This window comes from Carassius carassius, chromosome 38 (assembly GCF_963082965.1).
Source record: "Carassius carassius chromosome 38, fCarCar2.1, whole genome shotgun sequence".
In the NCBI taxonomy this organism is placed as follows: Eukaryota; Metazoa; Chordata; class Actinopteri; order Cypriniformes; family Cyprinidae; genus Carassius; species Carassius carassius.
The window spans coordinates 1,438,622-1,510,710 of record NC_081792.1 but is presented as its reverse complement, the minus strand read 5'-3'; the positions used below and the strand labels follow the sequence as shown (position 1 = coordinate 1,510,710).

Genomic DNA, 72,089 nt, shown 5'->3' with positions numbered 1-72,089 from the left:
GCTAACAATGTTAGCGCTAAATATTCCTTACAAATTACGAAATGAAAACATGCTCCTCGGTTCACTAATCGGACGCGTCTGACAGAAACGGTTCTTGACTCGTGAATGAGTCAATGTTTTGTTCGTTATCTGGCTCGGCTCGGTGTTCATCTTCAGTTCTCTTTTAACAGCAGTTCAGTCAGTGTACTGTTTGAGTACATGAATTACTCCGGGATATTGTTTTGTTTGAAATCAGAGGGAGTGACAGCCACATTAAAAAAGTTAACAGCTTAAGTCATTTGTGGATTAATGCGTATTAGAGATGCGAACCGTTTAAAACGATTCAGTTCGATTTGGTGAACTGAATGATTCGTTCGCGAACCGGATATCCAGACTGCTTTGTTTTGAACTCTCTCTCACAACAGTCACGTAAGAGAAGACACTGCTGAATAAAGTCGTCGTTTTTGCTATTTTTGGACCAAAATGTATTTTCGATGCTTCAAAAAATTCTAACTGGCCCTCTGATGTCACATGGACTACTTTGATGATGTTTTTCTTACCTTTCTGGACATGGACAGTATACCATACACACAGCTTCAATGGAGGGACTGAGAGCTCTCGGACTAAATCTAAAAAATCTTAAACTGTGTTCCAAAGATAAACGGTGGTCTTACGGGTTTGAAACAACATGAGGGTAAGTTATTAATTACATAAATTTGCTATCTGGGTGAACTAACCCTTTAACACATGTGGAATTATATATGGAATTATATACATAACAAAAAGTGTGAAACAACTGAAAATATGTCATATTCTAGGTTCTTCAAAGTAGCCACCTTTTGCTTTGATTACTGCTTTGCACACTCTTGGCATTCTCTTGATGAGCTTCAAGAGGTAGTCACCTGAAATGGTCTTCCAACAGTCTTGAAGGAGTTCCCCGAGAGATGCTTAGCACTTGTTGGCCCTTTTGCCTTCTGTCTGCGGTCCAGCTCACCCCTAAACCATGTATATGTATGCAAAGGTTAAAAATTTATTCATATTAAAAAACAAACAAAAAAACAAAACAAAACAAACAAGAAAAAAAGTCCTGACTGATCTCATTCCACAGCATCTAAATGTTGTTATGATCATTTGGAAATGCCAGAGCAAAGTCTGTCATCAAAGTATTTCTAATAATTGCCTCCCAGAAGTGTTAAACGACTACGTTACCAAACAGTAGAATCCACCTCTGAAAGCAATGATCACATTCATTGTGTTTTGTCTGCTCGTTCTCAGTTGCATGTAATTTATTATATGGGAAAATTATTATATTCAGTAGCTTCTCCTACTTTTCTTAGTGATGTATAGTGCCAGTTTATCAGGAAGTGACAATCTTGTTCTGGTTGACTCGTTGGATGGAAACGATGCTTGTTTGCAAATGTTTGTGCGATATTCCAATTTCGCACATAAGTTAAATTCGCTTTGGATGGAAACCCGGAGTGAAAGCTAACATTCCATGTTTCCTGATGATGTCTCCCAAGGGTAACATGTTTTGGTTTAACTCCATAGGCGGAAACTGTATTTTCTATCCCCTTAACCTAACCCAGGGGTAGGCAAGTTCGGTCCTAGAGAGCCGCAGACCTGCAGAGTTCAGCTTCAAACCTAATCAAACACACCTGAACAAGCTCATTAATACATTCTGGATTACTAAACTACAGGCAGGAGAGGGTTTTTTTCAGGGTTGGAGCTGAGCTGTGCAGGACTGCGGCTCTCTAGGACTGAACTTGCCTACCCCTGACCTAACCCTACACCTACCACTCACACAAAGCATTCTGCTATTTTAGATTTATATTAGTTTTATTCTATATGATTTATAAGCTTTTTCCCTCATGGGGACCAACAACAACAACAAAAGTCCCAAAAAGGGTCAGAATTTACTGCTATTACTATACTTGTGGGGATTTGGTCCTCATAATGTAGGGAATACAAGGTACACACACAAACACACCTATATATAGTCATGTTATGTGTCACACAGTATCCCGACTTGGTAATTCTTTACTTGGTAATTACTTGTAAAATTATTACAGTAAAATTCTATATATATAATAAATAATAAATAAAATGATATGCAATGTAACATTAAACCATCTACAGTATAATGGCAATTTACAGGTTCCTCTTCAGGAACTCGAGCTGCGTTGAGAACGAATGGGGAACGCGTCCAGCTTGACGTCTCTGAATAACGTGTATAATCAGTCCAATGGAAGGGCGAGACGTCATAGGCGGTTGACGTCAGAGACCAGGAAGCATAAAGCATGAGCGGTGAAGCTGGTAATCAGCCTTCTGTTTTCAGCAATTGCTCTGTGTGTGTCAGTCGCTATCTGTTTGTGAGTCTTATTTAGTGTCATTTGTCCACTGATAAACTCCATTGTCAAAGCTTCAATCAAGAGAAGTTTTGGGCGAGAGCAGGCAGCCTTCAGGCTGTGTATTTTCCCTGCCAAAAAAAAAAAAAGGTAGGGACACACGCAGCTCGTGTGTTGTCTGCTTGAGAGTGAAGCGCGCAGTGTCAGCTCATGAGGGAGTTGACAGCTGCGATGCAAGCCTTTGCTTCACTCTCAGAAGGCTCTCTTTGAGGAAAGAGCTTTCACTGGCGTTTCTCGCGGTGCCAGCGCCGCTTTCACCGAGGCGGGGCAGTGGTTGTGCTTCCGGGATTCGCTTTCGGATCTACTGGAAGGAATGTAAGATGGGCAAGTCCCTATCCTCTTTCCTAGCCACCAGATCCGGCGCCCGCTCTTGGGGGTTCGGAAGCTCCCAGGCCGAAGGCTTCTAGATGAAAGCAGTTCTGTGGACCATTGTTTTCACTGGATAGCCTTCATCATAATGTCCTGACGCCTAAGGCCTAGGACGTTTTGAGGGCCAGCTCCCTCTGGGGAAGAGTCGTGTACACCGCATTACACAGTGCCCGTCTCTCCTCAGTGCCCTCAGGAGATCGTTCTGCCAACCTTGCCGGTGTTCCAGGGCGCAGCAATCTTCGGTGAGCACTTCTCTCAGTTACCGCCCGGAAACGTAGCGGTGCTGAAAGGCTCGCTACCTCTACAGAGGTTTCTAGAGCAGCTAGTACGGTCGTCCCCTGCCGGTCCGCCGCTTCAGGGCACCGAGCTAGTGGCTCTAGGTGCACCAGAGGCCAGTCTCGCGAGACTGGTTCCCTTAGGAGGTCACATGGCGGTGTGGGAGCCCCTGCCAAGTGTACTTCACGGGGTCCTGCCCTGAGCAGGATCTGGTCAAGTCTTCCTAGCAGACAACGTGGGTCTGAGGACCGTCGTTTTTAGGAGACTTCAGCTACGAGAGTCCTGATGCTGCAGCTCAGGACCTCGGAGGGCAGGCCCCTCTGGGGAAGAGCGGTGTACATCGCATTACACGGTGCCCGTCTCTCCTCAGTGCCCTCAGGAGATCGATCTGCCAACCCTGCCGGTGTTCCAGGGCGCAGCAGTCTCCAGCTCTTGGGAGGTTTCCAGAGCAGCTAGTTCAGCCTTCTCCTGCCGGTTCGCCGCTTCAGGGCACCGAGCTAATTGCTCTGATGCCACCAGAGATCAGTCTTGAGAGGCTGATTCCCTTAGTAGACTATTTGGCAGTGTGAAAACTACTGCCAAATGTGTCTCAATGGGTCCTGCACACTGTAGTGAGAGGCCACACAATCCAGTTCTGGTGGGCCCCAAGCAGGCTCTGGTAATGAAACGGAAGTAGACTCTCTCTGAGGACGGAGGCCATCGAGGTGGTCCCTCCTTGGGTTGCAAAGTCCGGGTCCTACAGCCAGTACTTCACTGTTCCGAGGAAGGATGAGGTGTTGTGTCCTTTTTTAGATCTGTGCTTTTTGAACTGCTCAGTCAGGGGACTGAAGTTCAGCATGCCTGCACAGGCCAATTCTGAGGACTGGTGTGTCATGATCTATCAAAAAGATGCACTTATCTCCATCCTTCTTCATCTGAAGTTCCTGAGGTTTGCTTTTGGGGGCAAAAGCCTACCAATATGGAACTTCCACTGGCCTTGCACTCTCACCCCATACTTTCACAACTCAACCACATTGACGATTGGTTGATATCAGCTCAATCTGAGCAGACGATAGTTCGGCACCGAGGTGTTGTTCTCGCACACATGAAAGAGCTGGGGTTAACCCTTAAGGCGCCAGGGTTTTTTGGAAAAAATTTTTTATTTTGACATCAAGATTTCAAAAGCTTGTGGCTTGAAAGGGCTTAAAGATAGAGATCAACTGTCAATTAGAAAAATGTTTGGCATGATCGAAAGTTTATGTGGGGTGTAAATATACTATCTAATTTGCATATTATGATGTCACCAGGGGCGGCTATCTTAAATTTCATAATATTCAGGAAATATTAAATATTGAATTGATGTTTCAACATATTTGCATGTTTTTTTGTGTGTGTGTCTTTTTTATCCTCATTCCAAATTATCAGAAAAAAAAACGAGAAAAGTAGTACATTATTACTATATTACTGTGCCATAGTAAATTACATGTGCCTATTTTTTGATCAGTTGACCAGCTATCTCCCCAATCAGGGATTTATGTGACACAGTTCGTAGTTCTTGAGAGTATGGTTCCTGTCATTCATTGCATGGCACAGCGCAGAGCGCACCTTCTCCACACAGACTGCACCTGTACTGTCTGCCGGCCGTGCATTAGAGCGTGCGCGATCAGCAACAACTCTCCTATGGACACTATGACCACGTTCACCTCTGCCACCCGCATCCCCATTGAGCAAAGGGTCGAAATGAGCGCTTGTTTGTGTTTCGTGAACACTCTCGCCTTGCACGGCGGCACCATTGCGCTGCAAAGATGTACTGCGAGACCCGCGATCATTAGACAACCGATCGTCATTTCCAAAAGGCAAATATTCCCCTTCAGAGTCAGAATCGGCGAACAACATTTGCAACACATCCTCGCGGTACAACTTTGTATTAGCCATCTGGCGATTTTCTCTCATAAATCTCACCATTTACGCTGTGAAATGAATTGCTTCCGCATCAATAACATGAGAGCTCACTTGCTCTGCTATTTCCTCGAACACTTTGAACAGAAACAATGCATAATGTTGGTCTAGAATCAAAGTACTACATGTCTGCCATCTAGTGGAAGAGAATACAAATGAGATATTACACCATATAAGGAACTACAGTCTATTTTATTAAGGATGACGTCTTGTCGCAATTTTGCGACTTTGGCGCTTAGAGGATTAAGACTTAACGCCAAGAAAAGTGTGCTTTCTCCAGTACAGAGAAACACTTATCTGGGCATGTGGGGATTCGACCACGATGCAGGCACGTATGTCACCTGCTTGGATCGAGTCGATCCTCACTACAGTCGCGAGAGTGAGAGAAGGTCGGTCACTCACTGTCAAGCAGTCACGGAGATTGCTGGGTCTGAAGGCAGCTGCGTCCAACGTGAATACTATTGGCCTGCTGTACATGAGACCCCTATAGTGGTGGCTCAAGACCAAGGGGTTCTCCCTGAGGGGAAACCCACTTTGCATGCTAAAGGTCATGCGGCGTTGCCTACGTGCCTTGGATATGTGGAGGAAGCCTTGGTTCTTGTCTCAGGGCCCAGTGCGGCTGGGGTGCGGTCATGAGTGGCCACCCTGCCCGCGGTCTGTGGAGTGGTCGGCATCTGACATGGCACATCAACTGCCTGGAGATGCTGGACGTACTTTGTGCACTTCGTTATTTTCTCTCAGACCTAAGAGGTCACCATGTGTTGGTGCGCACCGACAACACAGCGGTGGTCTCTTTCATCAACCACCAAGGAGGTCTGCACTCATGCCGTTTATACAACTAGCGTACCAGATCCTTGCAATGGCCCAGGATGAATTCCTCTTGCTCAGAGCAGTTCACATTCCTGGGCATCTTAATATGGGAGCAGACATCCTGTTGAGGCAGGGGGCGAGGCCCGGGGAATGGCGGCTTCACACCGAGGTTATGAAGCAGCGTTGGAGAGGTTGGCTAGACTCGGGTGGATCTATTTGTGACTCGAGATACATCGCACTTTCCCCTCTCGCTTCCTCTGACTCATCCAGCTCCACTGGGGCTGGACGCCATGGTACAGATGTGGCCGAGGCTTCATCTGTAAATTTTTCCCCCGATTGCTCTGCTCCCGGGAGTTCTGGAGAGAGTGCGCTGGGACGGACTCCGGATGCTGTTAGTAGCCCCTTTCTGACCGGGCCGGGTATGGTTCCTAGGCCTGATTTCTCTTTTTGACGGCACTCCATGGGAGGTTCCCGCCAGGAGAGATCTCCTCTCGCAAGCGGAGGGTGTGCCCCCGCATGGAGCTTAGAGGCTATAGGTGTGGTCTCTGAGGAGGCACAACTCTTAGCTTCCGGTCTCTCAACCGAGGTTGTTAAGAACGTTCTCCAATCTAGAGCTCCCTCAATGAGGAAACTATATGCCTCGATGTGGAAGCTTTTCACTTCTTGGTGAGGAGACCGCCAGCTCGACCCAGTTAACTGCCCGGTTGGTACAGTGCTGGAGTTCCTGCAGGCTCTCCGCAGGGTTGACCCACTCCACCCTGAAGGTCTACGTGGTGGCCATGGTGGCCTACCGCGCCCCTCTCAGTGGTCAGTCAGTGGGAAGAATATTTCCTTTTCCTACATGTTTCTTCCATGGTGCGCTGAGGCTGAGGCCTCCGGCCAGAAGAAGCTTCTGCTAAGCGGTGATCAGGATGCTATCCTAAGCCCTGAGTCCTCTGATCTCCCCTCTCCTGGGGGTCAAGACTCACTCTTTCTGAAGTTTGGCCATCGGACGGGTTGTCCCCAATTTCTGGCAGGCTCCTTCTCTTGCTTTAGCTGTGCTCTTCCACACTAGGCAGAGATTTGAAAGTCTGGCGGCGTGGGCATTCTCGTTCCCCATTCGTTCTCGACGCAGCTCGAGTTCCTGAAGAGGAAAGACTAAGGTTACGTATGTAACCCTGGTTCCTCGAAGGAACGAGACGTGGTATCACAGTGCCACGCTTCTGGCATCTCTGGCCGGCGCTTGCTTTATCCTTTGAGGCTGATTACTGGCTTTGCCGGTCATGCTTTTATGCTTCCTAGTCTCTGACCTCACCCGCCTATGACGTCACGCCCTTCCATCGGACTAATTATACACGTTATTCAGAGACGTCACGCTGGATGCGTTCCCCATTTGTTCTCGACGCAGCGTCTCGTTCCTTCGAGGAACCAGGGTTACATACATAACACCTTAGACATTTTTACTGGAGCATTTTTTTTCTGTAAAAATTACAAATATATATATATATATATATATATATATATATATATATATATACAGGTCCTTCTCAAAAAAATTTGCATATTGTGATAAAGTTCATTATTTTCCATAATGTAATGATAAAAATTAAACTTTCATATATTTTAGATTCATTGCACACCAACTGAAATATTTCAGGTCTTTTATTGTTTTAATACTGATGATTTGGGCATACAGCTCATGAAAACCCAAAATTCCTATCTCAAAAAATGAGCATATCATGAAAAGGTTCTCTTAACAAGCTATTAACCTAATCATCTGAATCAACTAATTAACTCTAAACACCTGCAAAAGATTCCTGAGGCTTTTAAAAACTCCCAGCCTGGTTCATTACTCAAAACCGCAATCATGGGTAAGACTGCTGACCAGAAGGCCATCATTGACACCCTCAAGCAAGAGGGTAAGACACAGAAAGAAATTTCTGAACGAACAGGCTGTTCCCAGAGTGCTGTATCAAGGCACCTCAGTGGGAAGTCTGTGGGAAGGAAAAAGTGTGGCAAAAAACGCTGCACAACGAGAAGAGGTGACCGGACCCTGAGGAAGATTGTGGAGAAGGACCGATTCCAGACCTTGGGGGACCTGCGGAAGCAGTGGACTGAGTCTGGAGTAGAAACATCCAGAGCCACCGTGCACAGGCATGTGCAGGAAATGGGCTACAGGTGCCGCATTGCCCAGGTCAAGCCACTTTTGAACCAGAAAAAGCGGCAGAAGCACCTGACCTGGGCTACAGAGAAGCAGCACTGGACTTTTGGACAAATTTTGCATGTCATTCGGAAATCAAGGTGCCAGAGTCTGGAGGAAGACTGGGGAGAAGGAAATGCCAAAATGCCTGAAGTCCAGTGTCAAGTACCCACAGTCAGTGATGGTCTGGGGTGCCATGTCAGCTGCTGGTGTTGGTCCACTGTGTTTTATCAAGGGCAGGGTCAATGCAGCTAGCTATCAGGAGATTTTGGAGCACTTCATGCTTCCATCTGCTGAAAAGCTTTATGGAGATGAAGATTTCGTTTTTCAGCACGACCTGGCACCTGTTTACTGACCATGGTATTACTGTGCTCAATTGGCCTGCCAACTCTCCTGACCTGAACCCCATAGAGAATCTGTGGGATATTGTGAAGAGAAAGTTGAGAGACGCAAGACCCAACACTCTGGATGAGCTTAAGGCCGCTATTGAAGCATCCTGGGCCTCCATAACACATCAGCAGTGCCACAGGCTGATTGCCTCCATGGCACGCCGCATTGAAGCAGTCATTTCTGCAAAAGGATTCCCAACCAAGTATTGAGTGCATAACTGAACATAACTATTTGAAGGTTGACTTTTTTGTATTAAAAACACTTTTCTTTTATTGGTCGAATGAAATGTGCTAATTTTTTGAGACAGGCATTTTGGGTTTTCATGAGCTGTATGCCAAAATCATCATTATTAAAACAATAAAAGACCTGAAATATTTCAGTTGGTGTGCAATGAATCTAAAATATATGAAATTTTAATTTTTATCATTACATTATGGAAAATAATGAACTTTATCACAATATGCTAATTTTTTGAGAAGGACCTGTATATATATATATATGTAGCCGATCTGACTCGAACCAGACAAATTAAAGAGTCGATTAGGACTGTGGTTGAAACACGAGCCAAATTCCTCAGTAAGGCAACAGGAAGTCATAAAACATTCTGTGCCACAAGTCCCAAGCAAGATAACCAACCAACCAACTTTTTCAAAGAACAGCTTTCAACATTAACACCACTAGAACAATTATTGACAATTTCAATTCGGAGAAGAGATTGTCAAATTTGGGGCAAGTGAGATGCAACGTCGGACATCACATGTAAACCCATGAGAGTTATACACAATATCCTTAAACACTTCCCCCACTTAGCAGAACCAGACTGAAATTCCTAAGGGTTGGGGCTTTGAACCTCTGGTCTCCACAGAAATCTTTGTCAAAAGATAATGACACAGAAACTGTCTTTTCTACATATATATGGACCAAGATGAACTCAGAAAAGACTCATAAATGAATATCAGTCCATCGCTTCACTCCATATTCATTTATGTGTAACCCACACATTTGACTATCATGTTTATAATCTCTTATTGTGTATGTCTTTTAATAACTATTGGATAGCTTAAGGATACATATTCATGTTTCATATGTATGTGCTTGAATCTGCTTGATATGAGATGTGGCCAACAGGCCAGTTTAAATACTCAGGACACCATAAAATTCTGCTTTTAGTTTTTAGCTATGCTTCTTAGCTTTTGCTATTAGTCATGTTTGCTTTTAGTTTTAGCCTTGCTTCTGCTATTAGTCATGCCTGCTTTTAGCTTGTAGCTTTGCTTTTCTAGCTTTGCTTTTAGCCATGCTTTAAGCGTTCTTTGAGCGCGGTTCCAGCGTGCTTCGGCCTGCACGCCTGCTGCTACTTAGCCACGATGAGAAGAAACACCACCTAGTCTCGCCAAACTTTACTTCTTTTCCTTTCCGTTTGAGAGTTTCATGTTCTGAGTTAAGTTTTGTAACATCTAGTCTCCGAGGTCTGACCTCGAGTGCCCGTTTCAACTTCAACCAGCCACACAACTCTGCGTCTTCAGCCAACGCCCAACCACGGGCTTCCTAAGACGTCACTTCAGCAACTACTGAACTTCCAGCCAATCAGCGACATCGGAAACCCCTTTCAACGACAACAAAGGGGACTCCCTTTTCACAGGAGACGCAAGTAACTTTACCTCCAGACTGTGACCTTTACTGGTGTATCTAATATAATTTTTACCTCATTGAGGAACTCAATGCGAGGGCTAATTAAGTGATTGATGGCTGTTCATGTCTATGCAATTTAACGTATTGCTGTAAACTTGGGATTCCACATTTCTATGCTCTTAAACTCATCTTTCCCTAACTTTCGATCTTCCTGCAACTTGTGTGAATGTGTGAGTGCGTGCGTTCATGTGTTAGATTAGTTTATATGTCTTAGATTTATCTAATAAAACCTTATTCATATTGAAAAGAGAAGTATCTTGTGTTTTGTGCTTACAAGTTAGTGTCTTAAACTGCCGATCTTGTTACTGTGCTAATTGATAGTGTTTTCACTATACTTTGGATATTAATATCCAGCGCAGATTTGATGTTAAACGGCTCGTTCAGTGAATCGCAGGGTGTCTCTGTGATCAGCCTTGAAACAGTGATTCTGTTCAAATTCCCTGTGTATAGATCCATTCATTTTTACTATAGTACTGCATTCTGTGCTACTGTATTATTTTTGATGGCGCCGCACATGGCTGCTTCAGTGCTTGGCTCTCCAGTGTTTGTACTGTTTTTGTTCGTTTTTCCTGTTTTTTGTTTAACAAACACGATCAGTTTCACCAGGGATGAACTGCTGAACATTCGGCAGAACACACCACATGATATTTTTCCGGATTTCTATTATACAGACGTTTTACTGAACATTGTTATCGGAGGAGCAGCGGCGCTGATCAAGCGCTTCAAGACGCGCAGACGGGGAAAGCGAGCGGGAGCGCTCGTCAGACTCAGGAAGCGTGGATTTCGAACGCCGTTGCCTAGCATCCATCTCGCAAATCTCCGCTCTCTACCCAACAAAACGGACGAACTCCTTCTGCTCTCTCGGACAAATAAGGATTTCTCTCACTCTGCTGCTCTGTGTTTCACGGAAACCTGGCTGAATGACGCCATACCGGACAGCGCACTCCATCTGCCGGGCTTTCAGCTGTTCAGAGCGGACCGCGAAGCAGAATCAACGGGGAAATCGCGCGGCGGCGGGACATGCTTTTACATCAATGAACGGTGGTGTACAGATGTAACTGTATTAAAGAAGATGTGCTGTCCTGATCTAGAAACGCAGTTTATCAACTGCAAGCCGTTCTATTCGCCGCGGGAGTTTCACTCGTTCATTCTGGTTAGTGTTTACATCCCTCCTCAAGCGCAAGTAAGTCTGGCTTTACAGAAACTCGCTGATCAGATCACAGACACAGAACAACAACACCCGGACTCTGTTTTAATCATTCTTGGGGACTTTAATAAAGCCAATCTCTCCCGTGAACTGCCAAAATACAGACAGCATGTTACCTGTCCCACCAGAGACAGTAATATACTGGATCACTGTTACACCACAATAAAGGATGCATATCACTCTGTTCCACGAGCAGCTTTGGGACGTTCTGATCACTGTCTGGTTCATCTTATACCGACCTACAAGCAGAAACTTAAATCTGCTAAACCTGTAGTAAAGACTGTGAAGAGATGGACCAGCGAAACAGAGCAGGATTTACAATCTTGTTTTGACATCACAGACTGGAGCGTTTTTGAAGCTGCTACCACCGATCTGGACGAACTCACAGAGACCGTAACATCCTATATTAGTTTCTGTGAGGATATATGCATTCCTACCAGGACTTATTTAACATTCAACAATGATAAGCCATGGTTTACAGTAAAACTCAGACACCTTCGTCAGGCCAAAGAGGATGCCTACAGAAATGGGGACAGGGTCTTGTACAATCAGGCCAGGAACACACTGAACAAAGAGATTAGAGCGGCTAAAAAGACCTACGCTAAAAAGTTGGAAGACCAGTTTACTTCCAACGACTCTACTTCAGTTTGGAGAGGACTGAGAGCCATCACAAACTACAAGACACCATCCCCTTGCACTGAGGCTAATCAACGACTTGCTAACGACCTGAATGAGTTTTATAGTAGATTTGAAACCCCCAACACCCACTCTGACCATCTCCCTACAAAACCATTAACACCTCCTGCAATCCCCCTCTCCATACCTCCTGCTCTTCAAATCTGTGAAGATGATGTGCGCCAGGTCTTCAAGAAAAACAAAAGAAGAAAAGCACCAGGCCCAGATGGCGTTACACCAGCCTGTCTGAAAACCTGTGCTGACCAGCTGGCCCCCATCTTTTCACAGATCTTCAACAGATCTCTGGAGTTGTGTGAAGTGCCTTCCTGCTTCAAACGCTCAACCATAATCCCCATTCCAAAGAAACCCAAGATAACAGGACTTAACGACTACAGACCTGTGGCTCTAACGTCTGTCGTCATGAAGTCGTTTGAAAAACTGGTTCTGGCTTATCTGAAGGACATCACTGGACCCTTACTAGACCCCCTGCAGTTTGCGTACCGAGCAAACAGGTCCGTGGATGATGCAATCAACATGGCATTGCACTTCATCCTGCAACATCTGGACAAAACAGGGACTTATGTGAGGATCCTGTTTGTGGACTTTAGTTCGGCTTTCAACACCATCATCCCAACAACCCTCCAGACCAAACTGACCCAGCTCTCTGTTCCTAGCTCTATCTGTCAGTGGATCACCAGCTTTCTGACAGATAGGCAACAGTTAGTGAGACTGGGGAAATTCATGTCAAACAGCTGCTCCACCAACAATGGTGCCCCTCAGGGATGTGTTCTCTCCCCTCTGCTCTTCTCCCTGTACACCAACGACTGCACCTCTAAAGACCCCTCTGTCAAGCTCCTGAAGTTTGCAGACGACACTACAGTCATCGGCCTCATCCAGGACGGTGACGAGTCTGCTTACAGACAGGAGGTTGAGCAGCTGGCTGTCTGGTGCAGTCTTAACAACCTGGAGCTGAACACGCTCAAAACAGTGGAGATGACTGTGGACTTTAGGAGAAACCCCCCTGCACTTTCCCCACTCACCATCATGAACAGCACTGTGACTGCAGTGGAGTCATTCAGATTCCTGGGAACCACCATCTCTCAGGACCTGAAGTGGGACAATCACATTGGCTCCATTGTGAAAAAAGCCCAACAAAGGTTGTACTTCCTTCGCCAGCTGAGGAAGTTTAACCTGCCACAGGAGCTGCTGAAACAGTTCTACTCAGCCGTCATTGAGTCAGTCCTGTGTACTTCAATTACTGTCTGGTTTGGTTCAGCTACAAAATCAGATATCAGAAGACTACAGAGAACTGTTCGGACTGCTGAAAGGATTATTGGTGCTCCCCTGCCCACCCTCCAAGAACTGTACACATCCAGAGTGAGGAAAAGGACTCAGAAAATCACTCTGGATCCCTCACATCCAAGTCACCCCATCTTTGAACTTTTGCCATCTGGCCGGCGCCTCAGAGCCGCAAATACAAGAACAGCAAGGCACAAGAATAGTTTCTTCCCCCAGGCAATCTACCTCATGAACAGTTAAATGTTTCCCACTTAAACTTATGCAAAAATGTGCAATATCCTTATATTTATTTGTTACCCCTCCATCCTAGAACATTCCTGCATCTCACTCAATCCTATTCCATTATCATTTATAGCACAATTGTTTATAGACTTATTTTTTTGCCAATTTGTAAATCTCCTGTAAATTTTTTTTTTTTTTTTGTCTGTGTGTTGTTGTCTCTGTTTACTGGAAGCTTATGTCACTAAAACAAATTCCTTGTATGCGCAAGCATACTTGGCAATAAAGCTCTTTCTGATTCTGATTCTGATTTTTAAAGGCAGGACACACACACATATTTGTGTATAATTATAATAATTCTGTGTGTTTATAAGAGAGAGAGAGAGAGACAGACAGAAGGAAAGAGAGCTGCTTCACCAGGCCAGTATTGATTCTTTTCTAGAAATCTATTTACATGTAATGAACCGTGAGACACATTCCCCCAGGGACGCATCGCAAACGAAGAAATAGTTTTGAGAGCCGATGATATGAATGTGAAAAATCAAATAGTCAAAAACCTTTTCTTCACCTTTGATGAAAATAGTCCTGACAATCTATATTTGTTGGCTGAGTGAGAAAATGTATTCCCAATGTCATTCAGACACTAGAAAAATGAGTTTTGAAAAATTAATAGTCAACCCCCTCCAGAATGTGTGATTGGTTTCGCTCCATTGTGATTATATTCTGCCATGTTGAGATGTCAGTTTCAAACCAGAGAACCAACACACTCATATTTCAGTATTATTGAACTTTAAGGCGAGACACTGCAGGTGAATACGGTAAAAACAAGAAAAAAACTACTTCAAATTATCGCCTTACTTATCCAGCTGATTGATAACAATGATAATTGCAAACATTTTTTTGTATTACAATTTTTCTAAAATGTTAGTTTTAAATAAACAACCGAGTCATTATTTAATGACATATGTGCTAATTTGCATACGTTTCTAGTACAAAAATCTAAATACTGGATGATGTCAGTTTCATAATCTTGTTAATTTTATTTATTTATTTTTTGTTACCGTATTTTCTGAACTATAAGTCGCACCTTTTTCATAGTTTGGCTGGTCCTGCGACTTATAGTCAGGTGCGACTTATTTATCAAAATTAATTTGACATGAACCGAGAGAAATGAACCAAGAGAAAACATTGCCGTCTACAGCCGCGAGAGGGCGCTCTATGCTGCTCAGTGCTCCTGTAGACTCTCACTAAAATCATAAGGCACCCTCTCGCGGCTGGAGACGGAAATCTTTTCTCTTGGTTCTAAATGAATGCGACTTATAGTCCAGTGCAACTTATATATGTTTTTTTCCTCGTCATGAGGTATTTTTGGACTGATGCGACTTATATTCAGGTGCGACTTATAGTCCGAAAAATACGGTACTCAATTTTGGGGGAATAAAATGTTGAATGTAATCAAGCAAATTATACATGAACAAATCCCTCTGTAAAAACCTTTAGGATATAGACAGGAATAAAAATGTAAAGTTTGTTGTGCGTAATTGCTACCGAAGTGGAAATTTATGTCACAATGTAGGAGTAAAAACTCAACAGCCTTTAGAAATAAGTATTGTAATTGAAATGCATTGACACAAATAGATAAAGTGTTATAAAAGAAATACATAGTGTCTTTTGGATGTTTTCTTTACACTACTCTTAAAAAACACTCTATGAAAAAACAAAAATGGCCACCTCGGTCACTGTGTCCCCTCACCTCGGGTGCCGTCTCTGTAACGGGTGCCCTGGTTTTAGTCTGTGAGGCTGGGTACTGCCCTGGGAAGGTTTCCCAGGCTGTTTAATACACCAATTAAAAGCAATTTTTTTTTCATTTCTGTTCATTCTTAGCAAAAATTCTATATTTTTTTTCATTAAGGTTACGCAGAGCGAAATAAGAACGGTTCTGCATTTAGAATGAATTCTTATTAACTTTGCTACCATTCTTGATTTTTTAAACTGCTAACACTTTGCACTTGTCAGTTTTGAATTATGCCTTTACTGTATGACCATAAATTATGGAGCATTATATTTTATGTTTCCGCTGTTTGATCGCGCCAGCGCCTCATGCACACACAATGCTAACGCATTCATTGGAAACAGCGCACCCGTTCACCGTGAAGTTCGGCGTGAGCACCGGTCCACTGTGGCATATTTTTGCTTGTTATGATATTTTCCCATTGATATTGGAACACGTGTGAACTACAAATCCTATTTTACCTAATAAATACGCTAATAGTTTAGCTTCAAACAGGCTACATCACGAATACGGACACATTTGGATTTGTGCGTAATGATAGAGGTAAGCCCAACTTTACCTTACATTTTGGTTTAAATAAATTAGGCTTGTTTTTTTGCTAAGTCCATATTATTATATAATGCAATTATATTTATACATTAGAATTATGCATTTTTAATTATTGTTCTGTTCTGATACAGTTAAATTGAAAGGATTTGTTGTAATGTGAGGGGAACTAAAATATAGGTTATTAGGGGTACATTATACCATTATTAGGCCTGTCGTTATTATTTCTGATAATGCGACTTATAGGACATCTTTTTTAATCTTTTGTTTTTGTTGCTCAAAAAAACAAAAAAACAAGCAAAAAACTAAAAATGTATTATTAGGGTTTTTTAAAAGCATGCACAATTGAAAATATAGGATTAATCAGTAAAAATTTGTTACTGTGGGTTAAAAAAAAATTGGGTGCGTTTTTTGTTTTTTCAGTCTTGAATGCAAAGGTTTAATTTTTTTTTCACAAATGGAAGTAATTTGTAATTTTTATATTTTTAGCTATAGGCCTATACAGCAAACCTACAGAGCTTCCAGTAGGTAATTTATGGACCTGTAAACACTGGGATCTCCGACCATGCAATCGTTGACGAACACCCAGTTCATATATCAAACTAGGCTATATGTCATTAAATTGTGCATATATATATATATATATATATATATATATATATATATATACCAGATTATTTTATTTACAAGTTTTGTGTTTGTGTTTATCCCCTTTTTTTCGTTGCATCTGAGAATGTTTTTTCCAAAATAGAAATAAAGTAAAATAAAGCATGTGATCACTTTATAAAGTGATGTCTCGGGAATGAAGCACGATCACCTGTGAGGGAAATTACTTTGACAAAACCTTGGGGACATAACCAGGTCTGGGCCGTAGGAATACCTTAAAAAGGCCCGGAGAAAACTCCATGCATGACTCACTAACAGAGAGAGCCTGCAAATCCTCTACGCATTGGATGGAAGTCAACGCCAACAGGAATATCAACTTAAGAGTCAGAATCTGTTCAGGAGCTGACTCCAAAGGCTAAAAAATTGGCTCCAATAAGAGAGTCAGAGAGGCTTTATTATTATTTCAGCTCTATACAGCTTGTACACATTGAAACGAAACAGCATTTCTCCAGGACCATGGTGCTACACAAGACAACATTAACTACAAAACTCACATTGTACTGTGCAAAAGAGTGTTGGTGTTGAGAGACCAGGTGAGGTTCTCCGTCAAGGAATTTGGTGCTCTTTACGATCTCCAAAGAGGAGCGTAAAAATAATGACAGTATCGCGTTGCGTCTGTCATCATGAAATGACGTATAACGTCATTACCAATCAAAACGCACCTTTATTTAAATGCAATGTGTGGGCTTTTTAGACCGATCTCACTGTATTTCCTACCTATTTTACTAGGTTGCTTATTCGTTCGAATGACCACACCTAACCCCACCCCTAAACCTTACCCTCACAGAAATCATGCTAAATTATGATTTATTGAGCATATACATTTTCGTGCACGTCCGTTCCCTGGGATCGAACCCATGATAGCATGATTACAAATCAAGGTATAACACCATAATCTACCAACTGAGCTACAAGAAACGCAAACCAGAGTGCAAATAAAAGAGTACAAAACATTATTATGAAAACAACCTTTTGCCGATAGGGGCGCAATTGTAGTATACGCTCTGATGGGTCGTATTTCAGGGATTTGGACAAACGACCTATACGAGCGTATTGTTTGGAGGACAGGTTGATCATTTCACTTCATTTGCCATGTCTGTGCAACACACAGAAATTACAATTCAACATGAATTTCAACTGACTGAATGCACAACATACAACCCGAATTCCGGAAAAGTTGGGACATTTTTTAAATTTTAATAAAATGAAAACTAAAAGACTTTCAAATCACATGAGCCAATATTTTATTCACAATAGAACATAGATAACATAGCAAATGTTTAAACTGAGAAAGTTTACAATTTTATGCACAAAATGAGCTCATTTCAATTTTGATTTCTGCTACAGGTCTCAAAATAGTTGGGACGGGGCATGTTTACCATGGTGTAGCATCTCCTTTTCTTTTCAAAACAGTTTGAAGACGTCTGGGCATTGAGGCTATGAGTTGCTGGAGTTTTGCTGTTGCTGTTGGAATTTGGTCCCATTCTTGCCTTATATAGATTTCCAGCTGCTGAAGAGTTCGTGGTCGTCTTTGACGTATTTTTCGTTTAATGATGCGCCAAATGTTCTCTATAGGTGAAAGATCTAGACTGCAGGCAGGCCAGGTTAGCACCCGGACTCTTCTACGACAAAGCCATCCTGTTGTTATAGCTGCAGTATGTGGTTTTGCATTGTCCTGCTGAAATAAACAAGGCCTTCCCTGAAATAGACGTTGTTTGGAGGGAAGCATATGTTGCTCTAAAACCTTTATATACCTTTCAGCATTCACAGAGCCTTCCAAAACATGCAAGCTGCCCATACCGTATGCACTTATGCACCCCCATACCATCAGAGATGCTTGCTTTTGAACTGAACGCTGATAACATGCTGGAAGGTCTCCCTCCTCTTTAGCCCGGAGGACACGGTGTCCTTGATTTCCAACAAGAATGTCAAATTTGGACTCGTCTGACCATAAAACACTATTCCACTTTGAAATAGTCCATTTTAAATGAGCCTTGGCCCACAGGACACGACGGCGCTTCTGGACCATGTTCACATATGGCTTCCTTTTTGCATGATAGAGCTTTAGTTGGCATCTGCTGATGGCACGGCGGATTGTGTTTACCGACAGTGGTTTCTGAAAGTATTCCTGGGCCCATTTAGTAATGTCATTGACACAATCACAATCAAGACCACGGGCATCCAATAAAGGTCTCCGGCCTTGTCCCTTACGCACAGAGATTTCTCCAGTTTCTCTGAATCTTTTGATGATGTTATGCACTGTAGATGATGAGATTTGCAAAGCCTTTGCAATTTGACGTTGAGGAACATTGTTTTTAAAGTTTTCCACAATTTTTTTAAGCAGTCTTTCACAGATTGGAGAGCCTCTGCCCATCTTTACTTCTGAGAGACTCTGCTTCTCTAAGACAAAGCTTTTATAGCTAATCATGTTACAGACCTGATATCAATTAACTTAATTAATCACTAGATGTTCTCCCAGCTGAATCTTTTCAAAACTGCTTGCTTTTTTAGCCATTTGTTGCCCCCGTGCCAACTTTTTTGAGACCTGTAGCAGGCATTAAATTATAAATGAGCTAATTAAGTGGATAAAAGTGTAAAATTTCTCAGTTTAAACATTTGCTACGTTATCTATGTTCTATTGTGAATAAAATATTGGCTCATGTGATTTGAAATTCCTTTAGTTTTCATTTTATTAAAATTTAAAAAACGTCCCAACTTTTCCGTAATTCGGGTTGTACAATTAGCAAATAATTGTCTTGATTGGCTCTGTCTCTCTCTCCACCTTTAGCCGGTGTGTGGTGAGCGCACTGGCGCCGTTGTCCTGTGGCTGTCGGCGCTTCATCCAGGTGCATGCTGGGAATGACTGGTGGTGGTTGAGGACAGACCCCCCCCCCGCATGATTGTAAAGTGCTTTGGATGTACAGCAATACACAATGAAGCACTATATAAATGCATCATTGATTCATTCAAATAATTATATCTTACTAATGTGATACTGTAATAAAAATGAAAATGTCCAAACTACTGAAATGGATTTTCTCAAATGAACCAACCTAACTAGTGGGTTAATGATGCACTATGGCTAATCTGGCTCCATTTTCATTTGGCATAGATTGTATGTCCTGTTCTTGAGACGTTAGTTGACCTTATGTTTGATAAACAGGTTTAATTATGTTTAGAGTGGTCTTTAACGTTCATGGCTATGCAGCAATAATGAGACGGCACAGTGACTCAAATCCGCCTGAGCGAATCAAAATCTACAGCATGCTGGATACGCTCAGTGAGAATCGAGGAAACATGCTGAAGGGAGAATGTGAGCATTTGCACTGCAAGAATGAGCGCTGGAGAATTTGATGTTGTATTTTGGCTTGTGAGATTTGACCGTCTGTGTGGTCATGATGGTGAAACATGAGGCCATTAGCTTTAGCACATTCCTCTTTTAATCATGCCTGTCTGTTTGACTCTGTATTGGGACAGATCAGAGCTTTTCTGAGGCATCTAATATTATCACCAGCATCCCAAAACCCCTCCACTGGCTGTCAAAATAGATATGAGTGCTCACTAAAACAGACACATCTTTTTTATTATTATTAATCTTGTTTTTCTATCAGTAAAATATTTGTACATCAGTGAAGTATTGTTTGTATTTTATTTAAATTACATTGATTAAGATAACAATATATAAAACAAAAAAACAATATATAAACTAATCTATAAAGAATTTATACATCATAGTATTTTGCAAATTGTATGCCGATAATAATAATAAAATGTTGTATTGTCAGTATTGTAATGAAAATCACCTCAGGATAATTGAGAATCAGTTAATTAAGTATAATAATACAGTTATGGAAATTGATTAATTGACTACAATATTTATTTTGATCATTATAATCATTACAATATAATTATAACATGTCTTAATTTAGGCTAATTATTAGTATAATTAGTATTATTATTTTTATTTCGGATTTTTGTTTCTGACTGAGCCAGTCGTGCTGTTTACAAAAGTGCATTTTGAACCTTGGAATTTACACACAAACACACACACACACACACACACACACAGAGAGAGAGAGAGAGAGAGAGAGAGAACCATTAGTGAAACAGAACAAATAAAAATATTATTAGGAGAGGGACACATGTGGATGTGCCACAGCCTGAGAGACAGCAGGTGAACGTGTGTGTGTGCGTGCGTGTGTGTGCGTGTGAGAGAGAGACAGCAGGTGAAACAAAGTTTCCTGTGAGGGTTAGGGTTAGGTGTAGGGCCATAAAATATACAGTTTGTACAGTATAAAAACCATTTCACCTATGGGATGAACACACTTTTCACAAAAACAAACATATGTGTGTGTGTGTGTGTGTGTGTGTGTGAGTACTTGGTGAAAAAACTACTCAAGTACTGAGTGACTGTTGAGTAACGTCTGATTTATTTTTTACATAATAATAATACAAAATAATAATGTTTAAGCAAATTATAGTTCATCAAATCAAGAAAATGAATTTAAATAAATACATTAATTACAAAATATCTTAAATTAAAATAATCCAGGTAAATTCAAGTACTTAAAAAATAAAATAAATAAAATAATAAAAAATAAATAATCACAATTAACACAAATTTCCAAACATTTATACTTTTTTACCAGGCTTTGCAGACAAAACTAGAACAATGCAGCCCATAAACTCTCATAAACTGTGTGTGTGAGAGAGAGAGAGTTTGTATGTGTGTGTGTGTGTGTCTGTGTGTGTGTGTGTATGTGTGTGAGAGAGACAGCAGGTGAATGTGTGTGTTGTGTCTGACCTCAGTGTTTCTATGTAAGTTAAAGACTGTGGTATCAAATGTTCACACATTATAATTTGTTACAGTTTAATATTCTAAGATTAGAATTATAATAAGATTAAAGTTAGAAAATATTCAGTTACATTATTGTGATTTTCATTTAATAATTATTATAGTTATATAATTATTATTATTATATGAGAATCCTGTTTGTGGACTTTAGTTCGGCTTTCAACACCATCATCTCAACAGCCCTCCAGACCAAACTAACCCAGCTCTCTGTTCGTAGCTCTATCTGTCAGTGGATCACCAGCTTTCTGACAGATAGGCCACAGTTAGTGAGACTGGGGAAATTCATGTCAAACAGCTGCTCCACCAACACTGGTGCCCGTCAGGGATGTGTTCTCTCCCCACTACTCTTTTCGCTGTACACCAACGACTGCACCTCTAAAGACCCCTCTGTCAAACTCCTGAAGTTTACAGACAACACTACAGTCATCGGCCTCATCCAGGATGGTGACGAGTCTGCTTACAGACAAGAGCTTGAGCAGCTGGCTGTCTGGTGCAGTCTTAACAACCTGGAGCTGAACACCAGAGGTGGGTAGTAACGAGTTACATTTACTCCGTTACATTTACTTGAGTAAGTTTTTGAATAAATTATACTTCTATGAGTAGTTTTAAATCACTATACTTTTTACTTTTACTTGGGTAGATTTGTGAAGAAAAAACTGTACTCTTACTCCTCTATATTAGGCTACAATGAGCTTGTTACTTTTCTTTTTACCTCTTTGATATTCTATGCATCATTGTTTTATTTTGACAGAGAGTGAGACTTCCGCTAAAGGCTCTACCATATGACTGTGTTTCACCAATCAAACGTATTTGTGCAGTCTCGTCACGTGACCATACTCAATCTCAGTGGTGTCCGGCGGGACGGGTTAGCTTTACAGTCGTAGCAAAACAAAAATGTCACAATCAACCATCGGCAATGCAGACACAGGCGAGGAGGAACACCACTGGCCCATATTGAAAGCATGTTTAATTATTTCATTATTAATTATTTAATTAACTAATGTAATGCAGAACTACTGTTAGATATGTGGGTTCTTTAGGGACACCTAATCTGTAGCCCCGCCTTAGCTCTGAAGCAGGCTGCGATGTAAAGTTTGCAATGCTGTAGTATGTTGTGTGTGTGAGAGAAAGAGAGGTACGGGCACAATCGAAAAGTCACAAAGTGTTTACTTATATTTGTGTGTGTGTGTGAGGAGCGGGGGCGATCGAACAGTGGAAACATAAAAACATACTCCGTCAGATTTTTTTATTATGCACAGAGGGTTCACCCCAACAAACTGTCTAAATACACTGACTTTATAGAGAACCACCGAAAGTGCAAGTCCTCCTCTTCCAGTGATACTTCTGTGTAAAATGCAAAAATCACAGCCTTCTCTGCCCCAGGGCGGGTAACACAAGCAACGCTTGACAAGATGGTGCTAAATTTTGTATGTGAGGCCAACCAACCATTTTCTGTGGTTGATCCTTCAAGACTTTGATAGAAACCTTGCAAACTCTATCAGTAATGACAAGAAAAACATTATGCACAAGAATACAAGAAGCTGCAAAACATAAGAAGAGCATACTCATCAAAAAACTGAGTGCGGTGAACTATGTTGCTACCACAACAGACTGCTGGTCTGCCAGACAACGTAGCTACTTAGGTGTCACCTGTCACTGGATAGACAACACCTCACTGGAGAGGCACTCCGCTGCATTAGCTTGTAAAAGGCTCAAAGGCTCGCACACGTTTGACGTCCTTGCTGCTGCATTAGAGGAAATACATTCTGAGTACCACATCAGGGAAAAAGTGACCAGGACGACAACAGACAGCGGCTCAAATTTCCTGAAGGCCTTTCAAATATATGGTGAGGAGATAGAGGAGGAAGCCACCAATGAACAAGAGGAAAGTGACTCCACCCTTGATGTGTCACGCTGCCTGATCTTTGTTTCCCTGGGTGTCCACTAGTGGGCTCACTTCCCCTTAGGCACCTCACCGTAGGCACTACAATTCCCACTAGCCTTGTCCCTTCATCACAGTAATTGCACTCCTGTTAATTGCACCAGGTGCCTTCATTTAATAGTCATTAGCCTCCCTATATTTACCAGTCTTTTCCTGTTGTCTGTATGGAGTCCTTGCCTTATGTGTCTTTACGTTTCCTGCCATACCCAGTCTTCTCGTCTCCCGAGTTCCTCGCTCTCCGAGTTCCTGTTCCCTTCCTGTCCCTTCCGTGTTTGTTTATTTGGTTTATTTCTGGTTTTTACCTCAGCTTGTTTCGATTACATTTTGGATTACCCTAATAAACATACCTGCTCTTGGATCTCTCTCTCCCTGTGTTTTACTGGGTCACTATTGTAACAGAAGGACTCCATCCCCCTAAGATCCAGTGGTATGTTTTTTGATGTTTCCTCCCCAGCCACCGAGCGGGATAAAAGGAATGGTTTTGAGGTAACCCGCCTGGTCGTAATTCGTGGGACCAGGGGAGGGCGCAGAGGAGTTAGTGGTCGAGAGGAGGTCCGGTATCGCTCTCCACCATGGCCCCCATTCGATACTGGGCTCGTGTGGTACGATCGGAGCCACCGTCTCACCATGGCGGACGGAGAGGGGAGAGGAAGCGCACGTCTGCCAAGCCAGTGCCACTGCACAAGATGGCCACCAGCCCAGCACCGCTGCACAAGATGGCCGCCAACCCAGCGCCGCTGTGCAGAATGGCTGCCGGCCCAGCGCCACTGCCCAGGATGGCCGCAAGTCCAGCGCCTCTGCACAAGATGGCCGCCAATCCAGCGCCACTGCACAAGATGGTTGCCAGCCCAGCGCCACGAGGCAAGATGGAAGCCAGCCCAGCACCACAGCATAATGTGGTCGCAAGCCCAGCCCCATGATGCAAGATGGCCACCAGCCCAGCGTCACGACGCAAGATGGCCACCAGCCCAGCGCCACAGCACAGGATGGCCGCTAGCCCAGCGCCACTTCCCAGGATGGCCGCTGGCCCAGAGTTATGGCACAAGATGGCTGCTTGTCCAGCGCCTCTGCACAGAATGACAGCCACAGTTGACCCTTCAGAGTCGAGTCAAGTTCCCGTTGACCCCCCAATGTCGAGTCAGGTTCCCGTTGACCCTCCAGTGTTGAGTCAGGTTCCCGTTGACCTTCCAGAGTTGAGTCAGGTGCTCGTGGACCCTCCATAGTCGAGTCAGGTTCCCGTTGACCCTCCAGAGTCGAGTCAGATTCCCGTTGACCTTCCAGAGTCAGGGCTAATCACCGTTGACCCTCCAGAGTCAGGACTAGTCACCGTTGACCTTCCAGAGTCAGGGCTAGTCACCGTTGACACTCCGGAGTCAAGCCAAGTCAGTGGTGAAATTCATGGACAAAGGCAAGTCACCAATGATCTTCATGGGCAAGGTCCAGTCACCAGTACTCTTCATGAACAAAGTCAAGTCACCACTGATCTTCATGGGCAAGGTCAAGTCACCAGTGTTCTTCATGGGCAAGGTCAAGTCACCATTGATCTTCATGAACAAATGCAAGTCACCAATGATCTTCATGAACAAATGCAAGTCACCAATGATCTTAATGAGCAGAGTCAGGCCACCAATGATCTTCATGAGCAGAGTCAAGTCAGCATTGATCTTCTGGAATCCAGTCTAAACACCATGGGATTACCGGAGTCTCTCCATATCTTTGTGAAACTACCAGAGCCTCCCCACGTCTCTGCTGAACTACCAGAGCCTCTCCATGTCTCTGCTGAACTACCAGAGCCTCTCCACGTCTCTGCTGAACTACTAGAGCCTCTCCTCATCTCGGCTGAACTACCAGAGTCTCTCCTCGCCTCTGCGGAACTTCCAGAGCCTCGTCACGTCTCAGCTGAACTCTCTGAGCGCTCAACTGATCCTGTCGTGGCCACGGAGGCTACCCTTAACTTGTTCATGTTCTCTGTTTCAGACTTGCCTAACCAGACTTGCTCTCCTGTTAATTCGATCCCACTGTGGTGGTCGTCTGCGCTGCCCTGGTGGGCTTCTGTCTCGACCACACGGATGTGGTGGTCTTCTGCTCCGCCCTGGTGGGCTTCTGTCTTGACCACAAACGGAGGTGGTGGTCATCTGTGCCGCCCTGGTGGGCTTCTGTCTCGACAACACGGATGTAGTGGTTTTCTGCTCCGCCCTGGGGGGCTTCTGTCTCGACCACACGGATGTGGTGGTCTTCTGCTCCGCCCTGGGGGGCTTCTGTCTCTACCGCACGGATGTGATGGTCTTCTGCGCCACCCTGGTGGGCTTCTGTCTCGACCACACAGAGGTGGTGGTCATCTGCGCCGCCCTGGTGGGCTTCTGTCTCGACCACACGGATGTGGTGGTCTTCTGCTCTGCCATGGGGGGCTTCTGTCTCGACCACACGGATGTAGTGGTCTTCTGCTCCACCCTGGGGGGCTTTGGTCTCGACCGCACGGATGTGGTGGTCTTCTGTGCCGCCCTGGTGGGCTTCTGTCTCGACCACACGGATGTGGTGGTCTTCTGCGCTGCCCTGGTGGGCTTCTGTCTTGACCACACAGATGTGGTATTCTTCTGCTCCGCCCTGGTGGGCTTCTGTCTCGACCACAAACGGAGGTGGTGGTCGTCTGCGCCGCCCTGGTGGGCTTCTGTCTCGACCACACGGATGTGGTGGTTTTCTGGTCCGCCCTGGGGGGCTTCTGTCTCGACCACACAGATGTGGTGGTCTTCTGCTCTGCCCTGGGGGGCTTCTGTCTCGACCGCACGGATGTGATGGTCTTCTGCGCCGTCCTGGTGGGCTTCTGTTTCGACCACACGGATGTAGTGGTCTTCTGCTCCACCCTGTGGGGCTTCGGTCTCGACCGCATGGATGTGGTGGTCTTCTGCGCTGCCCTGGTGGGCCTCTGTCTTGACCACACAGATGTGGTGGTCTTCTGCTCCCCCCTGGTGGGCTTCACGTTATGTCCTTGCTGGACTTGTGTTTGTTGTTGTTTTGTTTTCGATTTTTTTTGTCTCTGTTTCCCCATTTTACCTGGCCCTCCGTCCCTCCCCCTGATCCTCCGCCGCTCCACCTTCCTCCTGGGTTCCTTGTCTTTGTCTTTCTCTCTGTTTCCCTCTAAGGACCTGGCCCTCCGTCACTCCCCCTGTTCCTCCACCGGTCCACCTCCCTCCTGGGCTCCTTGTTTTTGTGTTTGCACTTCTTGTCTATGTTTCCCCATTTTACTTGGTCCTCTTGTCTCTGTTCCCCATTTTTCCTGGCCCTCCATCCCTCCCCCTGGTCCTCCGCCGCTCCACCTCCCTGCTGGTCTCTTTGTGTCTTTGGCTTCTTCTTGGGTTCGGGTGAAGCATCTGGTAGCTGCTCCGTAGAGGAGGGGGTAATGTCACACTGCCTGATCTTTTTTTCCCTGGGTGTGCACTAGTGGGCTCACTTTCCCTTTAGGCACCTCACCGTAGGCACTACATTTCCCACTTGCCTTGTCTCTTCATCACAGTAATTGCACTCCTGTTAATTGCACCAGGTGCCTTCATTTAATAGTCATTAGCCTACCTATATTTACCAGTCTTTTCCTGTTGTCTGTATGGAGTCCTTGCCTTACGTGTCTTTACGTTTCCTGCCATACCCAGTCTTCTCTTCTCCCGAGTTCCTCGCTCTCTGATTTCCTGTTCCCTTCCTGTCCCTTCCGTGTTTGTTTATTTGGTTTATTTCTGGTTTTTACCTCAGCTTGTTTGGATTACATTTTGGATTACCCTAATAAACATCTGCTCTTGGATCTCTCTCTCCCTGTGTTTTACTGGGTCACGATCATAACATGATGATGCAACAGAAGATCAGAGTGAGTCAGAGGTGGAGTATCAAGATGTGTCTGCTAATCTGGATGACAACACAGGCCTTGAGTACCAACTTCCAAGGCACCAAAAGTGTGCATGCCATCCCCTCAATCTTATATCCACAGTTGATGCCACTGCTGCAGGAGGAGATGCAAATGGAACCTACAAGCGGCTGTCTCTGTCTGCTTTTGCAAAATGTCATGCTCTCTGGAATAAAACCAGCAGGTCCACCATGGCTCATGAAACAATGGAGCGTGAATGCAAGCTGCAGTTTCTCCGACCCAGTCAGACACGCTGGAGCTCCCTGTTCCTCGCTGTAGAAAGGATTGTGCGCCTTTACCGAGAGCAAAGGTAAAAAGCAAGGAGAACAAGCAATTCGCAATGTCTGCACAGCAATAAAGATAAAGATATAAGTTGACAAGCTTTATATTTTGTTTTTAAAGAATAATAAAAAAAATCATTGCTGATTAATGGGGGAATCCAAGCAACTATGTTTTCTTTGCATAGGGGTTTGACAATTGTGGATGACTTGAATGAAATAATGTAATTTATTTTATTTTTATTTATTTGTGTATTTAACATGTACAATGCATAATAAGGACATTGTACAAGAAATAACTATAAGTAATTTTTATTGTTACATCTTTTATAGGTTCAATCCAGCTGAAATGGGGTTTTTGGTCGAGTATGCTGTTGTGATGAAGCCTGTTGCCATGGCCCTTAATATCCTCCAAGGGAAATCCCCTTTGCATATGGGCCTCCTGCTGCCAACACTTTACCAGTTGCGGGACAAGCTGAAGAGGTTGGAGTCATCTTGTAAAATGTGTACATCTCTTGTTCCCACCCTGCAGCGAGGGATCCAGAAACATTTTGGAGACGTCATGAAAGAGCCTGAGCTGATTGCAACAGCAATACTCCTACCAAGATTCAGAACATCCTGGACCACAGAGGTGAACATCTTAAATGCTGATAAATATACTTGTTTATCAATTCAAATGTGAACCAGTAGACATTGACCTTTATAAATCTGTATAATGTTACTGTCATTTAGGATTATAGTGTGTCAGTGACAAACCACAGGGTGGCAATATAGTTAGAAACTCAGGTAGCTTTTAATATCAAACACCAGCAGCTTGACAGCCTATACAGTAGAAGGGTAAGAATAATGTGCAGACCTAATTATTTTGAAAATTTCTGTTGCCACAGGCCTTGACTACATCAGAAATCACCTCAACACCGACTCAACACCGGATGATATCACCAGCACAAACAGCAGCCTCTCTGATGAAGACGACTTCTTTCCATCCATGGAGTTGGGAAAATCACAAGTAGGAGAGCTGGAGAGGTACCTTTCATGTCTGTCCCCTGCAGGTATGGATCTACTCCACTCCTTTCCTCACATCAAGAAGCTGTCACTCAAACTCAATCAGGTCTTCCTGCATCTGAAGCCTGTGAGAGACTTTTCAGTCATGCAGGACTCCTGTTCACTGCTAAAAGATCACAGCTTCACAGCAAGAACCTTGAGAGCCAACTACTGAGCCACTACTAGCTTAATAGTGACATCACTGAGTAATTCTTTTGTTAAGAAAACACACACACACACACACACACACACACACACTCTCTCTCTCTCTCTCTCTCTCTCTCTCTCTCACACACACACACGCACACAGTTTATGAGAGTTTATGGGCTGCCTTGTTCTAGTTCTGTCTGCAAAGCCTGGTAAAAAAGTATAAATGTTTGGAAATTTGTGTTACTTGTGCTTATTTATTTTTTTATTATTTTATTTATTTTATTTTTTAAGTACTTGAATTTACCTGGATTCTTTTAATTTAAGCTATTTTATAATTAATTAATTAATTTAAATTCATTTTATTGATTTGATGAACTATAATTTGCTTAAACATTATTATTTTGTCTGATTGAATGCTTGTTAAAAAATAAATCAGACGTTACTCAACAGTTACTCAGTACTTGAGTAGTTTTTTCACCAAGTACTTTTTTACTCTTACTCAAGTAATTATTTGGATGACTACTTTTTACTTTTACTTGAGTGATATTATTCCGAAGTAACAGTACTTTTACTTGAGTACAATTTTTGGCTACTCTACCCACCTCTGCTGAACACACTCAAAACAGTGGAGATGACCATGGACTTCAGGAGAAACCCCCCTGCACTCCCCCCACTCACCATCATGAACAGCACTGTGACTGAAGTGGAGTCATTCAGATTCCTGGGAACCACCATCTCTCCATTGTTAAAAAGGCCCAGGAGAGGTTGTACTTCCTTCACCAGCTGAGGAAGTTTAACCTGCCACAGGAGCTGCTGAAACAGTTCTACTCTGCCGTCATTGAGTCTGTCCTGTTTACTTCAATAACTGTCTGGTTTGGTTCAGCTACAAAATCAGACATCAGAAGAGTACAGAGAACTGTTCGGACTGCTGAAAGGATTATTGGTACTCCCCTGCCCACCCTTCAAAGACTGTATACATCCAGAGTGAGGAAAAGGGCTCAGAAAATCACTCTGAATCCCTCACATCCAAGTTACCCCATCTTTGAACTTTTGCCATCTGGCCGGCGCCTCAGAGCCGCAAATACCAGAACAGTCAGGCACAAGGACAGTTTCTTCCCCCAGGCAATCTACCTCATGAACAGTTAAATGTTCCCCACTTACGCAATAAAAATGCGCAATATCATAATATTTATTTGATAAAAAATGTGCAATATCCACCATATTTATTTGTTACCCCTACATCCTAGTACATCACTGCATCTTACACAATTCTATTCCATTATCATCTATAGCACAACTGTTTATACAATTAATTTATTTGGAATTTATTATTTATTTATTTTTTGTTGTTGTTTTGTTTCTGTGTACTGGAAGCTTATGTCACTGAAACAAATTCCTTGTATGCACAAGCATACTTGTCTCTTTCTGATTCTGATTATTATTATTATTTTATTTTTTTTGCCTATATATGCTAAGCTTTGGCACTATTGTATAATTTACATTCATGCCAATAAAGCAATTTTGAATTGAACTGAATTGAGAGAGAGACAGAGAGAAAGAGAGAGCACTTTCTGTGAGAGACTGCACTTACTGATACATGTGTGCAGTCTGACAGACACACGACCCCCCAGTCACAACATCACAATTTCTCCCAGTCAAACACACAACGGCCACATCCACAAACACGCGAGTCCGCGCCCTCCTTCTCCAGACAGTGGGATCTGTGAGGCCGCCTGTGTCTGCGCGCTGACAGCTCAGCGTTATAAGTGCAATTGAGCGCACTTGTCCATCACGCGGCAGTGTTCAGCCGCGCGGCGCGTCAGTAGAGCTTGGTTCAAAGCCATGCAAATACACATCACGCCCCATCCGCGCTGTCTGTCTGCACTTTATCGCACTCTGCACCTTGGAGAGGGGTAGAGTGAGTGCGCTCCCGCCGAAAGAATAGGCCAATTCCCTCCTTTGATCTTGCGGTTTTTTTTTTGTTTTTTTTTAAAGAAAAGAAACGAAAAAAGAAAACTGCAGCCAGACAAGCAAGGATGAACAGGATAGTAAGTATGATTGAGGTTATTTTCTTTTTAAATGAAAAAAAAAATTATGTATATATATATATATATATATATATATATATATATATATATATATATATATATATATATATATATATATAGTAAGGGAAACAGGTCAATTTAGCTCAAAGGGAATCATTTAAGATTGTAAAGGGAATTTGAACAGAATCACTGTTTCACGGCTGATCACTGAGACACCCTGAGATTCACTGAACGAGCCATTTAACATCAAATCTGCGCTGGATATATCCAAAGTATAGTGAAAACACTATCAATTAGCACAGTAACAAGATCGGCAGTTTAAGACATTAACTTGTAAGCTCAAAACACAAGATACTTCTCTTTTCAATATGAATAAGGTTTTATTACATAAATCTAAGACATATAAACTAATCTAACACATGAACGCACGCACTCACACATTCACACAAGTTACAGGAAGATCTAAAGTTAGGGAAAGATGAGTTTAAGAGAATGGAAATGTGGAATCCCAAGTTTACAGCAATACGTGAAATTGCATAGACATGAACAACCATCAGTCACTTAATTAACCCTCGCATTGAGTTCCTCAATGAAGTTAAAATTATATTAGATACACCAGTACAAATGTCTGAAGGTACATTGCCTGTGTTCCCATTGTTGTCTTTGAAAGGGGTTTTTCCCGATGCTGCTGATTGGCTGGAAGTTCAGTAGTCGCTGAAGTGACGTCTTGGGAAGCCCGTGGTTGGGCGTTGGCTGAAGATGCGGAGTTGTGTGGGCTGGTTGAAGTTGAACGGGCACTCGAGGTCACACACGGCGTTACAAAAACTTAACTCAGAACACAAAACTCTCAAACGGAAAACAAAAGAAGTAAAGTTTGACGAGACTAGGTGGTGTTTCTTCTCATTGTGGCTAAGTAGCAGCAGGCATGCAGGCCGAAACACGCTGGAACCGCGCTCAAAGAACAGTGATGACTAACAGCAGAAGCATAGCTAAAAACTAAAAGCAGAATTTACGGTGTCCTGAGTATTTAAACTGGCCTGTTTCACCTCAAATATTGTCTTGACCAATCAGATATTGTCTTGGCTCGGGGGTATCATAAATCATATGTTATATTATCAAGCATGTGGTCCGAATTTTCCCGCTCTTGCAGGGTCTAATTTTGGACATGATTCCTATAACAGGAATATGATACATTTGACAAATAACTGATGGTCATGACTGTTTCAAGCTAACAGATTCGAACACGTACACACTAAACACGAATATGTATCTTGTAAGCATATGTAAGCTATCCCATAGTTATTAAAAGACATACAATATAAGTGATTATAACATGATAGTCAAATGTGTGGGTTACACATAAATGAATATGGAGTGAGGTGATGGACTGATATTCATTTATAAGTCCTTTTGAGTTTATTTTGGTCCATATTGGGAAGTCCATATTGGGAAGTCCATATTGGGAAGTCGTGGCCTAATGGTTAGAGAGTCGGACTCCCAATCGAAAGGTTGTGAGTTATATATGTAGAAAAGACAGTTTCTGTGTCATTATCTGACAAAGATTTCTGTGGAAACCAGAGGTTCAAAGGCCCCCTTAGGAATTTCAGTCTGGTTCTGCTAGGTGGGGGAAGTCAAAGGATCTTGTGTAGTACTCTCATGGGTTTACACGTGATGTCCGGCATTGCCTATCAAATTTGACAATCTCTTCTCCGAATTGAAATTGTCAATAATTGATCTAGTGGTGTTAATATTGAAAGCTGTTCTGTGAAAGCGTTGGTTATCTTGCTAGGGACATGTGGCACAGAATGTTTTATGACTTCCTGTTGCCTTACTGAGGAATTCGGCTCGTGTTTCAAACACAGCCCTGATCGGCTCTTTAATTTCTCTGGTTCGAGTCAGATCGGCTACATATCCCCCTTTCGATCGGCGAGGTGTTTAGCTGAAGACATCGTCGATCGCTGGAGAAACATAGGCAGAAGAAGCAGACAAACACAGCAAACAACAAGACAACACCTCCATGACAGTTACTGTACTGGTGCAGGCATCAGGTTATTTAGGTACACGTGGTTAAGTTCAATTAGTCAATGTAGTTTAGCACATTGAGGATAGTTTAGTTTTGGAAATCGTTGTTTTATTTTAATTCGTCAATCAAATTTGTGGTTAACTTTGTTTGGTTCTTCTAGGTTGTCTTTATTTAAACGTTTACCATTAGTTTTTTAGTAACGTCATTTTCAATTAAATGACTTGACCTATCATGCATGGAGCTCTCTGGCTTCCATTCAGTTTAGTGTGGCTGGTGGATATTAGGTGTTGCGAGTCAAATTCAATATCTCGCAGGTAAGCCTGGATGTTGTGGCCATCTGTGGAGTTCGGGTTGAACCTGCTGATGTTTTCAGACAGCTTGTTGAGGTCTTTGATGGTCATCCCGTGTGCAGCTCCAAGGTCTTGAACGGGAAGTTTTCTTTCTTTGGCAGGAAAGGGTTGTGTGGCGAAGGCAGGTGAGGTTTTAGGTTGTGGCCCTTCGCTCCTTTCGTCAAATGCCAGTTCCTGGACGTGGGACTCTGCTCTGCTCAGCAGTGATGAGGCTAAGAGATGTTTCCCTTTTCTTTGCTCTTGTTTCTGCTTGTAAGCATTTTGGAGTTCTTTTATGACCATGTAGAGCTCATCGTTGGTATCATCTAGTTGTTGGGTCAGATTGTCCGTTTCAGTTCTGTACCTTTCAAGGTGGTCTTTCAAAGCACTGATTTCAGAATTCTTGTTTCTGATGTCTAGCTTGGCTTTCTCTAGTAGCTGTTCGGCATACTGGAGTCTGTTTACCAGGTCTTTCTGAGTAGCTGTTGTATGTTGCTGGTCGAGCTGAGCTGCTGCCAGGGCTGCTTGGAGCTTCATAACTTGTTTCGTTGTTTCCTGCTCCCTCTCGCTGGGTGCTTTGAGTTGATCTTGAACTTTCACTTCCAGCTTGTCTATGCGATGTTGAGCATGTGTCAGCTCCTCTTGAAGATGGGTGATGTGCTTGTCGCTCAGTTTCAGCTGGGTTGTGAAGGCATAGCTTAGGGAGCTGGTGATCTTGACTAGCTCCTCGTGGTTGTTGTTCTGGCTTGAATCTTGTGTCAGGAATCTTCTCAGGATTAGGATTATTATTAAAAATAATAACAGTTCAAATGTCTTTGGAGTGAGGCTGTCTGTCATGCCTCTCAGCCAAGTGTTCACATCTTCCCCATGGGCAATGGGGTCTTTCTGTCTGCTGCATGTTGGCACGCTAGGGAGAAGAGAGACTGACACAGAGCTGTGTGGAGTAAAAGCCTATGTGTTGTGGGACAACTAGTGAAATGTGGTGATGACTGTGTTGGTCTCAGGGTGTCTAAGTATACTAGAGATGCGAAGACTTTGTCATTCTAATGAGGAAGAGGAAAAGAGAGAAAGAGGTGAAAAACAAATTCAATGACCAGCAATAATGTATGTTTTTCAAATTAGGAAAATAATTTTTTTCCAATTAAATGTTATCAAAAAGGTAAACAATATTATTATATTTCTTGTTTTGGACAAAAGAATACAATAATAATGCTGATATCTCTTTCCTTAGTCTGACAGGATTGACACCGTACACCTTACAGCTGGACCGCTCACCAGAGAGGCTGCGAAGGCGACAGTTGTTCAACACGTATCTCTATTAAATTGATCTCAACGTTGGCTGAGATGCTAAAGCTTGGATTGCGTTTCCAAATGTAGGGAGGTTAGGAAGAACAAAGGAGAGGTTGATTACAATCAAATTCAAAAGGATGATTCGTCTTCTTTGACACGATTGTGTATTTAATTCACTTAGAATTGATTGATGGTTCTTACATGTCCTACAAATGTTAAAAGTGAAGAGGAAAGGAGAGAAAGGACGGAGATGGTAAGTCTCAGTAGCGGTTCTCTCAACTACGAGGAGAGCGTTGTTTTAGTTGCTGCACAACTAATCAAACAAAATAAACTTTAAGTGAAAGAGATATGTCTTTCTAATTTATTTGAACTCGTAGTGAGGGATAACAATGTCTCCTTTTAGGTCTCAGGTGTGTCGTTCCCAAGCTAGGATACACAAAGTAAAGAAATTGTTTAAAATTAAAAAAATAATAAATGGGCAAAATATGCAAAAATGAAATTAAATAGAGGAAATCAATAAGTAAAACAATAGTGGTTAAGTGTATAACCAAAACAGGAAGGGGGTAAAACGCAATCAAATAAGTAAAGGTACGAATAGCATATATTCAGATGGGTAATAAATAAATTAGGTAGAATAAATGTACTTAAACTTTCAAAGTTCAAGGCTAATTCATTCCTAAAATAATTAAGCCCAAAAGAGAATACTAGAAGTAAAGATCATATGAAATGATCTGAAAGGGAAATTTTAAGGATTCAAAATAAATTTAATGTTTCAATTAAATTTCAATTAGACAATTAATAATTGTGAGTCAGTATTTCCCTTTCTAGTAAAATGAAAATAAGTGGTATAGTGAGAAAAGAGAGCAATAAGAGGGAGAAAGAGACCAACAAGTGTTAGTTAAGGGTTAAATCACATCAGCGTTGCCCAAACACACACTATTCAACCACTGGATTGTAATGCTAATGGCTAACCTTTGAGGCTAGTGGCTTTAGCATAGACTTCAATGTAAATACAACTGTTTCGTTAGCTTAGCAACACCGTGGAGTTTGTTTACACTAGTGTCGATGCGCTGTGCTCGCGCAGTTCAGAGTTGCTCCGGAAGTACATTAAGGCTTCCGTGTCACGGTTGTAACTGTGGCAACCAAATCAAATTCTAGTGGACTAGCAAATTAATCGTTGCATAGTTGCAAATACAGTTAAGCATGTTACATGAAATATCGGCTCATTTCAACACTGTACAAATAACAACTCCGCTTTTAGTTTGTTTTGCGATGTGGCACTTAAACTCAGTTCGTATGGAGTAAAATTGATCTTAATTCAAATAGCGGCTTCGTGCTGTAGTTAATGGAACATAGTGATGGCGATCTAAGCGATCTGAATCTCCGTGCCAGTTTTTCTGGACACAAACAGAAAAGGTTTCCTTAGCTGTTGGTACACAGATAAAATTTACTTGATCAAGCTTTTAGAACACTCCCATTCAAATTACTCTCGGACACACGCAGTGTTACGTGAGATTGCATTCACTCTGTGAACAGACACAGACAGGCAAACATTATTCTCTAATGTTTAACTTAGGGGAGTCAAATATCAAATTTGATTCGGCAGTGGAACCTGCACTGGCAATCAAACTATGAATAGAGGCTTTGATACATAGATTGAGGAACATGCTCAAAACTATTCTTTATTCACCGATTTATTTCCCTTTCAGCGAACGGTGACTGAGATAGCTTTTGAGAGGCACTGGAACACGCAGTGAAATCAAATCAGCTATAAACAAGGCATTTCACAAATGAGGAACACGCTCAATTTCTACCTTATTGTAAGATCTCAGATGTTTACTTTTAAGTTCACTTACTGCTGTTAACAATGGAGAGGTGGACTTGAGTTACAATACAGTCCCATCTGTTCATTCATTTAAGCGCACGCGCTGCTTACGTCACGGGTCACACACACACGTCTCACTAGCTTCTCATCTTTCATCCGCAGCAAAATAAAAGATTAAATAACTTGGTTTATGCTCACAATTTAGATTAAACTGCCCACATTTTCTCCACCATAATAAATGTAAGGGAAACAGGTCAATTTAGCTCAAAGGGAATCATTTAAGATTTTAAAGGGAATTTGAACAGAATCACTGTTTCACGGCTGATCACTGAGACGCCCTGCAATTCACTGAACGAGCCGTTTAACATTAAATCTGCGCTGAATATTAATATCCAAAGTATAGTGAAAACACTATCAATTAGCACAGTAACAAGATTGGCAGTTTAAGACATTAACTTGTAAGCACAAAACACAAGATACTTCTCTTTTCAATATGAATAAGGTTTTATTAGATAAATCTAAGACATATAAACTAATCTAACACATGAACGCACGCACTCACACATTCACACAAGTTGCAGGAAGATCGAAAGTTAGGGAAAGATGAGTTTAAGAGCATGGAAATGTGGAATCCCAAGTTTACAGCAATACGTGAAATTGCATAGAAATGAACAACCATCAATCACTTAATTAACCCTCGCATTGAGTTCCTCAATGAGGTTAAAATTATATTACATACACCAGTACAAATGTCTGAAGGTACATTGCCGGTGTTCCCGTTGTTCTCGTTGAAAGGGGTTTTTCCCGATGTCGCTGATTGGTTGGAAGTTCAGTAATCGCTGAAGTGACGTCTTGGGAAGCCCGTGGTTGGGCGTTGGCTGAAGACGTGGAGTTGCGTGGGCTGGTTGAAGTTGAACGGGCACTCGAGGTCACACACTGCGTTACAAAAACTTAACTCAGATCCAGAGGTGGGTAGTAACGAGTTACATTTACTTCGTTACATTTACTTGAGTAATTTTTTGGGGTAACTAATACTTTTCGGAGTATATTTAAAGATGGGTACTTTATACTCTTACTTGAGTAATTTTTTTGGGAAAAATCTGTACTTTTACTTCGTTACTGTGGGTGACGCTCCTCTCGTTACTTTATCTTAATGCAATAAATGTTATAAATGCTTCAGTTTATTCCAAACGCGCCGTCTACTTTTCTCTGGACAATGAGCGATGCCCATTCGCGAATGATTCATTCTTTTGAGTCAACTCTGTTCAAAGGCTTGATCAAACCAATTGGCAAACGAGTGAATTGGTTCATGAATCAGTTTGAATGAGTCGTTCAGTTCCCTGCCGCACGCGCTGAGCATCTGAAGCGATTCACTCGGAGTTGTAACGTTTAACATCAGCAGCGTTGAAAATGTGGCTATGGAACTGCACTGAATTGAAAGCAAATCTCCAAAGGCTATTATTTGCTTGCGATGGAGATCCTTATTAGATGAACACCGCGTGTGCTGTCTACTGTTCAACAGGTAATAACTTTTTGCTACATTACAGTACACGATAGCACTGTGACATTCGTTTGTTGTACGTGTGTGGCTTATAACAGAGGGGAGTCAAGTTGAATGCAGCTTCCAAAAGACAAAAAATAGCCGATTAAGATTTTATTAATTTTAATACAATCACACCGGTGCGAGTACGTTCAGCAAGTCATATCTTCAGCTGCTAAATTCAGATCTGTGTTTGCTTGCTGGCGCTAAGCCAGAGATAGATGCGTTTTTACAGCACTGTGCATTATAACAAATCACACATGATTCTTTTGAGCTTATTAAAGCATTGGCCAATCAGAGGTGTTCCGATGAGTCATCGCTAAAATGCCGGTGCTTCCTTCACTCGCTCACTGACTGAATACCGCTTTCTGGCGAATTCTCTCGTCAGAAACAACAAAGTGCAGATGTGTGTACGAATCTTTAATTAAGATATTGATTTACAGTGTTAAGAGTTTCAGTGATTTTAATGGGAGTTTCTGAGAGTGATTGAAATCTAGACTGTCAGTGAAAATGATCTTTAATAATGTAAATGTTATTTGCTCTCTTTCTGAACAATGAAAGATTAGTAGCAATATTTATATCACATTAACTTTCAATGTTAAATTCACATTTAATATAAAGTCAGTCGTATTAAAAATATGTTATGGCATGACACCTATATCTGTTACTTAAGTAAACAGACAGGGTTTTATAATAAATTACATAAATTGGAGTAAAGGCTGAATAAATATATACATTTATACACACACACATATATTACATACATTTTATCTATATATCTAAATAAAAATAGGCTCAGTATATATGACCCAAAGTAACTAGTAACTAACTACTTGAGTAGATTTTTTATCCGATACTCTTTTACTCTTACTCAAGTAACTATTCAAGACTAGTACTTTTACTTTTACTTGAGTAAATATTTCTAGAAGTACTTTTACTTTTACTTGAGTACAGTTTTTGGGTACTCTACCCACCTCTGCTCAGATCACGATAGTCTCAAACGGAAAAGAAGACAAGTAAAGTTTGACCAGACTAGGTAATAATAATAATAATAATACATTTTATTTGTAATGCGCTTTTCTTAAACCCAAAGCGCTACAGTAATAAAGTAATAAATAAAGTAAAACAAAACACCAAAAGCAATACAACAATTCATTATAGAAAGACAGTCTTGAATAAATGTGACTTAATCAACTTTTTAAAATCATCCAACGTTGGTGCATTTCTGACGTGCAGAGGAAGTACATTCCATAGCTTAGGGGCTTTATATGAAAAGGCTCTTTCCCCCATGGTCTTTAGCTTGCATGATGGCTGGTTAAGTGAAAGAGAGTTAGTAGAGCGAAGAGAGCGTGATGGAATATAAGGGCTGATGAGTTCACAAAGATACTCAGGTGCAGTCCCATGAAGTGCCTTGTATGTTAAAGTAAGAATTTTAAAATCAATTCTCGCATTTACGGGAAGCCAGTGTAATTGTGAAAGAACCGGTGTAATGTGTTCGCGAGGAGAAGTACAAGTGAGCACACGAGCGGCAGAATTTTGTATATACTGAAGCTTGCTCAACGATTTAGCTGGAAGGCCAGAGAACAAGGCATTACAATAATCTAACCTAGTTGTTATGAAGGCATGTATAAGCCTTTCTGTGTCTGCAAAAGAGAGAAAAGGTCTAAGTCGAGCTATGTTTCTCAGGTGGAAAAATGCAGTTTTAGAGATGTGTTTTATGTGTGCTTCAAATGATAATTGTGAATCAAAAATGACACCAAGATTTCGCACCTGTGAAGTGGGGATTACCGTGCAGGAATCAACAATCAAACTGATCTGCTCAGCCTTACGTGTGGCTGCCACTGTACCAATCCGCATCAGTTCAGTTTTGGAGCCATTCAGCTTAAGGAAGTTGTTATGCATCCAGTTACTGATCTCTGCTAAACAACCACGTAAAGCTATTAATGAGCAATGGACATCAGGACTAGTGGTGATGTAAATCTGCGTATCATCCGCATAGCAGTGATACCCAAGACCATGTTTCCTAATGATCTGCCCAAAAGGAAGCATATAAATATTAAATAATATTGGACCCAGTACTGAACCCTGAGGAACTCCCTGTCGAACAGGCACGGTATCTGATTTATAGTTACCCAAGCCAACAAACTGGGCACGTTTAGTTAAATAAGACCGAAACCAATTGAGGACAGCTCCAGAAAGACCCAACCAATTTTCCAGCCTGTCAAGCAGAAGAGAGTGACATATAGTGTCAAAAGCAGCACTGAGGTCTAACAAGACCAAAATACTGTATGCACCTGAATCCGCTGTGATAAGAAGATCATTTATGACCCTAATTAAAGCGGTTTCAGTACTATGCCCTCTTCTGAACCCAGATTGAAAAGGTTCAAAGAGACTGTTAAGAGCTAGGTGATTATTTAACTGAACAGCCACAACACGCTCAAGAACTTTAGCCAAGAATGGGAGGTTAGAAATCGGCCTGTAATTGGATAAATCAGATACATCACAACCATTCTTCTTAGGGACTGGTGTAATGGCAGCTATTTTTAGCTCTGAAGGAACAATTCCAGAGGTCAATGACAAGTTCACAATTGAAGTCATAAAAGGGCAGATTGATGCAAGGCAGTTCATGATGACCGAGCAGGGAACCGGATCTAAAATACTGATTGTAGAGTTCATGGACTTCACTGTACTTATAATAAAATCATCTCCGACCATTTCAAAGTTTGAAAAGGTAGTAGTTGGGAAGTTTGAAGGCTGGATATTAACTAGCTCAAGAGGAGTGATGGTATTTAAAGTGCTATATATATCCTCAACCTTACCAGTGAAATAATGAAGAAACTTATTGCACTGTTCAACAGAGGAATGAACAACGGCCTTAGTCGGTTTGAGAAGATTGTCAACAGTCTTAAACAGCGATTTAGTATTTGTTGCAGCGTTACCAATAATGCTTGAATAGTAGCTCTTACGTGCAGTATTCAAAGCAGAATGGTAAGCAGACTGTTGTTCAGTGTAAAGAAGCCTGTGCAAAGTGTAAAGAAGGTGGTGTTTCTTCTCATTGTGGCTAAGTAGCAGCCGGCGTGCAGGCCGAAACACGCTGGAACCGCGCTCAAAGAACAGTGATAACTAACAGCAGAAGCATAGCTAAAAACTAAAAGCAGAATTTATGGTGTCCTGAGTATTTAAACTGGCCTGTTGGTCACACCTCAAATGTTGTCTTGACCAATCAGATATTGTCTTGACTCGGGGGTATCATAAATCATATGTTATCTTATCAAGCATGTGGTCCTAATTTTCCCGCTCTTGCAGGGTCTAATTTTGGACATGATTCCTATAACAGGAATATGATACATTTGACAAATAACTGATGGTCATGTCTGTTTCAAGCTAACAGATTCGAACACTTACACACTAAACACGAATATGTATCTTTAAGCAATTCCATAGTTATTACAAGACATACACAATAAGTGATTATAACATGATAGTCAAATGTGTGGGTTACACATAAATGAATATGGAGTGAAGCGATGGACTGATATTCATTTATAAGTCCTTTTGAGTTCATTTTGGTCCATATATATGTAGAAAAGACAGTTTCTGTGTCATTATCTGACAAAGATTTCTGTGGAGACCAGAGGTTCAAAGGCCCCCCTTAGGAATTTCAGTCTGGTTCTGCTAGGTGGGGGAAGTCAAAGGATCTTGTGTAGTACTCTCATGGGTTTACACGTGATGTCCGGCGTTGCCTATCAAACAACAAATTTGACAATCTCTTCTCCAAATAGAAATTGTCAATAATTGTTCTAGTGGTGTTAATGTTGAAAGCTGTTCTGTGAAAGCGTTGGTTGGTTGGTTATCTTGCTTGGGACATGTGGCACAGAATGTTTTATGACTTCCTGTTGCCTTACTGAGGAATTTGGCTCGTGTTTCAAACACAGCCCTGATCGGCTCTTTAATTTGTCTGGTTCGAGTCAGATCAGCTACAATATATATATATATATATAATAAAATAAAATAAAAATAAAGGAACCAGCCTAGGAAAGTTTGCTGGTCTCAGCTGGTACCCCAGCCTAGCCAAGCTGGTGTTTCCTGGTTAAAATGGGATTAAGTCAAGTCACCTTTATTTATATAGCGCTTTAAACAAAATACATCGCGTCAAAGCAACTGAACAACATTCATTAGGAAAACAGTGTGTCAATAATGCAATGATTAACTGGATTCCAAAGTCTTCTGAAGCCATTCTGTGACATAAATCTCTGTTAACATAAGCAAATAAAAATACCATTGTTCATTGTTAATCCATGAAATAAAAAAAAATAAAACAAAATAAAAAAAATAAAAAAGAAGTTACAAATTCACTGAAAATCTTTCTTCATTAGTAGTCATCCTCAAATCTAACTTTTGTAATTCTGATTGCAATATTTATATAAATAATATTTTGACAGCAATGATACTAGATCTGGTACTGTGTACCTTCAATGTGATGAAACACGTGGAAGTGATATACTATCACTTTTTGCTGTATGGAAAAAAAAATCTTCATGTGCTTCAATGAAGATGAAAACCCTGTGTGCATTCACTTATTTTGTGCATGGATTATTTTGAATGATTCCTACATGAACTTCAGTAATTACAAAAAACACTGACATTTCTTTCAAGCCTTATTAATGTGTTAAACATGACATCATGCATATGTCTCAGTCTACTAGCTTATCATCAGAAGTTAAACATCCTAATGAGTTCATTTCACAGCCAAGCCATGAGTAAATTTTTTTCCCATCAGTTTGATGCCAATGCCCCCTCTTTGGCCCAGTTCTCAATGATTTATGTTGACAAGTCAGATGTAAGGGTTGAAAAGACATCCATCTTCCCTGGAGAGTCCAGGAACAGCAGCACAAAGAGAGAGGTAGGGCTCCACAGCCGAGGAAACCTGCTCTCATTTCCATCCCAGGCTCAAAGAGTCAAAGATCTCATTCAAAGCGACAAGATTCATCTTTGTTTCAGAGATTAAACTCTATTTGATGGATGCACTTTCTTTACCCATGTGAACGTGGAAGGAGTCGCAAAATAAGTCCTGTCCTGGCACTTTTGGTCATGGATTCTAGAAATGCATCTGGCATGTGTAGTTACATCTGAACTGTTAAAAATGGTGACAGTTTATTTTAAAGTGCTGTAGTATAATAATAACAACAGTAAATCCTTAAAACACTGAATCAAACCCTAACCCTTTAATAATAAATAAATAATAATAAATTTGATCTCTCATCTAAACTGATATTGATACAAGCTTGCAGAAAATACAGTTCTGCAAGGATCACCCTTCAAACTATTGGTTTACTTTGTTGGATACAGCAAATAATGACAAAATGAACATGTTGAATAAGATAAATGGTATATGCTTGATTTTATGATAAGTGTGCCATTAATCATGATTAATCACAATTAATAACAAAAGGGTGTGATTAGTCAGATTAAAAATGTTAATCTATTGACAGCCCTAATATAATTTACTCACTGGAAATACAGCTCTCAAATCTCATTTGCATTCATGCATTTTCAAATATGGCGCATCAACACATCGCAGATTTGGTAGCGATGGTAGAGAGGAAGTTTTTCAGAGAATAATGTTGAATGTAGCACACATACTGTATGGACCACTTTTTCACTGTGCTACTTTTGTTTGGCCTTTTTGGAGCTCAGCAGCATCTGTCTCCATTCATTTGAAAACAGCAACATGAATATACATACTAAATAATACTTTTGAGTTCCAAACAACTGCAGTAAAATATTCAATGATTATCTTAGTGGTTATATGGTTGGTGTGAATCTGTGTTGCGTTGTAGATGGCATATATATAACATTTATGTCTCTATGGCCCTATAGAAACAAAAAAGCCCCAAAGTAAATGTGCAGTTATGTGCTCTATCCATCTTGCTGACAGGTGGCCCACATAGATTTCCTTCTGCTAGAGCTGTGGAATGAGAATCTATCCTCTGAACTTTCTCATCCAGCCTTTCTTTCTTCTTTCACCTTTCTTCCTTTTATGCATTTCTATCCCTTTATTCATTCATATTTAAATAAACCATTTTGAGGCTCCCTGGAAGTACTGTTTATTATATTTCCTTATGCTTCATTGGTCTAATGCAGTGGCTTTGGGAATTATTCAAATAATTTGTGTAATTTGTAAGTGATAAAATATTTTTGGAAGTATTCTACAAACAAACACCCCACAAATCCAAAAGACTTGAATTGATTGAATAAAAATGAGACCAATTTTCTGGTTTGGTCACGTGATGTTCAACATAATTAAACAAAATTTTACTGTTGCAGATCTTGATTAAAGAAAATCACAAATGTAGTCAATGCAATGCAAAATTGACTCAACAAAAATGAAATAAACAAATAGTAAACCACGACTGTGTATTATTCAAACAAAACAATTTATGAAAACAAATTATAATTTTTTTTTTATATGCACAAAGTGACATTATGATGCAACAGATGAAGCTTTTATATATACAACAAGCACCCCCCCCCCCAACCCTTTAGATTAATAATGTTGTGTATAATGTGAAATGTATTGTGCAATTTAAATGTTAAAATTCTTTACTTTTGATAATTCATGAACTAAAAAACGGCGATTGGCTAATCAGAACTCTGTATTGTAACAAGCTGAATGGTCTAAGCACAACTTTTTAAGTTCTTTAAAAAGAAAAGATAACAGAAGGTATGATTTTTCCTTGACTTAATTTCATTGTGCTGTATGTGTGACTGTGAGAGACTGAGAGCCGATAGGAGAACTGACGAGTATGTCACCGACTTTGTAAAAAACAAACAATCATCTTGAGAATCCACAAGCAGTCACTGCGTGATGAAGCCCAATAGAATGCAGAATGCCCTTATAATTCAAGCAATGAAAGAAAAAAATACCCATGTATGAGTCTTTATGTTTTTATATTCATTGCACAAGTAATGTACTTTTCTGAATATCAGCACATAAATATGTAAAATTATTTTATACAACAGTGTAGAGCAATCTTTTAAAAAAAGATTTTTTAAAAAAAGAAAAAAAGATTTTGATCCAATCATGTGAGCCTGTGATTCAATGGTCCATTTACTTGCTTAGTTTCAAATTGAATCAGCCGTTTTGAAAGAATCATTTGATTGGAATGATTCAAATAATGATTAAAACAGAGATTTTCTGCCATCTACTTGTGGTTTTATTGTTATCTATTTTATTGATGACACACACACACACACACACACACACACACACACACACACACACACACACACACACACACACACACACATTTTGCTGAATTTTGCATAGCTTGTATGTGTTTTCCATCTTGCCTTGCCTTTGTGTATTTGTTCCTTGGACGGTTTACTTGCTTTTTGTGATTGTTCGATGCCTGCCCTGACCATCACCTGTTTGTGGATTATCATTTTGTCTCGCCCTGGATATTGTTGATTGCTTGAGTTTGACCTTGTCTGTTCTGACTATGCTTCTGAATAAATCCCAAAGATAGATCCCCACTTGTTATCATGTCTCCTTTGTTTACAGAATACTCAGCCAAACTTGTATCCAGCAGCTTTCGTGGAGCCATTCAGACCAATCATGGACCCAGTCAACCAGCTACTGAAACTTCAGCAGAAAGACCTATTTGTTGAAGAATATGCCCATCAGTTTTGAAAACTGTCCTATCAGGTACCATTTGACATTGTTGCGTTGAAAGACATCTTCCCCTATGGACTTAATAAACCAATAAAAATATGGCTACATGGAGTGGACTTTGAAACATTAAACTGTAGTTTGAAACATTTTATGGACTATTTCTTGGTTTTAAATGACCACAGAGTGTCAGGACCTCGGTTTAACATCTCATCTGAAAGATGAGGCTTATTTCTTTTTTTTTTAACAGTATAGTGCCCCCGTCACAATACTGAGGCATTAGGACCCACACAGACAACCAAGTGAGCACCCACTGCTGGTCTCACAAACACCTCTTCCAACAGCAACCTAGTTTTCCCAGGAAGACTACCCATCCAGGTACTGACCAGACTCAACCCTGCTTAGCTTTCAAGTCAAGTCAATCAAGTTACCTTTATTTATATAGCGCTTTAAAATAAAAAAGATCATAAAAGCAACTGAACAACATTAATTAGGAAAACAGCAGTTCATCACTGAATTCAGTGATGCCATCATTCATCTCAGTTCAGTTTAAATACTATCTGTGCAATCATTTGCTATCAAGTCAATGATATCGCTGTAAATGAAGTGTCCTCAACTAAGCAAGCCAGAGGTGACAGTGGCAAGGAACCAAAACTCCATCGGTGACAGAATGGAGAAAAATCCTTGGGAGAAACCAGGCTCAGTTTGGGGAGGGGGTCAATTCTCCTCTGGTCAGACGAAACCAGCAATTCAATTCCAGGCTGCAGCAAGTCAGATTGTGTAGAAGAATCATCTGTTTCCTGTGGTCTTGTCCCGGTGGTCGTCTGAGACAAGGTCTTGAATGTGGATCTGTCTCTGCGGCTCATTTAGTTGATATGGTCTCTGCTGTCTGTCAGGACTGTAAAGTTCCTTTCTAGGTGCTGATCCACCATCTGGGCTGGATTCGTACTGGATCCGGGTGACTGCAGTGACCCTCTGATCTGGATACAGACTGGATCTGGTGGCTACGGTGACCTCGGAATAAGAGAGTGACAGACTAATATTAGCGTAGATGTCATTCTTCTAATGATGTAGCAAGTACATCAGGTTTTATGGGAAGTGTTCCCGGTTCCGGTTTACGCTATTAATGCAGCCTAAAAAAACCTTTAACTGATTTGGATATTAGAAGCATATTAGTATGTTATGTGTAAGCCAGGTTAAAGAGATAGGTCTTTAATCTAGATTTAAACTGCAAGTGTGTGTCTGCCTCCAATAATGTTAGGTAGGTTATTCCATAGTTTAGGCGCTAAATAAGAAAAGGATCTGCCGCCCGCAGTTGATTTTGATATTCTAGGTATTATCAAATTGTCTGAGGCTGCAAACATGGAGGACTATAATGTAACAAGAGCTTGTTCAAATACTGAGGTACTAAACCATCCAGGGCTTTGTAAGTAATAAGCAAGATTTTTAAATCTATACGATGTTTGATAGGGAGGCAGTGCAGCGTTGACAGAATCGGGCTAATATGGTCACACTTCCTGGTTCTAGTAAGAACTCTAGCTGCTGCATTTTGGACTAGCTGGAGTTTGTTTATTAAGCGTGCAGAACAACCACCCAATAAAGCATTACAATAATCTAACCTTGAGGTCATAAATGTATGGATTAACATTTCTGCATTTTACATTGAGAGCAAGGGCCGTAATTTACATATATTTTTGAGATGGAAAAATGCAGTTTTACAAATGCTAGAAACGTGGCTTCTAAGAAAAGATTGCCATCAAATAGCACACCTAGGTTCCTAACTGATGACTAAGAATTGACAGAGCACCCATCAAGTCTTAGACAGTGTTCTAGTTTATTACATGCAGAGTTTTTAGTTCCTATAATTAACACCTCTGTTTTTTCAGAATTTAGCAGTAAGAAATTACTCGTCATCCGGTTTTTATATCGACTATGCATTCCGTTAGTTTTTCAAAATGGTTTGTTCAGAGTATCATCAGCACAACAGTGAAAGCTAACACCATGTTTCCTGATGATATTTCCCAAGGGTAGCATGTAAAGCATGAAGAGTAATGGCCTTAGTACTGAGCCATATTGTGTATTGTGATCGATATGATACCACTTCATTCACTGCTACGAACTGATGGAAGTCATAAGTATAATTTAAACCATGCTAATGCACTTCCATTAATGCCAACGAAGTTTTCTAGTCTTTGCAAAAGAATGTTGTGGTCAATAGTGTCGAACAGAGCACTAAGATCCAATAGCACTAATAGAGAGATACAACCACGATCAGATGATAAGAGCAGGTCTTAACTCTAAGGAGAGCAGTCTCAGTACTATGATATGGTCTAAATCCTGACTGGAAATCCTCACAGATACTATTTTTCTCTAAGAAGGAATTTAATCATGAGTATACTACCTTTTCTAGTATCTTGGACAGAAAAGGGAGATTCGAGATCAGTCTATAATTAACTAGTTCTTTGAGGTCAAGTTGTGAATTTTTGATGAGAGGCTTAATAGCAGCCTGTTCGAAGGCTTTGGGGACATATCCTAATGACAATGAGGAATTAATAATACTCAGAGGACCTATGACTTCTGGAAGCACCTCTTTTAGGAGGTTAGGTGAAATAGGGTCTAACATGTTGTTGGTTTAGATGATTTAATAAGTTTATACAATTCTTCCTGTCCTATAGTAGAGAATGAGTGGAACTGTGGAACTAGCGTGCGAGTGTGCTCATTATACCATGGTGTCAGACTGTTTTCCTTAAACTTCCTTAAGCGTAAAGGAGCAACTGTATTTAAAATGCTAGAAAAGAGAGAGTCCATAGTTTCTGTTACATCATCAAGTTGTTCTGAGGCTTTAGATATGCTAAGGAATTGGGATACATCAGGAAGATTACATAAAGCAGATCCCCTGTAAAGACCTTGTCTCATATGACTACAGGGACAAGATCACAGGAAACAGATGATTTTGCACAATCTGAATTTGCTACAGCCTGGAATTGAACTTCTGGTTTCGTCTGGTCAGAGGAGAACTCCCCCAACACTATTAACAACAACTTAACATTGTTTCCACGTTGCCGTTATTTTCTCATTCATGAGCGCTCTGCTATGGTTTATTTTCATAATAAGTAAACACAGGTCACAAGTTAACCCGGTCACATTTTCTTGATTCAGCCAGCTGCACAATGTGATGCCGAGAGTCCTGTCTTCAATCAAGAAATCTGTAGCTGATCAATTGTAGATTGGTAGCTCAGTGGTTCATTATGATCCTCTCACTTACTTCAGCCACTACAGGCGATCATACCAATGACTTGTAATCTTTACAAGAATATCAAAATCATGCAATGAGCAAGTCTGCATTTATTAGACAGATTAATATCATGTCAGTTTGTGCTTTCAGAATTTGTCGAATCTGCTGCTGTCGTTCCATCACATCTGGAGCAGAGACCTGAACCAGGAAGGTCACCAGATCACATGGTAACCAGTTAAACCATAACACCGGAACCAAACAATGTACAGGACTCCCTGAGCTACTCACATCCAAAACAATATCTAGAGCCCTAACATTCTTACTGTCTTCAATTAAAGTTTGGATGCATGTTTCTAATACTAAAATCTTCTCTGTCAGCTTAACTATTTCCCTGCATTTATCACATGTTAATCCCTTGTCGCCGACAGAGAGAGATAAACTATACATGTGGAAAGTGGTTCAAATAACAATAGCAGGAGAATCAATTACTCTCAGTGCTTGATGAAAAATTCTTACCACAGTTGTTTGATGAACTTGTAAAAAAACCGGAGCAAGAGAGTAGAGAGAGAGGAGAGGACAAAAGAAAAAAAAAGAAAACACTGAGACGAATGGAAACGCTAACGAATGCTAATGCGATGCAGGTGCGCTACACATGGATTTGATCAAATTAAATCACATTAGATTGATAGATAATATCAGAAATATGGTGGAAATTAAGTTATATTTTATCACTTTAAACAACAGAGAGTGATAGTAAGATAGAGATTCTAAAGAAAAACAAAGCTACACGGAGCTTCGATCACAAACCAGCAAGGCAAGCAGCAACAACCAATAACCTTCAGTGGGCAATCCAGTCTTGGACTGCAGAGTAACAAACTGACAAACTGTTTAACTGCACACACAAGTGAATCTCAAGTTATTTTGTCTGATAGTTAAATATATTTAAATAAATTACAAACAAAAAATATAATTTTTTTCCTCACATTCTTTCTTGTAGCAATTCCCTCAGTCACATACCTGATTGAAAGTCTCATTATGCAGCTCATTATGTGGTCCTTTGTCTTCTCATGTGTGAATCACACTATTATTACTTATCATTCACACCTTCTCACATACAGATATTCCATACCTAGAGTGAATTTAGCAAAATCACTAGGCAAAAAGTTTTCAAAAGTCTTGTGAACAAATGTTCTGAATGTGTTTTATGGTTTTAAGTTAATCAAAGTTTTTTTTTTTTTTTAAACAATCATGTACATGCTGTTCATATTATTGTAGCCCAGTTTGTGCTAAATCCAGTATTATCAGACATTAGAAAAAAAAATACAATTTGTAAATACAAATAATGAAATATACACAATATATAAACTACTACACCAGGGGTAGGCAAGTCCAGGGGTAGGCAAGTTCAGTCCTAGAGAGCCGCAGACCTGCAGAGTTCAGCTTCAACCCTAATCAAACACACCTGAACAAGCTCATTAATCCATTCTGGATTACTAAACTACAGCCAGGAGAGGGTTTTTTTTCCAGGGTTGGAGCTGAACTGTGCAGGACTGCGGTTCTCTAGGACCGAACTTGCCTACCCCTGTACTACACAAATGATGTGTAGAGATGCTACACAGTAACTGCTACACAGATGATGTGCAAAGATGTAAACATTGTGCAGTGAGGATGAGTTGAGCAGCTGAAAAAAGCACAAATGTGATGACAAAATGTGCAAAAATGAATGACATGAGCAACACAATGATCAGACAAATACAAAGCAAATAAGTGTGTGCATGTGTGTACACACACAGTCAAAAGTTTTTAACAGGAAGTTTTGTACATTTTTTAAAAGTGTCTTCAGCTCACCAAGCCTGCATTTATTTAATCCAAAGTTCAGCAAAAACAGTAACATTTTGAAACGGTTACGTCTAGTGACAGGAAAAAAGGCAGAGAATCCACTAGCAAGTTAAACAACTGATGTTTATTATACCCAAGTTCTCAAGTAGTGAAAGACAGTCCGCTGGACAAAGCACAGGCGAGTGCAGCAGGACTGAAGCAGGCAAGGCAGGCTGAAGAGACCACCACTCAGGACAGCAATGCAATGGGCAAACCAAACCGGCGGGATCCGAGAATCCGGAACGAAGAGCCAAGACTAGGACACATTGCAACAATCTGACAAGGCTTCTTCTTTGATGTTTAACTGCGGTTGGCATCCAACTTCAATGGTGCATTACCGCCACCTACTGTACTGGACAGAGCTAGACAGAGAGAAACTATAACTAAAATGGAGACTTCCAACTCTCTTCCCCACCCTTTAAATAAATAATAAATATTTCCAAAATTGTGTTCTATATTCTCTTTGCTATCCCGGTGTCCTTCAGGAAGGTAAATATATGTGTACTAATATCATTTGAAGTGAATCCCAGAAGTTCCTTGAGTGAATTCCCTTGCACCCCCAAAAATTCATTATGTTCTCTTTCATCTTTATCCTTTCTCTATAATATTTTTGGCATTCAAGTACCACATGTTCAACAGATTCAATACAACCACAAAATTCACATCGCCCTGTTACATGCTTACCTAAAATATGTAAGCACTTATTTAACCCACAATGTCCAATCCTTAATCTAGTAAAAACTATTTCTTCCCTTCGATTCCTTCCAGTGATCCTCCCTGTCCCAACCTTCTGTTGCATTCTATATAAATGTCTCCCTTTCTCCGCTCCATCCCAACCATTCTGCCACTTTTTCATAATTTCCATCCAGATTTTTGTTTTAGCCTCTGTTTTACTTAAGATTGATATTTCCACATCTTCTCTTTTACTGGCTTGTTTTGCCAACCCATCTACCATTTCATCTCCTTTAACACCAACATGAGCTGGTACCCATGTAAATTTTACCTTCACCCCCAACTGAGAAATCCTTGTGTAACATTCTAGTACCTCATACACGATGTCTAGTCTTGATTATGACTTAAATGATTGCAAACTCTTTAGTACTGCACTAGAGTCTGTGCAAATTACTACTTTATCTGGTCTTGTTTCTTCTACCCACTGTAGAGCCAGCCAGATACCAATCAATTCCACTGTAAACACAGATACTTGATCAGACAGTCTCTTCTGTACCTTAATTCCCATTTTTGGTATTCCAAATGCAGCACCTGTTTGCCCAGATTTAGGATCTTTAGACCCATCTGTGTAAATATCCAGATACCCATTAAACTCTTCATTCATATATTCACAAACTCTACATAAATCCACCTCTGCGCTACTCTTTAAATTTCTATTTAATAATTGCAGATCCATTATAGGTTCCACAAACAACCATGGTGGTCTGACAGGCAACGGAACAGTTGAGCTGAATTCTATACCCTCTAAACCCAAGTCTTTGCCAATAGCACCACATATCCATCCAAAACTCTGACTTTTAACCCTATCGTGCTCCCAGCAAACCTCCATTACTCCTCTAGTTGGGTGGGACCTACCAGGTCCTTGTAAGTTTGCCCAATAGTTAGCTGCCAACTGTTCCCTCCTTAAATGTAAAGGCATCTCACCCATCTCTACTTGCAACGCCACTGCAGGTGATGTCCGAATTGCACCACTGCATATCCTAAGTGCTTGAGTTTGTATTACAGACTTAATCAGTGAAACATATCTCCCTCAGTGATTGCCTGCTCGCCCCCCAGTCCACTCCTGTCAGACACCTCATCACATTTAATACTTTACACTTTACTAAAACTTTCTCTATGTGACCTGCCCATATTAACCTAGCATCAAAAACCATTCCCAAAAACCTAAATGACTCTACTTTCTCCAGAACATGTCCATATAATTTAAGATTAATTTCCTCCCCTATCTTTATCCTTGTAAAGAAAACCACTTGAGATTTTTCCTTTGAAAATCTAAAACCCCATCTCATTGACCATCGTTCTACCGGTTCTATTGCTTCTTGAACTTTACTTATGGTGTATTTTAGGTTTTGTAAGGATGAAAGAACCTGAGATACTTTAATCTCCTGAGAAACAGACAATACAAACATACACGGGCATCTTTGAGACACCCCACAGAGTGGAGGAGCAGGAGACCCCCTTCTGGCCATTTGTTTCATTATAAATCCCTTCACCCATTCTTCCTTCTACTCAGTCTGCTCAAAATGATTACATGAAAATGTCAACGCAAGTGAACTAACAGTCATGTCTGGTATCATTTGAAATGTCTCAGTGCAACTGGTACAATGGTCTCAATCTCACAAGAGTAGATTAGAAGATAATACAGATCCGAAGAGTCAAGAGATATCTTGATTACTGTGATGGGAGTGCCCTTTCCTAGGGTCCTCCATGTAAATTACCCTTTATTCCCTTTGAGTTGTAAAACCACCCAGGCTTGGGACCGGAGTTAATGCAAATTCGAATTGTTAGTCAGATTAAATTATAAAATGGAGTCAGATTTGAGTTTAACCTAAAATGAAAGACCGAACACGCAGGAAACCTTCATCCAGCACCGGATACCTTCCTTGGGCCGAGTGCGTGGACCCTACAGTTTCTTCCCCTCTTCCACAAGGCCCCGTCATCTGCAAACAGTGATCTTCCAATCCCAGGCCCTACATCTGAAAATACATCATTTATCATGATGATAAAGAGCAGTGGGCTGATAACACTACCCTGAGGTGTTCCATTTTCTACCATATAGCTATCAGATAGTTCTTTCCCAATTCTCACCCGAATAGAGCGTTCGCACAGGAAATCCTTTACCCAGTTAAAGGCCCTCCCTCCAATTCCAAAAGATGTAATTTAATCAACATCCTCTCTTTCCACATCATATCATACGCTTTCTCAACATCTAGGATGGCTGCCACCACTGATTCCCTATTAACCTCCGATTTCCTTATTTCATCTTCCAGGCACAGTACTGGATCCATTGTTCCTCTTCCCTTCCTGAATCCACTTTGATAAGGATCAATTAATTCTCTTTTCTCTAAAAAAATAGACCAGTCTGTCTGTTACCATACGTTCCATAATTTTACCTATATGGGATGTCAGTGCAATTGGTCTATAACTATTAGGTTTCGAAGGATCTTTCCCTGGTTTCCTAATAGGAACTACAATTGCTTCCTTCCAACATTTTGGAAGTTGTCCTTCCTCCCATACTCTATTATACAATCTAAGTGGTCTTCCTAACGCAATCTCACCCTTAAAAGTCAACATAGTATAACACAGTTAATCTCCTCCTGGTGCTGTCATCCCTGCCCGCTTAATTGCTCTCTCCATCTCTGCCTTGGAAAATGGCGCACTCAATGCATCATCCACTTCTGCTCTTTTTCCTAAGACCCCAGGATATGTCCTCCGTGTCCTTTCCCTTCTTCCATTCTCCCTCTAGATTATCCGAGCTATGTATTACTACGAAAGCTTTTGCCATCATCTCTGCCTTCTCCTTGTCAGTCACAGCCTTATTCTCCCCAATCACTATTACAGGGTAAAGCCATTCCCTCCTTTTCCCACCCATCCTCCTTATCCCCCACACTTCTCCCACAGGTGTCATTCTACCTATTGTGCTGCAGAACTGACGCCAATAATCTCTCTTAGCCTGTCGAACAGTCTTTCTTACTACTGCTTGAGCTCTTTTATATTGAATTAAATGCTCAAAATTATGAGTCCGTCTCAACTGCCTAAACGCCCTATTCCTATTCCTTACTACTTCTCTACATTCCTCTGTCCACCATGGCACTGCTTTCCTTCTCCTAATTCCAGAGCTCTTAGGAATGGTTTCATCTGCCACCCCTTTAATAATTTCCTAAAAACCTACTGTATTCTCTGTCAATATCCATAACTCTAACCTCCTCATCTAATCTTTCCTCACAGAGCTCCTTAAATTTTGCCCAATTTGCTTTACCAAACATCCATCTCCTTCCTCCCTCTTCAGACCGTCTTTTCGTCCTCATTTGAATAGAACATAATATAGGAAAATGATCACTTCCTACAGTTGATTCCTCCCATACCTCCCATTCACATAATCTTGCTATATCATTAGAAGTAATTGTAAGATCTAACGCCGACTCATTTCCTGATACCATATCAATTCTTGTTCCTCTGCCATCATTAAGACACACCAGCCCTTTTAAATCCAACAACTCCTCTATGACTTGACCATTTCTATCCAACTTTTTTCCACCCGAAAGTGGGCTGTGAGCGTTAAAGTCCCCACACCATACTACCTTTCCTCTATCCTGTCCCTCAACCCCTTCCATTGAATTTAAGTCCAATCTCCTACATGGGTTGTAAAAGTTAATTGCGATACTGTCCATCCCTATCCAAACTTCCACCACCACATATTCCAACTCTTTCCCCAGTCCCAGAATCCTATATGGAAGCCCCTGTCTAATAAATGTAATACACCCTCCCCCACCACCTTCTTTCCCATCTCGACGAACCCCCACATATCCCTGTATCACAAAATCCAAATGTGGACTAAGCCACGTTTCCGGAATACAAATAACATCTGGATTTTCCACCATTACCTCAAAAGATTTAAACTCTTGTCCATTTGCTATCAGGCTTCGGGCATTCCATTGTATAATTAAAACATAATTAATATTAACCAACTCATGATTCCTGACTAGACTGTTGTTTGAGATCATCTCTCACTATTTCCCATGTCAGTCCGGTTATATCCAGATGTCGCACTGCTGCCATAACTATCAACTGTATCCTTTCGGTCTTAGATTTTACCTCTGCTGTTCCATTAATTACACCAGCTATAAATGTCACTAATTTCCTTGAATTGACTATCATTTCCCCCTCATTCTCCTTTACTTGATTCACTTTCCACACTACCCCCACTGCTACTTCCTGCTGACTGATTTCGTACCATTTTTACTGCTTCTGCATATGATGCCTTCTGCCCCACTCTTACTTGCTGCACCTGCACTGCTTCCTTCATCACTGCACATCCCCCATAAGCCACATTATGTGCACCTCCACAATTACAACAATTTGGTGATACACCTTCCCCACACTGGCCATAATTATGATTTCCTCCACATCTAGCACACCTTGTTTCCTTGCACATTGCTGCTACATGTCCAAATCGCTGACAGTTATAGCATCTAAGCGGTTTTGGAACATAAGGTCTAACAAAGTAACTCATATATCCAATTGTTACTTTCTTTGGGAGAGTCTCGCCCTCAAACTGCAGCAAAACTGATTGGCTATCCACCTTAGCCCCTTCTCTTGATGCTTTAAGTATTTGTGCACTCATTATAGTACCACCTCTTAAATTCGACTTCACCTCTTCCATCTCTACACACAACAGGATACCTGTAATCACCCCCTTACTCCACTGTTTCCTTCCCTGATCAACTACAACCCTGTCCACCTGTAATTGCCCCAATCTTTCCAGCTTGAGAGCCCGATCTCTCTGATCCAGATCTTTACAAGTAATCAGTAAACTTCCATTTCTCAGAACCCTTGCTGCAATTATATCTCCAATTGCTTTCTTTAATGCCACAGTCAATCTAACCGGATTTATACCTTCCACTCCACCTTCATCCTTAAACTTAATAATTACTTTAAACTCTTTATCATCTCGTTCTTCTAAAGTACACATATCACTCTCCTCTCCACTGACATCCGAGTTACTGCTAACACCTAATGTATTTCCCTTCCTTTTCTTCTTCTGATTTTCAATTTTACTCCCTATCTGCTTTCCCTTACCACTTTTCTCCTTATCTCGTCCTCTTCCATCTCCTTCTTCCATCTCCGGTTCAGTCACAGTACAGCTGTGCCGAACCACCATCTCTCTCTCAAAAAACCCTAGATTATCGTTTGTTTTGAAAATCCCACGCACCGGCCCCGACATTCGGCGTTCCGACATCCTGACAACAAGGCTGCGTGAGCCACAGGTTTAAATAGCCCCGGTGATGAGTGCAGCAGGTGGCAGTGATCAGAGTGATAGGTAATCAGTAACCACGCCTCCAACACAACCACACACACCGAGAAGTTGAGACAGCGAATCCATGAACCGTGACAGAAACTATTCAAAAAATTTTTTCTATTTGAATAGATTATAAAATATCATTTATTCCTGTGATTTCAAAGCTGAATTCTTAGCATCATTAGTGTCACATGATCCTTCAGAAATCATTCTAATATTCTGATTTGATGCTCAAAAACATTTACTATTATTATTATGAAAACTTAATTTCTATAATTTCTTACCCCCCAGTAAAAAATAAAATAAATAATAAAGAACATACATACATAAATGTAAGCATGTTGATAATAATATTATTACATTAGCAATCACTGATATTGCCCAAGTGATTTTATATCATAGATGCAAACATGCTTTGTATGTATTATCATACAATACAAAAATGACATTTTATATACGAGAAACTAAATTAAACACATATGTTTGAGCAGATATTTGCAGACAGTGTATTTCATAGTAAAGAATGGTCCAAATATTCATAGACATTACTTTTATATTGTCTAAACATTACTTTTACATCATATTGTTTATAGAACATAAAAGCATTCAGAACATTCTTTAATATAATAATAACGGAAAAAAATGGCGGCGTGAGCGACGTGTGCTTCAGGTGTAGTCTGTTAAATTACATCATTTTGGCCTTCATGCCCTAATCCTAAATTTACATTATTTCGCAACTAGGGGCCTGTTGCACAAAACTAGGATAAGGGATTAAGCCAGGATATCTTGGTGATCCTGGCTCAATTGATCCGTAATCCGGTTGCACTAAAGCGGGATAGGGGGCAGGAGAATATGTTATGGTATAAATTACCATGGAGATTTATTCTGTGGAGCTAGCCTGCTCCAGACCAGGCTAAATTCCAGGATCTATTTAATCTCATCCCTAATGTCAGTCAGCATTCACCACAAATGGAAACCAATAGTTATTTCACTGCTCACTATACATTGTTATCACATATAACTAGACCCACTGTCATTATTTAAACGTTTGTGATCATTAATTTCAATCATTTTGGATAAATGATTTTTAGATGATGTTGCTATCATTAGATAATTTACAGTTTCCCATAGACTAAAAGGCTATATATAAAATGATAGAATATTAGGGCCACAGAGGAAAAAAAAAAAGACAAGTCATAATATTGTAACCAGTTGTTTTAAAGGAGGACAGTTGTTAAAATGACAGATGTGGGGCATTTCGTGAAATATTACTTCAGTATGGTTTCATAAACAAAGACATGCTGATGTGCCAGAATATTAAGTATCACATTGTCATAAGTATCAAACCTGTAAAAAGAATATGTAGCTTTTCTGCAGAAAGAACCAGCCTCAAATTTATGACTATCCTTTTTCCTCAGTGTGGCCCTAATACACATTCCATATGAATATAAAAACACAATGTGTAACATTATGTTCCTTTATTGAATAAGGACAAAACAAAGCAGGTAAACCATCAGCTCCTTTCGAAACTGAAGTCACAGTGACTCTACAAGATGGAAAGCACAGAATCAAAGCATATTATACAAAATGATACATACACATTCAAAGGTCTGTATATAACACACCCTGCATGTCTGCACACTAAAATAAATGCAGGATAAATCCATACACATCAACTGAACAGACAAATGAATGGATGCAGTAGCCTCCCTGCAGCCTTGTATTACACACAGTATACCGCACAAACATCATAAGAGGCCAAATTCGTAAAAAAACAAACCCCAAAAAAAACAAATTCCTCTGCCACCGTAGGACATATTTAACCAAAATTGAAAGCACACATACTAACTAAAATAATTCAACACATATTGGTCCCTCAGCAGCCGACCACTGTCGTCATCAGGGAAGATTGCCGGATTGTCCCAGTCCATGGCTGGTGGCACTCTGGGGGCCCTCTCCTTCCTCAGGCAGGCCACATTGTGGAGGACAGCACAAGCCACAGTAATATCACATGCCCTAACAGGGCTGACCCTTAATTTGTGAAGGCAGTGAAAGCGTGCCTTCAGGAGGCCAAAGGTCATTTCAACTCTGGCCCTGGTCCTGGCATGGGCATGGTTGTAGGCCTGCTGTGCTTCCTGGGGGTCTGTGAAAGGTGTCAGGAGAAAAGGCTGGCAGCCATACCCCCTGTCTCCCAGCAACACACCAGAGAATTCACCTGTCAACACAAAATCTCATCATTACTACCTCATAAACACAGTGATATTCTTGACACAGCCATGATGGTTATAAATAGGGGTTGTGTGGCTTACCTTGTGATAGGCACTGATAGATTTCAGAGGCCCGAAAGATTTTGGAGTCATGGACTGAGCCAGGCCATTTTGCCACAACATTGCTGATCACACAGTCAGCATTGCAGACCATCTGAAATCATAAGATGAGGAATATTACACCAATCAATGCACATCACTGGCAATGCAGAGTGTTCGTCAATGGACAATATCAAAAAGTTATGTTCACCTGAACATTAATGCTGTGAAAGGATTTCCTATTCACAAAATCGGCCTCATGGGCACCTGAGGGGGCTTTTATCCTTATGTGTGTGCGGTCCATTGCACCAATGACATTGGGGAAACCTGTCACACAAAGTAATGAGTATCCTACTATGTGTTAACAGTTGTCCTGTAATTTGTAGATCCTCTTACCTGCAATCCTATAGAACTCCTCTTTGATGTCACAGAGTCTTCTGTGGCCAGGAAAGGAGATGAAGACATCTGCTAATGCTTTGATAGCCAGACACACACTCCTTATTGTGTGGCAAATTGTGGCCTTGTTCAGCTGTTCTGCATCCCCCACTGAGTACAGGAAGGCTCCACTAGCAAAAAAGCGCAAGGCCACACAAACAATTTGCTCCACACTCAATGCATGGCTCCGTGCAGTGCGGTGCTTAATCCTGGGACCCACTAGTCTGCATAGATACCTGATGCCATCTGCAGAAAACCTGTTCTTTCATATAGATGGTCATCAGGGAAGGCCAGTGGGTCCAAACCGGTCCCTGAAGACCCTTTCTCGCCTGAAGGCTCTCCTCAGCACAAGTGCTTCTTCATCCACCACATCTCGCAAGAATGGGCATGCCATTGTCAGAGCAGAAAGGAACACACAATTTTGGGCCTTCATATAGGCTAGTGGCCACACCTGGTGCTGGGGGGGTGGGCAAAAGAGGCCGGTGCCTTATAACCATGACTTGGTTGTACTGATTGCTGGGAAAATAAAAAAAAACCTTAGAAAGATGCCACCGTCCTGTGTGCTCACAATAAGAGCTCATATGTCATGGCTCACTTGACTTTACGAGAATATACCTAATTTTTATTTTGAGCTGTGTCATCTTCTTGGAGCTGGGGGAGGAAAGAAAAATAATGATTAATACATTTGTGTTACAGTTAGCATACAGTGTACATTGAAGGCATATCTCACCTCCCTCTCAAGTTTTTTTATTTCAAGGTCCAGTTTCCTAATTGTCCTCTTTTTTATTTCGGACTCCAGTGCAAGATTTTCCATCTTTTTCTTCTTGTACTGAATGTCTATGTCTGCCAGTTCTATTTGGCGCCGGAGGTGGTTGCCATACAACTTTCTGATAGCTTGTGAGCTCTGTGAACACAATACAATTAGCGCAGCTGGAATTTGGCCGGATGTGGTGTCCTTTTATTAATACGCAATGTTGCCAGGCTGGTTTTCCCACTGTATAGCATCTGGGTCCTGTAAAAGAAATTAGATTTTTTGATTTTGATGAGGACTCCTCACCATTGTAGAGTAAATAGTACTTTCACAGTCTTAACATGATACCTCATGCCTTCTGGAATCCAGAGAGATGGTCTCCTCCTCATCATCGTCTCCATCATGTGCTGTTGCTGCTGCACTGGGGCTTTCACCCTATCACATTTAATCGGATTCATATTGAAGCTAGTAGACAAGACATGCCAGGCCTACAGTATGCCTTTGATGGAGTACTCACTGGATCAGCATCGTCTGGTGCTTGTGCTGGTGGCTCTAACAGGAACACAGTGCTGCCAGACACTGCAAGGCAATAGGTAAACCAAAGTCAGACAGTCCAAATTGATTCAATATGAATGTGGTTGTATCCCATGTAGAGATGGAAGGACATACCTTGAATGAAGCGGGTGGCATCTTGGGAGGAACCTATGCTCGTCTCTTTCCCCCCAGGGATCCCCTCTAAGACGGGCCTGCCTTTATTTAGCTCCAAGGCCATGTCCTCTGCTGGGGTAAGGTCAGCCTTTGGTGACCCACCACCTGTGCCTTGTCTGTGGGTATTCTTTTTCACTGCTAAAACAGTACTGACAATGTGTGAGCAGGCACCTTCTGGGTACAATATATGCTTGTGCTTTGTTAAATATTAGTCAGGGACCATACCATTCTGCAGAATGTTCTTGTATTTGATTTTGACCTGCTGCCATGTCCGTTTTGGCCCGTTCATGTTTAATCTACATCACACGCACACACACACACACACACGCACACACACATTCTTTATCACAAGAACATTTAATGGAGTCACACTGCAAAAAATTACTTGGTATTTTTGTCTTGTTTTCAGTAAAAATATAAAAAAAAAAAAAAAAAATCTTAAATAAAGATGTATTTTCTTGATTTGCTAAATGACCTAGCAAAATAAGTATAGTTTAGACAAAAAATATAAACTTTAAGTAAATGTGTGCTTAAAACAAGCAAAAAAATAAAAAAAATCTGTCAATATAATAAGAAAAATTCTCTTGAAATAAGTTTACTTTTTCCATAAACACTTAATTTTAGAAAAGTTTTCTTGTTTCACTGGAAGATTTTTTTGCTTATTTTCCTAGGTAATTTTGCTCAAGAAAATATTTAAGATTTTTTTTAGATTTTTTTTTTTTACTGAAAACAAGACAAAAATACTAAGTAAGAAAGACATTTTTGCAGTGCAGTGAGCAACCGACCTTGGGTCCTTTGAAAGGCGCTATATAAATTAAAGTGATTATTATTATAGCTCATCTATTTATTCAATTAAATTTTATTTATATAGCACTTTTCACAATTGTTTCATTCTGTAAAAGCAGCTTTACATTAATAAAAGCAGGAGAAACAAAAAAAAAAAACGGTGGACAACATAAGAAGCAGAGTACAACGGCTAAGATTAAACCGTACTGAGCGTAGTAACGTTAAAGAATAATGTAAGGCTTTAATAATAATTTATCATAGCTTTATACAGTGTGATGGAGTTACTTTACACAATTTCACTCATATCTGCAGTGCATTTCAATTAAAAATTTAACCGTTTCATAATTACAGTACAACTGCGTTTTTGGAAATGTGAATTAAATATTTGAATTTGAATTGTGATGTTTCAGCGGAGCGGTGAGTGTGTAATTGTGCACTACTTACGCATTCAGGCGGTCTGCAATACTTTGCCACGCTTTTTCTCTTTGCTTTATCACTGTGGCGGTGTTTTGCTTTTCTTCTTAATTATATCTTTTACCTCCTCGTATGCCTCCATGAGGATTTGTGCTTCCGACGGGGAAAAGTAGCAGCTCTAGTTGCCATGGTAAATCAGTTAATCTGTGATCTGTGGCGGGGTCTATTTGAGTGAGCCGTGAGCGCGCACCTATCCAGGATAGCGCGGTTAAGTTGGTTTTGTTTTCGATATTCGTGACACATTCAGCGGTAAACGCCAATAACTCCAAAACGAATTGCCCTAAAAAAATCTAAACAGTGTGACCGCCAAAAGGGCAAAGCTGATCATGTTTCACAGCCTTCTTTTTCTATATTTTCCCTCGATATAATAAGCACGGCCCCGTGCAAGCCGTCGCAATGTGCAGAAAGCCGGGAGAGAACGCTCTCAGCAGAGCCCTCAGTTAGGGACCGTGGGGAAAGTGCAAACTTTCTTCGTTTTTTGCTATAGCTCAGTAGGCGGTGTTTTTGTAATAGTTATTTAGTTAAAGGGCATATAGACATGATAACAGTGTCAATCAATAGTGGGGAACCGTGGACGTTTTTCACAACCTCTTTTTTGCCCCTACTGGTAGAAAAGGGAATTGCATGTCCAAATTTAACCTTCTTTTTGTAATAACTTTCTACAGCAGGGAGACAGAGACATGAAACTACTGTCAATCAATAGAGGGAGAGAGTGGAAATTTTTCACAACCTTTAATTTTACCCCAAGTGGCTGATTAGGGAACTGCATGTCTAAATTTAACCTTCTTTTTGTAATATCTTTCTACAGCAGGAAGACAGAGACATGAAACCAGTGTCAATCAATAGTGAGGGACAGTGGACATTTTTCACAACCTTTCCTTTTACCCCTACTGGTAGAAAAGGGAATTCCATGTCCAAAATTAACCTTATTTTTGTAATAACGTTCTACAGCAGGGACACAGAGACATGAAACCAGTTCAAATCAATAGAGGGAGAGAGTGGACCCTTTTCACAACCTTTCTTTTTACCCCTACTGGTAGAAAAGGGAATTGCATGTCCAGAATTAACCTTCTTTTTGTAATAACGTTCTACAGCAGGGACACAGAGACATGAAACCAGTTCAAATCAATAGAGGGAGAGAGAGGACATTTTTCACAACCTTTCTTTTTACCCCTACTGTTAGAAGAGGGAATTGCATGTCCAAAATTAACATTCTTTTTGTAATAACTTTCTACAGCAGTGAGACAGATACATGAAACCAGTGTCAATCAATAGAGGGGGGCAGTGGACATTTTTCACTACCTTTCTTTTTACCCCTACTGGTAGAAAAGGCAATTGGATGTCCAAAATTAACCTTCTTTTTGTAATAACTTTCTACAGCAGTGAGACAGAGACATGAAATCTGTGTCAATCAATAAAGGGGGACAGTGGACATTTTTCACAAGCTTGCTTTTTGCCCCTACTGGTAGAAAAGGGAATTGCATGTCCAAAATTAACTCCCTTTTTGTAATAACTTTCTATAGCAGTGAGACAGAGACATGAAACCAGTGTGAATCAATAGAGGGGGACAGTGGACATTTTTCACAACCTTTTTTTTACCCCTACCGGTAGAAAAGGGAACTGCACGTCCAACTGTAACTTTCTTTTTGTAATAACTTTCTACAGCAGGGAGACAGAGACATGAAACCAGTGTCAACCAATAGAGGAGGACAGTGGACATTTTTCACAACCTTTCTTTTTACCCCTACTGGTAAAAAAGGGAATCGCATGTCCAAAATTAACTTCCTTTTTGTAATACCTTTCTATAGCAGTGAGTGAGAGACATGAAACCAGTGTGAATCAATAGAGGGGGACAGTGGACATTTTTCACAACCTTTCTTTTTTACCCTTACTGGTAGAAAATAGAATTGCATGTCCATATTTAACTTTCTTTTTGTAATAACTTCCTACAGCAGGGAGACAGAGACATGAAACCACTGTCAATCAATAGAAGGAGAGAGTGGACATTTTTCACAACATTTCTTTTTACACCCACTGGTAGAAAAGGGAATTGGATATCCAAAATTAACCTTCTTTTTGTAATAACTTTCTACAACAGGGAGACAGAGACATGAAACCAGTGTCTATCAATAGTGGGAGACAGTGGACATTTTTCACAACCTTTCATTTTACCCCAAGTGGCTGATTAGGGAACTGCATGTCCAAAATTAACATTCTTTTTGTAATAACTTTCTACAGCAGTGAGTCAGAGACATGAAACCAGTGTCAATCAATAGAGGGGGACAGGGGACATTTTTCACAACCTTTCTTTTTACCCCTACTGGTAGAAAAGGGAATTACATGTCCAAATTTAACCTTCTTTTTGTAATAACTTTCTACAGCAGGGAGACAGAGACATGAAACCAGTGTCTATCAATAGAGGGAGAGAGTGGACATTTTTCGCAACCTTTTTACCCCTATTGGTAGAAAAGGGAATTGCATGTCCAAATTTATCCTTCCTTTTGTAATAACTTTCTACAGCAGGGAGACAGAGACATAAAACCTGTGTCAATCAATAGAGGGAGAGAGTGGACATTTTTCACAACCTTTCTTTTTACCCCTGCTGGTACAAAAGGGAACTACATGTCCAAAATTATCCTTCCTTTTGTAATAACTTTCTACAGCAGGGAGACAGAGACATGAAACCACTGTCAATCAATAGAACGAGAGAGTGGACATTTTTCACAACCTTTCTTTTTACCCCTACTGGTAGAAAAGGGAATTGGATGTCCAAAATTAACCTTCTTTTTGTAATAACTTTCTACAGCAGGGAGACAGAGACATGAAACCAGTGTCAGTCAATAGAGGGGGACAGTGGACATTTTTCAGAACCTTTCTTTTTACTCCTACTGGTAAAAAAGGGAATCGCATGTCCAATTTAACCTTCTTTATGTAATAACTTTCTACAGCAGTGAGACAGAGACATGAAACCTGTGTCCATCAATAAAGGGGACCAGTGGACATTTTTCACAACCTTGCTTTTTGCCCCTACTGGTAGAAAAGGGAATTGCATGTCAAAAATTAACTTCCTTTTTGTAATAACTTTCTATAGCAGTGAGACAGAGACATGAAACCAGTGTGAATCAATAGAGGGGGACAGTGGACATTTTTCACAACCTTTTTTTTTACCCTTACTGGTAGAAAATAGAATTGCATGTCCAAATTTAACTTTCTTTTTGTAATAACTTTCTACAGCAGGGAGACAGAGACATGAAACCACTGTCAATCAATAGAAGGAGAGAGTGGACATTTTTCATAACCTTTCTTTTTACCCCTACTGGTAGAAAAGGGAATTGGATGTCCAAAATTAACCTTCTTTTTGTAATAACTTTCTACAGCAGGGAGACAGAGACATGAAACCAGTGTCTATCAATAGAGGGAGACAGTGGATATTTTTCACAACCTTTCTTTTTACCCCTACTGGTAGAAAAGGGAATTACGTGTCCAAATTTAACCTTCTTTTTGTAATAACTTTCTACAACAGGGAGACAGAGACATGAAACCACTGTCAATCAATAGAGGGAGAGAGTGGACATTTTTCACAACCTTTCATTTTACCCCAAGTGGCTGATTAGGGAACTGCATGTCCAAAATTAACCTTCTTTTTGTAATAACTTTCTACAGCAGTGAGACAGAGACATGAAACCAGTGTCAATCAATAGAGGGGGAAAGTGGACATTTTTCACAACCTTTCTTTTTACCGCTACTGGTAGGAAAGAAAAAGGACTTTTCTTCAACAGTTTTGTTTCAACATACCGGTTGATCAAAACATACTTTAACATTACGACAGAAATTTTTATTTAGTTTTATTCATTTACTTTTAGTAGTTTTTTTTTTTGCAACACAACATTATTTGTATTTATTTATTCATTATCTATAATAAATTTATTTTATTAATTAATTAATTTATTATTATTTATTTATTTTATATATATATATATATATATATATATATATATATATATATATATATATATACATTACTCTTTTTTCTATTTTATTAAAAGGTTTTTAGAAGTAAATCAATAACTATTAACATTTTACAATATTTAAAGTCTAACACATATAAAAGCTAAAAGCTATTGAATAAAAACCAAAAAAGAGCTTAATTGGAGAAAAACAGGTGTTTGGCAGTAACATTAAAGTTACACACAGATTTTAAGATTTTGAAATCATGTGCCTCAAACTTATGGGACATATCTAATCAAAATGTAGCTATGTAAGAGAGAGGGACACATTAATGTATATATTTAATGTATATATTAATGTATATATATTCGAACATCACTATTTAAAAAATCCAAAATTTGTTTTTAAAATAAAAAATTATTTAACATTTAAAAATTATTTTATAACATGAAATTTAGAGGTTACGGTTCGGGGCAGCCACCAGCCATTGGAAAGTACCCAAAAAATTATAATTATGATACAGTTTTAAGTTTACTGATATTTTACATTTTATGGGGGGTTTAAATAAATAACACAAGGATCTTGGTAAATATCTAATGTTTGAATACTTAAATGCATTTTTCAATTGTTTTTTGGTTTTGGGACATTACTTGGCACCAATTCTGTGCTGCTCATATTCATATCAGACATTTTAGTTGACAGATGAAGGCTGTGATACTGTAGTTGTTCACTAGATGGATTCTAGAAGATACAATGACCAACAAATACATAAATTATGTTAGTATGTACTGTAAGTATAGTATTATTACTGCACTACTAGATCATTAAAATAATTTAAATAATGTTTTTACAAAATTACTAAGTTTTGGTAGTATTTTAAAAATAGGTCTAATTTGTTAACACTATTTAATGCATTACTATACATTAACTGAATATGAACAATATATATTTTTGGAGCATTTATCAATCTTTTAATGTTTTAATGTTACTTGATTTATTTTTCTTCATGTTGATCCACGGTACATTAACTGATGTTAACAGATACACAACTGAAAGTTAATAATGTATTTTTAGTATGTAATTATAGAATTAATACTATAAAACATATTGTTCAAGTTAACATGCACAGTTAAGTACTGTTAACAAAATAAAGGAACATTCCACTTTTTTGGAAATGGGCTCATTCTCAAACTCCCAGTTTATACCATTTTTGAATCCATTCAGCCGATCTCAGGTTTTGAGACCAGCAGCATGGCATTCAGAAATGACCAAAGAGTATGGATATTTTACCTATTTAAAACTTTCCTCTTTTGTAGTTATATTGTGTACTAAGACCGGTGGAAAATGTCAAGTTGTGATTTTCTAGGCCGATATGATTAAAAACTATACTCATTCCGGTGTAATAATCAGGGAACGGTGCAGCCATAACATGAGCGCAGCAGTCGCAGTGATATCACTGCAGTAAAACTCAACTTATTAACTCTGGGGGAGTTGGAGAATGAGCATATTTCCAAAAAAGGGGAGTGTTCCTTTAAACCTTATTGTAAACCATTATTAAAGGTTTATATTTTGTTGTCTGTGTGCATGGTGTTTAACCATTTCATTGCTGTAACCCTGTAACCTGCTGTAAACCAGACTGCCAAACGGTTAATATCAATGCATGCACACCTCTTTCCCAATGACACTAGAGGATGGTGGTTGCACTAGTGACTTGGGCTCGTCATTGCAGCTTGAAGCATTTTGTACTTTAATTTAGTAATGGCATTTTCCACCAGGGAGATGTAAAAGCAGTGTCAGTTAATAGAGGCGGACAGTGATCAACTCACACAACCTCACATTTAATCCTTACTGTTGCACAAGGTAGTTGCATTTACAAATTGTACCTTATTTACATCCTGAAAATTACGAAATTTATGTAATGCAGAATGATCCTGTTAATACTGTAAACTAATTTGAAAAGACAACAGCCAACAGTACAATAGCCTTTTTGACTGAACTGGTATTTATCCACTGATCAAAAATGTATACTGATTTTAAAATTTACTGATTTTAACATTTATAAGGAGCTGATCAAAACAAAAACAACAACAAAAAAACATTCAAGAGTAAACAATATATTTTAACACCTACACTTGTAAAGTACTTTTTACTTATAGAAAAAACACAATCACTTTCTCGTCTTCCATTTTTGTACCTCTTTTTAATTCATTCCGAGACAGACAGAGTGGTACCATTTTTTACAGTTGCTGCTCTGAATCTAGTGGAAATAAAAATTGTCACAAGTAAACTTAATTTTTAATTATATTGAACATATGTTACGTTCGGGAACCCAGGGAAACACAGGAGACGAGAGATCCAAACGCACTGTGAGTTTAATGGGTAATCCAAATTCAGAATCCAAAAAGCAGGGGTCAAAACCAAAAATCTATCCAAACAAACAAACAGGAATAGGAACAGGAATAGAACTTGAAACTCGGAAGGCGAGGAAACTGGGTGACGGAAAGAAAGGACTCCATGAAAACAAACAGAAACAGACCGGTTAATATAGGCAGGGTAATGACTATCAAGTGAAGACACCTGAGTGCAATTAACAGGAGTGCAATTACTGTGATGAAGGGACAAGGCTTTGTGGGAATTGTAGTGCCTGCGGTGAGGTGCCTATGGGGAAGTGAGAACACTAGTGGAGACTCAGGGAAACAGAGACCAGACAGCGTGACAACATATTAAGTTAAAAATAAACTGTAATTCATTCTTTTATTACTCCAATATTAAGATATTAATTGTAATTTCAGCTTAAAATCATCAAATTGAAATATAGACAATTGAACAAACAGTAAAAATAATAAAACCTTTTGATCTGTATTGACCTAATACAAAATACTACTTAATATTTGATGTAAAGTCATTTCTGTATTAACTGCATACTAATTATCGGCATAATAGTTATCTATTTAGTTGAAATAATTTAACATTTCAGCTCTACAGATTGTATAATACCTCATCTTCATGGGGAAGTTGTGGCCTAGTCCCAACTGCTCCCCGGGCGCTGCAGCATAAATGGCTGCCCACTGCTCCGGTGTGTGTTCATGGTGTGTGTGTGTGTGCACTTTGGATGGGTTAAATGCAGAGCACAAATTCTGAGTATGGGCTGAATGTCATGTCACTTCACTAATTACTAATTTCTCAATGAAGGAGCCATGCTTCCAACTGGACACTCTTTTCCACACAGGGAGCAATGCTGTTTGGGGTGAAATACTGAAAATACAATATCACAAATCAAAGTTTTATTTTAACCATTTGGTCAGACAGACAGACAGACCGACCAGTGTATCGACAAACAGATAGACAGACAGACATACACTAACCTGAAGGATTATTAGGAACACCATACCAATACTGTGTTTGACCCCCTTTCGCCTTCAGAACTGCCTTAATTCTATGTTGCATTGATTCAATAAGGTGCTGAAAGCATTCTTTAGAAATGTTGGCCCGTATTGATAGGATAGCATCTTAGAGATTTGTGGGATGCACATACAGGGCACGAAGCTCCCGTTCCACCACATCCCAAAGATGCTCTATTGGGTTGAGATCTGGTGACTTTGGGGCCATTTTAGTACAGTGAACTCATTGTCATGTTCAAGAAACCAATTTGAAATGATTCGAGCTTTGTGACATGGTGCATTATCCTGCTGGAAGTAGCCATCAGAGGATGGGTACATGGTGGTCATAAAGGGATGGACATGGTCAGAAACAATGCTCAGGTAGGTCGTGGCATTTAAACGATGCCCAATTGGCACTTAGGGGCCTAAAGTGTGCCAAGAAAACATCCCCCACACCATTACACCAACACCACCAGCCTGCACAGTGGTAACAAGGCAAGATGGATCCATGTTCTCATTCTGTTTATGCCAAATTCTGACTCTACCATCTAAATACCATCATAAATATAAAAGAGGTACATATAACAGTGTTCTTTATAAGTGGATAGCATGTTCTATCCACTGAATCAGAAAGATGTATTTTAATGTTGTCTCATAACATTTTTTTTCAGGTACCTTTATTTGTAATTGCATAGACATAAAACCATACATTGTTGACAAGGATTGTGCTATATGTAGTGAAGTGAAGTAAAGCAACATGATGGTGAAGTATAATAATAACAAATACTTGGAATTTGTGGAGTTTATCCCATCCACATGCACCTGGCATATACTTTGTATATTTACACAAAACTCCTGTCATTGTGTCAACAGTGTATGGTTTATGTCTATCCTTTATGTTTTTGTAAGCATAATGAACTCTTAACTCTACTTATCACAATTTGTTAGTTTGGACTTAGTCTGTCTTTCATACTTTGTCATTTGACCTATATTTTGTCTCACATTTTGATTACATAAGTTCACCTGTGGTGTTGCTAATTATTTCATTTGTTCTGTCTAGTTACGTTCTTGTCCTTTTAGTTTGACTTTGTCGGGTAATGTTTTTGACCTCATGACTGCTATCTGTGGATACCCTTTTCCTATGTCATGTGGAATAAATACCTTCTGAATCTTCTCCTATGTGCACCTTTTTCTACAACCTAGCTTCAGTGTGAAACTACAAAATATAAGGTTCTTTAAAAGTTTAAGATCTTAAGAACTACCATCACCATGTTTCAAGTGAAAACACTTTATTAGTAATATGTAGTAACCAAACCACAATAAAATAAAATAACTATTCACTCATGCAAATTAAATACATGTAATTAATTAAAATATTTAGTAACACTATATTTCAGGGTCTATTAACCAGTTGCTTATAAGTATGCATATTTATAGAATATTAGCCATTTATTAGTAGTAAGCACATATTAACAGAGGTGTAAAATACTTGAGTCATTTTACTTGATTACTGTACTTAAGGATTATTTTGGGGGATTTGTACTTTACTCAAATACATTTTAAACTGACTACTTGTACTTTTACTTGTTTACATTTCTTTGGAAAAAACTGCTTTTTACTCCTTACAATTTTATTTAATCTTGAAAAGTACATTATATTTTTATTTTATCTTATGCACATTAAATATGGTAAACAGAAAGTCAAACGTGTGTGCCTGACGTGGGAACTAATAATCATTGTTTTCATGCATCAAACACACACATTTCTACTTTAATTATTACTTTTGTCAGGTAAATGTCTGGCTTCAAAAGTTCACCATCAAATCTGAGGGAGCATATTGAGGTAGCAAAGTTGCGTTTCCCCCACAAAAAAAGTTTATTCCTTATTTGTTCTGTTTTGATAGAGCCATTAGCTATGATAAACTGAATGCACAAAATAGTGCAAATAAAATCTGTGATGAGAATTTAAATACTATGAATATTTTTGTGGGATTTTTTTCTCATTAATCTAATTAGTCACAAATAACAATTTATCAATATTTGCTAGGAAAAACTACTGTATAAATGCCCAAAATAAAAATTTTAAAGATTAATTGTCCTTTTAGACAGTGACGCTGAGTAGACAACACAAATAAAGTGGACTTTAAAAATTTTGTATGTATTAATTCTATGACTCTCCTCATTAATTGAACACATTCTTGTTTTCTGTTTGGAATATATTTCTAGTCTCTCTATCACATCTTGCTCTTCTGTCACAGTCTTGTGTCTTTCTGTCACTGTTTTCTGTGAGTGTTGTGTTTGTTTGGTGCCATGTGCTCTCTCCTGTCTTTTTTTGACCCCATCCATCTTGTTACCTCATTATTGTTTAGTTGCTCCACCTGTGTTTCTCAATTGCTCCCGGACTCATTACCTTCACTCTGCACAGCTGTTTCATCCACTCACACACTTACACACACACCTGGTGCCCATTGTCAATGACTATATATTCTCCACTCTCACACCACTCTGTCAGGCTGTATTAATTGTGTAATGTAAATTGTGATTTGTAAGTGTTCCTGGATACTCGTGTTTTTGCATCTTGGCTGCGTCTGCTCTTGTCTCCGTGATTTGTTTCTGTTTTGTTTTGCCTTGTTGGCCTTTTAGTTCTCATTTATTAAAAAGTAATTTCGTCCCTGCACTTGGACCCAGACCCTGTTCTTTCCACTGCTCCGTTTCTACCACGCCCTGACATCTTCAAAGGGATAGTTCACCCATAAATGAAAATTCTATCACCATTTACTGACCTCTGTCATCCCAGATTTTTATGACTTTCTTTCTTCACATGAACACAAGC

At 40.2% G+C, this 72,089-nt stretch overlaps 1 protein-coding gene and 1 long non-coding RNA gene across 2 annotated transcripts; both read right to left on the bottom strand.

Moving 5' to 3' along the window:
- Positions 1 to 57,938: 57,938 nt before the first annotated feature.
- Positions 57,939 to 59,456, bottom strand: LOC132118942 (putative nuclease HARBI1). Its single transcript, XM_059528693.1, has 5 exons — positions 59,431 to 59,456; positions 59,172 to 59,341; positions 58,987 to 59,102; positions 58,779 to 58,890; positions 57,939 to 58,684 (listed from the first exon to the last, which is right to left on the bottom strand). Exons 1-5 carry the CDS (start codon positions 59,454 to 59,456, stop codon positions 58,314 to 58,316), a joined length of 795 nt encoding a protein of 264 aa, XP_059384676.1. The 3' UTR covers positions 57,939 to 58,313.
- Positions 59,457 to 59,520: 64 nt separating this feature from the next.
- LOC132119145 (uncharacterized) lies at positions 59,521 to 60,154 on the bottom strand. The gene is made up of 3 exons (XR_009426129.1): positions 59,941 to 60,154; positions 59,826 to 59,861; positions 59,521 to 59,726 (listed from the first exon to the last, which is right to left on the bottom strand). It is a non-coding gene; the product is annotated as an uncharacterized LOC132119145 (long non-coding RNA).
- Between the last annotated feature and the right edge of the window lie 11,935 nt (positions 60,155 to 72,089).

Excerpts from the sequence above, each read along its gene's own strand:
- LOC132118942 (XM_059528693.1), bottom strand. The coding sequence starts at position 59,456 with ATGGCATCAGGTATCTATGCAGACTA. Across the intron at positions 59,103-59,171 it reads GGAGTTCTATAGGATTGCAG|GTTTCCCCAATGTCATTGGT; the intron begins GTAAGAGGATCT and ends TTTGTGTGACAG. Across the intron at positions 58,891-58,986 it reads TTCACAGCATTAATGTTCAG|ATGGTCTGCAATGCTGACTG; the intron begins GTGAACATAACT and ends TTATGATTTCAG.